The sequence below is a fragment of the Anser anser genome (assembly GCF_964211835.1).
Source record: "Anser anser genome assembly, chromosome: W".
In the NCBI taxonomy this organism is placed as follows: Eukaryota; Metazoa; Chordata; class Aves; order Anseriformes; family Anatidae; genus Anser; species Anser anser.
The window spans coordinates 5,823,362-5,895,450 of NC_139731.1; positions in this window are offsets into that span (position 1 = coordinate 5,823,362).

Genomic DNA, 72,089 nt, shown 5'->3' on the forward strand with positions numbered 1-72,089 from the left:
GCACTCTTCTCATCCTAAATCCAAAACACAGCACCATACCAGACACTGTGAAGAAAATTAACTCTATCCCATCTGAAACTAGGAAAATATCTGGTTCTGTCAAAAATAATTTTACACTAATATGGTTGACTCTTACCGTAATACTGTTGATATGGCATATAGCAAACATAGTAATGAAGACATACAGTATTATATAGCAATTAACATCATACAATTCAAATCATGGGCTATTCTCACCCAACATCAAATCCCCGTGAGGTACACATTGGACTTACCCATCCTTACACATTACCCACCAACTACACCCAGGTCCTTGAACAAAAGCAATCCCACAGATGGGGTTCCCTTTTTTGGTGGTTTTACCTTGCTGAGCATCTAAACTCCACCACAACATCTCTCTCACTCCGCTCCTCGGAAGAAGAGGGGGAGAAGGAAGTATGCTGGAAGGAAAAAAAGGCTCAAAGGTTGAGATAAAAATAATTTAATTACAGGTAAAAGGAAGAGGGAAAAAAAAAATAAAGGCTGCCCAGAAGCAGAGAGGGAAAAACAAATTATTATGGCAATATCTAATGCCATCTGGATAGCCTTCACTTCTGCTAATTGGCTCGATTCACCTTCTCCTTCAGCAGTTTCTGCAACTTGTTGTCTAGGACTCCATACAGCAGCTTTCCACCTCCGATGCTTTCCCACAATATGACAGGACCCATCAGTGAACAGGGCGTATTGCTTCTCATTTTCTGGTAGTTTATATTCTGGTATCCTCTTCCACATTTGTCACCTCCTCCTCCTCCAGTGATATTCCAAAATCTCTGCCTTCTGACAGAGAGTCTGTGATCACTTCGTGAGTCAGGGTTCCAGGAGGAGCTGTGCTTCAGTACCAACCACTTCTGAAGCAACTTGAACCACTTAATACTCTGCCAATATCTCTTTTTCAGTTGAAGTATAGCGAGCCTTGGATCCTCTGCATCCCCAGCTCCAAAACCCTAGGGCTGACCTTGAGTCTCCCCTGGAACTTTCTGCCAGAGGCTCCAGGTGGGGCCATTCTCCCCAGCTGTGTTGTAGAGCACATTCTTTACATCTTGTCCTGCTCAGACTGGCCCAAGGGCTACTGAATGAACTATCTCCCATTTAATTTGTTCAAAGGCTTGTCGTTGCTTGGAGCCCCATTTGAAATTGTTCTTCTTCTAGGTCACTTGATAAAGCAGGCTTACAATCAGTCTGTAATTTGAAAAGTGCATTCTCCAAAAACTCACAACACCTAAGGAAGGTTGGATAATTAAATTAAAGGGAAAAGGAAGAGGGAAAAACAAAACAAAACAAAACCACAAGCAAAGGCTGCGCGGAAGCATAGAGGGAAGAAAAAAATTATTCTCTGCTTTCCATCAGTGAGCTATGTTTGACCACATCCTGGGAAACAGAGCCTAAATATGCATAGTGGTTGTTCAGGAGGACAGACTTGTTCATAACAAGAGCCCCACCTTCTCTTTCCCCTTTCCCACCTTTTATTGCTGAGTGTGACACCATATGGTATGGAATATGCCTTTGGCTGCCCTGGTGATATCCCCTCCTCACTTCTGGCTTGGGGGCAGGGGGGTTGGAGAGAGTCTCGATGCTGTACCAGCACTGCTCAGCAATATACAAAACATTGGTGAGATATCAGTGCTGTTCCTAGCTATAGGTGCAGAGCACAACACTATATGAGCCACTGCAGGGGAAGTTAACTCTGTCCCAGCCAGACCCAGTACAACCTCCACCCCTTCTTCCATAATGTTTGTGTCACGCTCAGGTTCCACGTACTTGAGTATATTGGTATTCTCATCACCACTGTTCCCTGTCCTTTAACAGATATATAGGTACTTCTTTCCATTCTATGAGACTCTCGCAAAATGTCCATAAGAACTGTCTATGATTTAGGCTTGATCTGACAAAATGGTCACTTAAGACAGGAGGAACAGGATTTCTGGATGCCAGCACCATCTTAGCTCGAGTTGTTGCTGTGCTCGCCTGGTTCCTTGCAAAGTTGACCTGTCATTGGTTCTGCAGTGTCTTTTTGCAACACATAGCTTAGATTACAGATTAGTTTTCTCCCAAGGTTAAATATCCTTGAGGCACACACCTGATATCCCCATCCCTTTGCATCAACCACCAGGTAGTATCCCAGTCCTTGGGCAAAGACAATCCCACAAGCGGGTTTGCCTTTTCCCAAGGGAGTAGCAACCCACACTGCCTTCCCCAGCCACATCCCTACATGCATTATGGGGACTTTAGCTCCTCCCACAGTGTGTAGGGGTTTTGTTTCAGCAGGACCAGGATGGATGTCAGATCCTCTGGTGTTAACTCGCCAAGTGGCTTCTGGCAAATTCCTGTCCCAGTGTTTCCATGTCCCAGCACGCAATGCTCGTAACATGGTCTTTAACAGTCAATTGTATCTCTCAAACTTTCAAGACGATTGTGGGTGATAAGGGATGTGATATACCCACTCAATACCATGCCTCTTGGCCCAGGAGATGACAAGATTGGTTGAGATGTGACTCCTGCTGTTGGACACAATTCTTTCTGGTGTACCATAATGCCACAGCACTTGCCTTTCCAGGCCCAAAATGGTATTTCAGACCATGGCATGGTTTATGGGGTATGTTTCCAGCCACCCAGTAGTTGCTTCTACCATGGTGAGTATGTACCATTTACCTTGGCGGGTTTGTGGGAGCGGTCCGATATAGTCAATTTGCCAGGACTGACCATTTTGAAATACAAGCCACCGCCCCCTGTTCCAAGGACACTTCACTGTCATGGCTCCTTTGACTGCAGCACAGGTTTCACACTCATGGGTGACCTGTGTGATGGCCTCAGTGGTCAGGTCCACCCCTCGATCACGAGCACATCTGTATGTGGAATTTCTTCCCAGATGTCCTGAAGTTTCATGAGCTACAAGCAGCTCACCCTTACGTCCCAGTCCAGGTCCACCTGAGCCACTTCAATTTTCGAAGCTTGGTCCACCTCTTTGTTATTCTGATATTCTTTGGTGGCCTGACTCTTGGGCATGTGAACATCTACATGACGTACTTTTACAGACAGGTTCTCTACCCAGGCAGCAATATCTTGCTACAGTGTAGCAGCCCAGATAGGTTTACCTGTGCGCTGCCAGTTGCTCTGTTTCCATTGCTGCAGCCACCCCCACAGAGTGTTTGCCACCATCCATGAATCAGTGTAGAGATACAGTACTGGCCACTTTTCTATTTCATATTTTTTAAGGCCAGTTGGATGGCTTTCACCTGCAAATTGACTTCCCTTTCATGACTTCTACAACTCGTCGTGTGGGACTGCACACAGCAGCTTTCCATTTCCAATGGCTCCCTACCACACAACAGGATCCATCAGTGAACAAAATGTAATACTTTCTGACATAGGATAATAGAATCATAGAATCATTAATGTTGGAAAAGACCTCCGAGATCATCTGGTCCAACCATCACCCTACCACCAATATTACCCACTAAACCATGTCCCTAAGTACCACATCCAATGTTTCCTTAAACATCCTCACTAACGGTGATGCAACCATGTCCTTGGACAATCCCTTTCCAATGCTTAACCCCTCTTTTCGAGAAGAAATTGCTACTAACTTCCAACCTGAAACTCCCCTGACGCAAATTGAGGCCATTCCCTCTAGTCCTGTCACTAGTTATCTGGGAGAAGAGGCCGACCCCCAGCTCCCCACAACTTCCTTTCAGGTAATTGTAGAGAGCAATAAGGTCTCCCCTGATCCTCCTCTTCTCCAGACTAAAAAACCCCAGTTCCTTCAGCTACTCCTCATAAGACTTGTGTTCCAGGCCCTTCACCAGCTTTGTAGCCCTTTTCTGGACATGATCAATGTATTTCTTATAGTGAGGGGCCCAAAAGCGAACACAGTACTCGAGGTGTGGCCTCACCAGAGCAGAATATAAGGTGATGTTCACCTCCCTGGTCCTGCTGGCTAAGCTATTTCTGATACAAGCCAGGATGCCGTTGGCCTTCTTGGGCACCTGGGCATACTGCTGTCTCACTTACAGGCAATCGTCAACCAACACCCCCAGATCCTTCTCCTCTGCACAGCTTTCCAACCACTCTGCCCCAAGCCTGTAGCGCTGCATGGGGTTGTCGTGGCCAAAGTGCAGGACCCAGCACTTGGCCATGTTGAACCTCATCCCATTGGACTCAGCCCATCATTCCAGCCTGTCCAGGTTCCTCTGCAGGGCCTTCCTACCCTCTGGTAGATCGACATTTCCCCCCAGCTTGATGTCATATGCAAACTTGCTGAGGGTGCACTCAATTTCCTAATCCAAATCATCAATAAAGATATTAAAGCGGATGGGCCCCAACACCGACCCCTGAGGAATACTACTTGTGACTGGTCGCCAGCTGGATTTCACTCTATTCACCACTACTCTCTGGGCTCAGCCGTCCAGCCAGTTTTTAACCTAACAAAGAGTGTACCTGTCCAAGCTATGGGCCTCCAGCTTCTCCAGGAGAATACTGTGGGAGAATGTGTCAAAGGCTTTGCTGAAGTCTAGATAGACTATGTCAACAGGCTTTCCCTCATCCACCAGGTGGGTCACCCGGTCATAAAAGGAGATGAGATTGGTCAGGCAGGACCTACCTTTCATGAACCCATGCTGACTGGGCCTGATCCCCTGGTTGTCTTCCACATTCTGTGTGCTTGCACTCAAGATGACCTGTTCCATCACCTTTCCTGGCACTTAGGTCAAGCTGACAGGCCTATAGTTCCCTGGGTCCTCCTTACGACCCTTCTTATAGATGGGCAGCACATTAGCAAGTCTCCAGTCATCTGAGACCTCTCCGGATGGCCATGACCACTGATAGATGATGGAAAGCGGCTCAGCAATCACATCTTCCAGCTCCCTCATCACCTGTGGGTGGATCCCATCTTGCCCCATGGACTTGTGACAGTCTAGGTGGAATAGCAGGTTTCTAACTGTGTCCTGGTGCTGGCTAGGATAGAGATAATTTTCCTCCTAGTAGCTGGTATGGTGCTTTGTTTGGGATTTAGGATGAGAATAATGTTGATGAGAAAATAGTCCAAATCCTTCTGAAGGCTGGTTTTGCCATAAAACAAAATAAAGTCAAAGGACCTGCACAAGAGATCCAGTTTTTGGGAATAAAATGGCAAGATGGACGTCATCAAATCCCAATGGATGTGATCAACAAAATAACAGCTATGTCTCCACAAACTAGGTCTCCACTTTCTGGATTGGCCAGAAGGCAAATACTTTGGGATATCATCATCAGAGGAGGTGGCCCATGCTGAAGAAGCCCCACTGTATAACAAGCTACCAGAAAATGAGAAGAAATATGCCCTCTTCACTGATGGGTCCTGTCGTATCGTGGGAAAGCATCAGAGGTGGAAGGCTGCTGTATGGAGTCCTACACGACGAGTTGCAGAAGCTGCTGAGGGAGAAGGTGAATCGAGTCAGTTTGCAGAAGTGAAAGCCATTCAGCTGGCTTTAGACATTGCTGAACGAGAAAAGTGGCCAGTTCTCTATCTCTATACTGATTCATGGATGGTAGCAAATGCCCTGTGGGGGTGGTTACAGCAATGGAAGCAGAACAACTGGCAGCGCAGGAGCAAACCCATCTGGGCTGCGGCATTGTGGCAAGATATTGCTGCCCGGGTAGAGAACCTGGTTGTAAAAGTATGCCATGTAGATGCTCAGGTGCCCAAGAATTGGGCCTCTGAAGAACAGTGAAACAACCAGCAGGTGGATCAGGCTGCTAAGATTGAAATGGCTCAGGTGGACCTGGACTGGCAACATAAAGGTGAATTATTTATAGCCCGATGGGCCCATGACACCTCAGGCCATCAAGGTAGAGATGCAACATACAGATGGGCTCGTGATCGAGGGGTGGACCTGACCATGGACACTATAGCACAGGTTATTCATGACTGTGAAACATGTGCTGCAATCAAGCAAGCCAAACGGTCAAAACCTCTTTGGTATGGAGGACGATGGCTGAAATATAAATACGGAGAGGCCTGGCAGATTGATTACATCACACTCCCTCAAACCCGCAACGGCAAGCGCCACGTACTTACAATGGTGGAAGCAACCACCGGATGGCTGGAAACATATCCTGTGCCCCATGCCACCGCCCGGAACACTATCCTGGGCCTTGAAAAGCAAGTCCTATGGCGACATGGCACCCCAGAAAGAATTGAGTCAGACAATGGGACTCATTTCCGAAACAACCTTATAGACACTTGGGCTAAAGAACATGGTATTGAGTGGGTATATCATATCCCCTGTCATGCACCAGTCTCCGGGAAAGTTGAACGATACAGTGGATTGTTAAATACTACACTGAAGGCAACGGGTGCTGGGACATTCAAACATTGGGATACACATTTGGTAAAGGTTACCTGGTTAGACAATACTAGGGGATCTGCCAGCTGAGCCAGACCTACCCAATCAAACTTGTTACGTACTGTAGAAGGGGAGAAAGTCCCTTTAGTGTATGTAAAAAACATGCTGGGTAAAACAGTCTGGGCTACTCCTGCCTCAGGCAAAGGCAAATCCTGCTGGATTTTTTCGCCCAGGGACTTGGGTGCACTTGGTGGGTAATGACAAAAGAATGGGGAGGTCCGGTGTGTACCTCAAGGGGACTGAGAATCTGGGTGAGAATTTGTTTCTCACTTCTCTAGCCTGTTAGTAATAGACAATAAATTTGATTATCTAAGGAAATACTTATATCCTCCTTTAGTTCATGGAAACTTATCTGTATAATCCATTTGAAGTATTTGCTAGGATCCAATGCTTTTCTGATGCAATAGAGGTGGCACCTTAGTTTTACTAGTTTACTTTTGTATCATTGCATATCTCATACAATTTTTAATTATGTGCTCAATTTCTTGCTTCATTTGTGGCCAAGTATAAATTCCTTGAACTCTTTTTAGAGTGCCTTGTACTCCTTCATGTAACTTATTATGACAATCTAAGATGATTTGTTTTCTTTAAGAAACACTGCTATCCATTTCCTCTTATCATTACCTGTTTCCTGGTTTAAACTGTGGCAATTGTTGACTGATCTATTTGATCATTAAACAGTTTCTCAGTATTGTTTTCAGTCTTCTCATGTGCTTTAACATGCTTATATATTTTTCCCACTGTCTCTCTGAGCTTGTAAAACGAACCTCTGCTTTTCTTCCATTCTGGTCTTCCATTCTCTGCTTTCCATCCCCCTTTCACCTAGTCATTAGTCTACTATTTTACTCTATTAACATAATCAGTGTACATAAAGAGATTTAATGGGTTCTGTTTAGAGGGTTTGCCTTTTAATAACTTCTATGGTAGCCTATACTTCTGCTGTTTGGGATAATCCTTTGTTGTGGGTTGACCCCGACCAGCAACTAAACACCCGCACAGTCACTCACTTATTCCCCATCAAAGGGACAGGGAAGAGAATAAGAAGAGTAAAAGCAAGAAAACTCAGGAATCCAGATAAAGACAGATTAATAAGTTAAGGGAGGGGGGTATACTGTATTGGTTTGACATGGAACTTTTTTTTTTTGGAGGGGGGGGGGGCGCTGCAGGGGTGGCCTCTGTGAAAAGAGGCCAGAAGCTGGCCCCGTGTCAGACTGAGCCAGTTCCAGCTGACTCCAAAAGGGACCCACCGCTGGCCAAAGCTGAGCCAATGAGTGATGCTGGATGTACCTCTGTGAGAGCATATTTAAGAAAGGATAAAAAAACACTGCACAGCAGCACCTTGGTGAGATGGGTGAGGAAAATGTGAGAGGAACAACACTGCAGACACCAAGGTCAGTGAAGAAGGAGGGGGAGGAGGTGCTCCAGGCACTAGAGCAAAGATTCCCCACAAGCCCTAGGAGAAGACGATGAACCTGAAGCAGGTTGTCCCCATGCAGCCCATGGAGGGCCACGTTGTTGTCTGATAAGAAGTTCAGATTTGTTACCTGGTGTGCAATGAGACAATCCACACACTAGGTCAAGATACTGTTTATTTCAGAATTGTGCAAGTCTGGATACCAGGTGGATTACCACTAAGCTGGCACACCTAAGGATTTTCCGTGCCACTCTTTATACAATCACTTATCAATACATTTACATGTTTTTACAATCCTCTAGCCTCTGATTGGTTACATAATTAGCATACTGCTGACATGACATAATCATTCTGTGCATCCTCAGAGAGGAAGGGTCCCTTGTTGGGCCAGGGTCTTCCACCCTAGGGGCATGATTTTTACTATTATAATGAGGATAGTTCACAGATAGATTATATTAGAATACTCCTGATCTTTGTTTTTCAGGGAACTATTCACATTACATTGATTGGCGACCTATTTCCCTCAAGAATGGCAACATAATGGTCTTCCTGATTAGCAGTTCTTCAGTTCATCATCCTTTAGACATCTCCAAGGCCTGCGTCATCTTGCCCTTTCCTCAAAGTACATATTTTATCTCTTTCACACAAAACAGAGTTAACTGGATCCTAGGACAGTCTGCAGGGGACCAACAGCCCACAGCCAAACAGCCCCAAACTCCCTCACTGACACTCACGGGGGGGCGGCCTTCCCCCAAAGCCTGAGGTACCCTTACAGAACTGCTTCACCCCTCTCTGCAGACTGAAAAGGAAAGACCCATTGCAGGGAGGGTGGAGCTGAGAAAGACAGCCCGATCTGCCCCCCGTGTAACAAGTAGTCCAACTAAGAAAAGGTAATGGGTGATAGTAGTGTTTGTTGCATAGTGTTAGTTCTTTAAGCAGTCTGGAACACTTAATAGCTGAGTTTGCACTTCCCTTATGACTCTGCCTGGTTAGCAGTTTGCCTCTGAAGATTCTAACAACGCATGACAAGCGAAAAATGAATTATCGCTAAAAATCTCTAAATCATCTACGATTGATCTTTGTGTACCTCAGTATAGTCGCACAGAAATTTTCCAAGAATAGTATGTTTGGATTGAAAACTAACTGTTCAGTATATGCAAATGCTTTTCATGTGCTTCTGCCCAGAGTAGTCTCATCTAGAAAATATTTTGCTTAATTTATTACGTTGTTCTGTACCATTGCAGTGAACCAAACTTCCTGCACTTAATTTTTAAATTATTACAGTTGCAATGGCAACTGACAGAAACAATTTCCTTTTTTTGCTCTTTGCAAGCAATCTGCTTCTCCCAGACATCTACAAAAACGTATAGGTTTGCATAACGAGGTTTGAGTAGTTGTCTGACTTCCTCCTTATCTGATAGCTAACTAATTATGTAACCTTCCCACTTGGTCAAACTTGGCTGAATAATATAGTAAGCTGAAAAGTTTAAGATAAACAGTTGTTAGTGTACTCTAGCATTTCATAGTTTTGACTTTTGGTAATAGTGCAGTTTTGAGTTAAGAACCTGATTCTTGGTGCACCAGGAACACCTGCCCCTTTTGCAGAAGGATGTTTTGATGTACCTGTGGTGTTAGAAGGACACTTATCAAAATATTTCACACAATTACAAAACTGTTGAGGTTAGATGAAAACTCTGGAAATCAGCTAGTTGTGTGAATGTCCATCTCCTCCTCCCCCTTGCCCTGCACTGCTCAGAGTAGGCTCAACTACAGCAGGTTCTCCAGGGCCACATCTAGTTGGATTTTGAATATCTCCAAGGATAGAGACTCCACAACACTTCTGGGTAAGCTGTTTCGTTATTTGACCATTCTCATAGCAAAGAAGTTTACTCTGATGTTTAAATGGAATATGCTGTATCTCAACTTCTGTATGCTGCTGTTTGTCATGTCACTAGATACCTCTGAGAGTCTAGCTCCATCTTCTTTACTCCCTGCTTACCCCATTCATTCCTAATCAGGAGTATATATACATTGATGAGATCCCATACAGCTTTTTCCTCCAGCCTCAGTGATCCCAACATTCAGTCTCTCATATCTGGTGCTTCAACAAGCCCTTAGTGGGCCTTGTTGCGGCCCACCCTCTTTAATATCTTTATTGATTTGGATGAGGGAATAGAGTGCACCCTCAGTAAGTTTGCAGACGACACCAAGCTGGGGGGAAGAGTTGATCTGCTGGAGGGTTGGAAGGGCCCTGCAAAGGGACCTGGACACGTTGGATAAATGGGCAGAGGTTAAAAATGGGATGAGGTTCAACATGGCCAAGTGCCAGGTCCTGCACTTCGGCCACAACAACCCCATGCAGCGCTACAGGCTTGGGGCAGAGTGGCTGGAAAGCTGTGCAGAGGAAAGGGATCTGGGGGTGTTGGTCACCTGAACATGAGCTGGCAGTATGCCCAGGTGCCCAAGAAGGCCACCGGCATCCTGGCTTGTATCAGGAATAGTGTAGCCAGCAGGACCAGGGAGGTCTGATACAAACTGATCCTGCGTGGGCTTCACACAGGCAGCAGCTCTTCAAGAACTGCTCCAGATATGGGTCCGTACCATGGGGTCCATCCCTCAAGAGCACACTGCTCCATCCTGGGTCCCCCATGGGCAGCAGCTCCTGCCAGGTCACCTGCTCTTGTGTGGGCTCCTCTCCACGGGCTACAGGTTTGGCCCGGAATCTGCTCCGGCGGGGGTCCTACACAGGCCGCAGCCTCCATCAGTGCAGGTCCACCTGATCCACTGTGGTCTCCTCCACAGGCTGCAGCGTGGAACCCTGCTCCACCGTGGCACACCATGGGCTGCAGGGGGACAACCTGCTTCACCATGGTCCTCACCACAGGCCACAGGGGACTTCTGCTCCAGCACCTGGAGCGCCTCTCCCCCCTCTCCCCTTCCTTCACTGACCTTGGTGCCTGCAAAGCTGTTTCTCATTCCTTTCTCTGCTGCTGTTCCCCAGCAGCTGTTTGTTTGTTGCTTTTTTTTCCCCTGTCTTAAATATGCTCTCATAGAGGCGCAAAACAACATCACTTATTGGCTCAGCTCTGGTCAGCAGTGGGGCCCTTACCAAACATGGGGCAGCTTCTAGATTCTTCTCACAGAAGCCACCCCTATGGCCCCCTGCTACCAAAACCTTGCCTCGTAAACCCACTACATCGTCCCTTGGGGTGTTTAAGGAAAGGTTGGATGTGGTGCTTAAGGACATGGTTTAGTGGGTGATACTGGTGGTAGGGGTTGGACCAGATGATCTTGGAGGTCTTTTCCAACCTTAATGATTCTATGATTCTAGTAGGAGATTCTCTTCTGAGAGGTACAGAGGCACCCATCTGTTGACCCAATCTGCTCTTGAAGTAAGGCTGCTGCTTACCAGGGGCTCGTATCCGGGATGTTACCAAGAGACTGCCAAGCCTTGTACAGCCTAAGGACAATTATCCGCTGCTGCTTTTTCACATGGGCACCAGTGATGCAGCCAGGAGCGGTCTGAGGAGTGTCAAGAGGGATTACAGAGCCCTGGGAGCAGTAGTAAAGGACTCAGGAGTGCAGGTAGTTTTATCATCAGTCCTGCTGGTCAAAGGGGAGAAGATTGAAAGAGCCAGTCAAAGCTGGCAAATTAACAGATGGTTGCAGGACTGGTGTGACAACCAAGGGTTTAGCTACTTAGACCATGGGACTTGCTTTGAGAAACCTGGTCTACTTGGGGCTGATGGCATCCATCTGTCAGAGAAGGGGAAGAGCATCTTCGGTCATAGGCTTGCCAAGCTAGTGAAGAGGGCTTTAAACTAAAGTTGCTGGTGTAGGGGAACCTCAATCCATCCAGCTCCTACCAGTTTGATGCCAGTGCCAGTAATAGATGCCCAAAGCCTGGAAAAGTATCACATATATCCGGTATAGAATACGGAATAGATAACATAACCCCTATCTTTAAAAAGGTAAAAAAGGAACACCCAGGGAACTAAAAGCCTCACCTCTGATAGATGATGGAAAGTGACCCAGCAATCACATCCGCCAGTTCCCTCAGCACCCTCGGGTGGATCCCATCTTGCCCCATGGACTTGTGACAACCCAGGTGGAGCAGAAGATCTCTAATTGTTTCCACCTGAACTGTGGGGTGTTTTTTCTGCTCCCCGTCCCAGACTTCCAGGTTGGGAGGCTGAGTACCCCGAGGATAAGTGGTCTGACTAGTAAAGACAGATGTAAAGAAGGCATTGAGAACCTCAGCCTTTTCCCTATCCTCAGTAGTCATGTTCCCCCCTGCATCCAGTAAAGGATGGAGATTCTCCTTGGTCCTCCTCTTGCTGTTAATATACTTATAAAAATATTTTTTTCTTATCCTTAACCATAGTGGCCAGGTTAAGCTCGTACTGGGCTTTGGCCTTCCTGATTTTCTCTCGGCCTATGCTGACAACTTCCGTGTGCTCTCCTCGAGTTCCCTGTCCCTTCTTCCACTGGACATAAACTCCCTTTTTCTTCCAGACACTCAGCAAAAGTTCCCTGTTCAGCCACACCAGTCTTCTTCCCTGCCGGCTCATCTAACGGCTCATCATCTGCTCCTGCACCTTTACGACTGTTGTGGTTTAACCCGGCTGGCAGCTAAACACCACACAGCCGTTCGCTCACCCTCCCCCCTCCCTCTCTGGGATGGGGGAGAGAAACGGGAAAGTGAAGCCGGTGAGTTGAGATAAAGACAGTTTATTAAGACAGGAATATAATAATAACAATAATAATAATAATAGTGATAATGATAATAGTATTAATAATAATAATGTGTAAGAAAACAAGTGATGCACAATGCAATTGCTCACCACCCGCTGACCGATGCCCAGCCTATCCCCGAGCAGCCGGCCCCCCACCCCGGCCAGCCACCCCTATATATTGTTTAGCATGACGTCAGATGGTATGGAATACCCCTTTGGCCAGTTTGGGTCAGCTGTCCTGGGTCTGTCCCCTCCCAGCTCCTGCTGCACCCCTAGCCTGCTCGCTGGCAGGACAGAGCGAGAAGCCGAAAAGTCCTTGGCCTGGTGTAAACACTGCTCTGCAACAATTAAAACATCAGCATGTTATCAGCGCTCTTCTCATCCTAATCCAAAACATAGCACCCTACCAGCTACTTGGAGGAAAAATTAACTCTGTCCTAACTGGAACCAGGACAGATATCCACCCCTTATTCCATACCATTTATGTCATGCTCAGGTTACACTCTTTCCAATACCTTGTAATTAATCACCATTTTCATCTATGATATATAGCAATCATGGTAGTGATGACATACAGTATTATATAATAATTAATATTCTACAATTCAACTCATGGGCTATTCTCACCCAGTATCAAATCCCCTTGAGGTACACACCGGACCTCCCCATTCTTTTGCATTACCCACCAAGTGCATCCAGGTCCCTGAGCAAAAGCAATTCCACGAATGGGTTTGCCTCTTCCTGAGGCAGGAGTAGCCCAGACTGTTTTACCCAGCATGTTTCTTACGTGCACTACAGGAACTTTATCCCCTTCTACAGTGCGTAACAGGTTTGATTGGGCAGGTCCAGCTCGGTTGGCAGATCCCCTGGTATTGACTAACCAGGTGGCCTTTGCCAAATGTGTATCCCAGTTTTTGAATGTCCCAGCACCCATTGCTTTCAGTGTAGTCTTCAACAGTCCATTGTATCGTTCAACTTTTCCAGAGGCTGGTGCATGATAGGGGATGTGATACACCCACTCAATACCATGTTCTTTGGCCCAAGTGTCTATAAGGTTGTTTCGGAAATGAGTCCCGTTGTCTGACTCAATTCTCTCTGGGGTGCCATGTCGCCATAGGACTTGCTTTTCAAGGCCCAGGATAGTGTTCCGGGCGGTGGCATGGGGCACAGGATATGTTTCCAGCCATCCGGTGGTTGCTTCCACCATTTTAAGTACGTGGCGCTTGCCGTTGCGGGTTTGAGGGAGTGTGATGTAATCAATTTGCCAGGCCTCTCCGTATTTATATTTCAGCCATCGTCCTCCATACCAAAGAGGTTTTGACCGTTTGGCTTGCTTGATTGCAGCACATGTTTCACAATCATGAATAACCTGTGCTATAGTGTCCATGGTCAGGTCCACCCCTCGATCACGAGCCCATCTGTATGTTGCATCTCTACCTTGATGGCCTGAGGTGTCATGGGCCCATCGGGCTATAAATATTTCACCCTTATGTTGCCAGTCCAGCTCCACCTGGGCCATTTCAATCTTAGCAGCCTGATCCACCTGCTGGTTGTTTTGTTGTTCTTCAGTAGCCCGATTCTTGGGCACATGAGCATGTACATGGCGTACCTTTACAACCAGGTTCTCTACCCGGGCAGCAATATCTTGCCACAATGCCGCAGCCCAGATGGGCTTGCCCCTGCGCTGCCAGTTGTTCTGCTTCCATTGCTGTAACCACCCCCACAGGGCATTTGCTACCATCCATGAATCAGTATAGAGACAGAGAACTGGCCACTTTTCTCGTTCAGCAATATCTAAAGCCAGCTGAATGGCTTTCACTTCTGCAAACTGACTCGATTCACCTTCTCCCTCAGCAGCTTCTGCAACTCGTCGTGTAGGACTCCATACAGCAGCTTTCCATCTCCGATGCTTTCCCACAATACGACAGGACCCATCAGTGAACAAGGCATATTTCTTCTATATTGCTTCTTGTACAGTGAGGCTTCTTCAGCACGGACCACCTCCTCCTCTGATGATATCCCAAAGTATTTGCCTTCTGGCCAGTCCATAATCACCTCCAAGATTCCTGGGTGACTGGGGTTTCCTATTCGAGCCCGCTGAGTAATCAGTGCAACCCACTTGCTCCATGTAGCATCAGTTGCATGATGTGTAGAGGGGACCCTTCCTTTGAACATCCAGCCTAGTACCGGCAGTCGGGGTGCCAGGAAGAGCTGCGCTTCAGTACCGACCACTTCCGAAGCAGATCGAACTCCTTCATATGCTGCCAATATCTCCTTTTCCGTTGGAGTATAGCGGGCCTCAGATCCTCTGTATCCCCGACTCCAAAACCCCAGGGGTCGACCTCGAGTTTCCCCAGGTTCTTTCTGCCAGAGGCTCCAGGTGGGACCATTCTCCCCGGCTGTGGTGTAGAGCACATTCTTTACATCTGGTCCTGTTCGGACTGGCCAGAGGGCTACTGCATGAACTATTTCCTGCTTAATTTGTTCAAAGGCTTGTCGTTGCTCAGGGCCCCATTCAAAAGCATTCTTCTTACGGGTTACTTGGTAGAGCGGGTTTACAATCAGACTGTAATTTGGAATATGCATTCTCCAAAACCCCACGACACCTAGGAAAGTTTGTGTTTCTTTTTTGCTAATTGGTGGAGACATAGCTGTTATTTTGTTGATCACATCCATTGGGATTTGACGACGTCCATCTTGCCATTTTATTCCTAAAAACTGGATCTCTCGTGCAGGTCCTTTAACTTTATTCTGTTTTATGGCAAAACCGGCCTTCAGAAGGATTTGGACTATTTTCTTCCCTTTCTCGAAAACTTCCTGTGCTGTGTCACTCCACACAATGATGTCATCGATGTACTGCAGGTGTTCAGGAGCTTCCCCCTGCTCCAGCGCAGACTGGATCAGTCCATGGCAAATGGTAGGGCTATGTTTCCACCCCTGGGGCAGCCGATTCCAAGTATATTGGACTCCCCTCCAAGTGAAAGCAAACTGTGGACTGCACTCTTCTGCTAGAGGGATGGAGAAAAATGCATTAGCGATATCAATTGTGGCATACCACTTGGCTGCCTTTGATTCCAGTTCATACTGGAGTTCTAGCATGTCCGGCACTGCAGCACTCAGTGGTGGCGTGACTTCGTTCAGGCCACGATAGTCCACTGTTAGCCTCCACTCACCATTAGACTTTCGCACTGGCCATATGGGACTATTAAAGGGTGAATGAGTCTTGCTGATCACTCCTTGGTTCTCCAGTTGTCGAATTAGCTTATGGATGGGAATCAGGGAGTCTCGCTTAGCGCGATATTGCCACTGGTGTGCCGTTGTGGTAGCAATTGGCATCTGCTTTTCTTCGACCCACAGCAACCCCCCAACAGAAGAGTCCTCCGAGAGACTGGACAATGTAGACAGCTGTCTGATGTCCTATGTCTCTAAGGTCCTTGAAATATCCTCTCCTGAGATATCATCTGTGTCTACTAAAGCCTGTGTCTACTAAAGTATAAAATTCTGTGGGTCTGATGTGCCAGGCCATTGAATCCACACAGTCCAATAAACCCCATTGTCCCTTTCCTTGTCCCTGGCTGGAGGCAGAGCCCCTCTAATCCTGGTTATAATATTCATTACTGTGTCTGGGGGACTGCCTGCTGGAAATTGGAGCAGCAAGTTTCTCAGAGAATCCCCCTTTTTCCGATTGTTTTTTCTTGCAGCTCACGTACCCGTGCCTCTAGGGTCGAGATAGATTTTCCATCCCATTTTCTCATGTCCTTTCCATGGTCACGTAGGTAAAACCACAGGGTGGCATGGGGTGTGTACCCACTATATCTTCTTCCTTGCACGGAAGGACACTTACTCCTGATAGCTGAGACACTGGTTCGTAAAGGTGGTGAGGAAGATAAACTCTCTTTAAGTTGGTGGACCTCTTCAGAAAGTTTTTCCACAGCTGAGACCCAGGCCTGTAGGGAAGAGGAGAGACTTTCATCATACTGCTGGAGTTGTTCAGTGAATTCATTCACTGTGGGTTCCTCATGGTCTTTCCAGGTCATTACTGCCAATGAGCTGGCATATGATGATGGTGCACTCCATACAAACTTCCGCCACATGGATCATGTACACTTGACTTAATCCGGATCTTTGAATAGCTGTTTGTTGTCTAGGTCCATATAAATCACCTCCAGCATGGCTAATTCCCTCAGGTACTTGATTCCCCTCTCCATAGTGGTCTACTTGCCTGGTTGACATACAAGATCTTCCTTGAAGGGATACCTTTCGTTCTCTGGTGACAGGAGATGCCTCCAGAGGGAGAAGATTTGTGCTCCTTTTCCAGTTGTTTTCTCAATGCCTGAGTCCCTAGCATGGGATCCCAGCTGCCTGGCTTCCCTGCCCTCTAATTCCAGACTATTGGCTCTGCTGTCCCAGCACTGGAGCAGCCAGGTGACAAGGTGCTCACCTGGACAATGACTGAAATCTCTTAGCTCACATCTCTCGCACATCTCTTAGCTCACGCTGGATTAGGTTTCGGGTAGTTATTGATGTTCTTATGATAGCTTCCTCTTCTTCTTCCTGTTCCTCTGATGGCCCAGCCTCATCTTCTCCATACCTGGTCTGAGTAGGAGTTTCTCTGCATTCTAAACGATCAGACTCTCTAAACCATTTTTTCATCTTGGTTACAGGTGCAACTGACACTGGTACAGTTTGTTTCCCTGGCTCAGTGTTGGGGCCGGTCCTAGGGCTTGGAGGGGCCACTGGGCCTGTCTCAGGAGTTGAAGTGGACACAGGGCTTATCACAGGGCTTGGAGTGGCTGCAGGGTCTGTCACTGGGCTTATATTGGTATACTGGTAAGCATAGGCCAAGACTCAGCACATTGCAGTGATTTGTGTCTCTTTGGAATTGCCAAGGTGGAGACACAACCTTTTCAAGCATTCTACCAGTTTTTAGGGTTTTGCACTTGTTCAAGGGTCAATTTCCAAAGCACTGGAGGTGCCCACTGCTCTAGATGCCTGCCCATATCCTCCCACATTCCCTGCCACTCATAGCTATCCTGCCTCAGGACAGATCTCTGGATGGCATTCCTAAGTAGTTGTTTAACCTTAAACAAAATCTGAAGCACATTCAGGAGACATAATAAAAAGAACATGCTGTTCTCAATATCCCAAGGATATTCAAAGTTTTGGAAACCTATCGTTACTTGCCTGGAGGATAAGAGGGTGGTTGAAGGAGAAAGGGAGAAAGAACAAGTGGGAAAAAACATCTCCCCTGTCTCCTCCATAGACTGGCTCCCTGAAGAAAAGGGTGAAAGATGTAATTATTAATAGTTTCTGAGGTACAGTTTCCGAAGTATGGAGTTGACGGCAATGCTGAGTACAAACACCAGATTAGTCTCATGACCAGTAATTTTATCATATCATAAGCCAGTGTTACACAGTACAGCAATATAATAACTCCATACCAACCCCCAGAAGTGATAAGTAGAATGACAGGGAACACATACAGTAAGTAATGTGCTTACTATATATACTAATATATAACTGTAGTGGATTTGCGTGGCAAGGTTTTGGTAGCAGGGGGCCATAGGGGTGGCTTCTGTGAGAAGGATCTAGAAGCTGCCCCATGTTTGGTAAGGGCCCTATTGCTGACCAGAGCTGAGCCAATAAGTGATGTTGTTTGTGCCTTTGTGAGAGCATATTTAAGACAGGGGAAAAAAACGCTGCACCACACACAGCAGCTGGGAGAGTGAGAGGACTGAGGAACAGCCTTGCAGGCGCCAAGGTCAGTGAAGAGGGAGGGGGAGAGGTGCTCTAGGCACCAGAGCAGAAGTCCCCTGCGGCCTGTGGTGAGGACCATGGTGAAGCAGGATGTCCCCCTGCAGCCCATGGAGTACCACGGTGCAGCAGGGTTCCACGCTGCAGCCCGTGGAGGAGGCCACGGTGGAGCAGGTGGACCTGCACTGATGGAGGCTGCGGCCTGTAGAGGACCCCTGCCGGAGCAGATTCCTGTAGCCCGTGGAGAGGAGACCACACAGGAGCAGGTGACCTGGCAGGAGCTGCTGCCCATGGGGGACCCAGGATGGAGCAGTGTGCTCTTGAGGGATGGACCCCATGGTACGGACCCATATCTGGAGCAGTTCTTGAAGAGCTGCTGCCTGTGTGAAGCCCACGCCGGATCAGTTCACCAAGGACTGCATCCCGTGGGAGGGACCCCACAGCGCAGGGGGCGAGAGTGACCGAGAAGGAGCAGCGGCAAAGAGGCGCTATAGACTGACCATAACCCCCATTCCCCTGTTCCCCCTTGCTGCTCAGGGGGAGGAGATGGAAGAGGGTGGATGGGGGGGAATACGCTTTTGGTTCCTTTCCTTTGTTTCTCACTTCTCTAGCTTGTTAGTAATAGGTAATAAATCTTACTATCTCCCTATGCTGAGTCTGTTTTGCCTGTCACAATAATTACTGCGTGATCTCCCTGTCTTTATCTCAACCCTTGAGCCCTTTTCATCATATTTTCTCCCCATTCCTCTTTGAGGAGGGGGAGTGAGAGAGAGGTTGTGGTGGAGCTCGGTCACCCACCCAAGTAAAACCACCACAGTAACTCAGTTCCGTATATAACTAACTCAGTTCCAGTATATAACTAACTAATATATAACTCAGTTCCAAAAACAAGCACAGCAGACTTGAGATCACAAAAATCGGCATTGTGGTTAGGAACTATTCAACTGATTTAATGCTGATAAGAATTTTGTTTTCACACCCTCTGATCAGATCTGTCATTATCTCAACCCTTTGGGCCGCACGTTGGGTGCCAAAAGGACTGTTGTGGTTTAACCCGGCATCATATAGAATCATATTCTATGATTCTATGATTCTATGACTTTGCTCCCCCAGCCTCCATCTATGGGTTCAAGGAAACAAAAGACTTGGCGTTGTGGTTTAACCTGGCCGGCAGCTGAGCACCACACAACCATTTGCTCACCCTCCCACCTCCCTCTCTGGGATGGGGGAGAGAATCAGAAAAATGAAGCCTCTGGGTTGAGATAAAGGCAGTTTATTAGGACAGAAAAGAAAGGAAAATAATAATAATAATAATAATAATAATAATGATAATAATAATAATGATAATAGTACTGCTAATAATAATGTGTACGAAACAAGTGATGCACAATGCAATTGCTCACCACCCGCTGACCGATGCCCAGCCTATCCCCGAGCAGCCGGTCCCCCCATCCTGGCCAGCCCCCCCATATTAATTGTTCAGCATGACGTCAGATGGTATGGAATACCCCTTTGGCCATTTCGGGTCAGCTGTCCTGGGTCTGTCCCCTCCCAGCTCCTGCTGCACCTCCAGTCTGCCCGCTGGCAGGACAGAGCGAGAAGCTGGAAAGCCCTTGGCTTAGTGTAAGCACTGTTCTTCAACAATTAAAACATCAGTGTGTTTTATCACTGATGGAGGAAAATTAATTCTATCCTACTATGCTACTGCTTTATGGAAGCAGACAAAATCAAACACAACTTTCCAGTTTGATTTGAGCTAAGATAGGATATAACAACAAACACAGAATAATGATTGGGTTACGCAAAACAAGTAAACAAACAAACAAAACTCTTTCTCTACAGTCAAGTGCTCACAAAGCATTTTGTAAAATGCTGTTTAAAGATGGGAAATTCAATTCAGGATTGCTCTTGAGCAAGAAGCAATTTTTACAAAACACCACTCATATGATAACTTTAAGGAATAATCTCCCAGAGCCAATGTAAGGTTACATTTAGTAATACATCTTGTAATTCTGTTGTTTCAGGTTGGATATCAGGAAAATGCTTTTCGCCGAGAGGTTGGTCACGTGCTGGAACAGGCTCCCCAGGGAAGCGGTCACGACACTGAGCCTGCCGGAGTTGAAGAAACGTTTGGACAGTGCTCTCAGACACATGGTCTGATTTTTTTTTTTCTTTGATGGTCCTTTGGGGATCCAGGAGTTGGACTCGATGATCCTTGTGGGTCCCTTCCAACTCGGATATTCTATGATTCTATGATTTAGTTGAAATGAAAACATAGGTTGCATTTTCAAATAAGCGTTTATGATGTGATTTTGAAGAAGATATAGTCTTCAATGGCCACAAGAAATGGGGGGACTGTGAGGACAGGGTTAACCACTCTGCCCTGCTCTGCGTTAACTACTCTGCAAGGAACAAGTTAACTCTTCTGCCTAGAAGTTAGGAACTAATTGCTTTGTCTCTGCCCAGAGCTGCAAACACTGGCCTGAGCACTTTCACAGGATGTACTAGGAGCAACAATTAGGTGACGAAATACCAAAAGTTTTGTTCTGAGATAACTTCAACTCCAGAGAAGAGCAAGGTCTCAGGGAGACATAAACAGAGGACTGGAGCCTAAGGCCTGCACCTGTCCTGTGCTCAAAGCTCCGCATTGCAGGGAAATGAGGGAAGATGATTGGTGGAGTCAGGACTGGTGTAATAATATGATTGGATATGTTTGCATAGCATTTTGTTGGAAATTGCATATAAGCTGCTGCAAATTTTAATTGCAGGGGTGTGGGGTGGGGGCTGCTCTCTCCCCCTCATTTCCCTAATGGCGGAGGGGTCTAATGATCATGACTAAACTTTAGTAAAAACTTTGTAAATCTACCCTTGGGTCTTGTTTCCTCCTCAGTCTCAGAATGTCCCAAATCACTTTTGTGACACTGTCCTGCTGAGAAGGGGGAGTGAGAAAGTGACTGTGTGGTACTTAGCTGCCTAGCAGCCTACCAGTGTTAAACCTCAACAGTCACTTTTGGTGCCCAATGTGGTGACTTGCGGAAAACAGACTCCACAATCTGTAAGGCTGTAAAGTAGGTATGTTTATTCAGCACTGGGCAGCACAGGGGGTAGTCCCACCGCAATCGTGCGCACCCACCACAGTAGTTCTTCTAGTATTTATACAGAAGGGGTTACACAGGTAAGGGATCGCCTATACATACTCATAACCTCTCCCCGAAAGTGTTGTCTTTATTACAGTGAGTTCCAGGAAATCATTTCCATTGTCTCAGTCCTGTCCTGATTAGTTTACAGTACCTATAGAAATCCCTTTAGCATCCATTTCTTACTTCAGTGGAACCATATATATCTAAATAAAGATAAAATTTATATAAATGTATAAAAATATACTAAAAATCCTAGATACAGCCTTTATCTATATATCTAAAAATAGATAAAACCTTTCAAAATGCTGTCTGTATTATCTGTAAAAAAAAAAAAAAAGAAACATGGCAGGGTGGTGGTTAGCATGGACACCTATTCAGGACTGCTGTTTGCCTATCCCACTATGTATGCTGGCTGACTCAACAAATTGCTCAATATGGGGAGGCGAAACAAATGCAAAGTGACCAAGGCACCCACCTTACTGGTACCACTGTGCAAGACCAGGCAAGAGATTTAGGAACTGAGTGTCTGATATTGGACCTGATGATGTACAAGTACAGAAATCGACTAAACCTGCCTTTTTATGGCTGGCACCTTCGCATTTAAAACCCACATTGATGGCAGTCGCTACGGCTGGGTATGGTTTAGGGGGGGAATTAGTGAATACCCTTCATGGAGCTAGAGAAAGTGATAGAGGTCACCCAGGGAGCTCATCCAGTGGAGGGACAGGGTTGAAAGCCCATAAAAAAAGTCCTACTTGTGCCAAATGGGTTAACTGGCATACTATGTGGGTAGATCTATTGTGAGCGGGAGCATTACAGGATGAAATTAATGGCCTTCCCACTACAGAACTGTTCAAACGCTGGTAGCAGCTGCCATCAGAAAGACTGAAACTGCTGACTGCACCCCCCCTCCCCCCAAATCAATGAGCAGCCAAGGGAAAAATATGGAGCCTACCACTCCCCCCAACAGTTGATGTGTTGGGAATTCCCCTCCCCTCAGGACTGATGGTGAGGTGGGTCCCCTGTCCCCAAGCCAATTGCCATCTGAGCATACCACATGGGGGACCAATGAGGGAGCGGAAGTCACTGTTTTGCTTAGTTCTCATGTATCCTTCCACATCAGTATCCCAATTAATGGGCTTGGTGGGGTGGAGGTCCAAGCACACCCAATCCATCTTAAATTGGCTATTGGTAAATCTGCACAGTTTCCTGCCATGGAGCTAATAGCCGCTATATACGAATACATTCATGGTGATGATATATAAATGGGGAAAGTGTTGCAAACTGATTTAGGACCTTTTATTTTTGGTCAATCCACTTAAATTCGAGCTGTTGGAAACTGCACAGCTGAAATTTTGTGGGGGTGCCCAAAATGGGATCCGGTTGCATTGCTGACCCCTTCTCAGATCGTGAATTTAAAGCAATATTGATTGCCCAGCAGGGAGCAAGAGATTACTAACACTGTTGCCTCTCTCCTAGCAGCTGAGATACTGAGGCCAGCCATGAGCCCTTTTAATGATCTCATTTGGCTTGTACGTAAAAAGGATAGAACCTGGTAGATTATTGGCTGCTAAATAAGCATAGGTTCCTGCTAGCCACGAGAGCTCCTGACATGGTATCAATTAGAGGACATCACAGCACAAGTGAAAGCCTGACATGCCATTGTTGATCTCCCTAATGCATTCTTCATTGCCATAGACTCCAAAAGTCAAGATCAATTTGCTTTCATTTGGCAAGGCAAACAATATACATTTCAAGTTTTGCCCCAGTGGTACAAGCATAGCCCTACCATATGTCATCACATGGAACAGGTTGACCTAGCTAGGCTCCCAGTTCCTTTGAGGATGGCACGATTCCACTGTATAGATGATATTCTAATTTCAGAGCCTACTCAAAGTGAGGTGGATAGCTGCTTGACAATATTGTTACAACACCTCCAGTCGAGAGGGTGGGTTGTTAACCCTAAAAAGGTACAAGGATCAACTGAAGACATAATCTTCCTGGGGATTTTATGGAGTGGAAGCACATCGTGCGTACCACTGAAAGTTTAAGATACCATACAACAGTATCCCATCCCAAATAATGTGAAAGAATTGCAAGCATTTAGGGGGCCTTCTGGATTGCTGGCATGCATTTATACCACACATTGCTATGTTAATGAGCAGTGCTTGCTCTAGCAGTAGAATTAGTGATAAGTGATTATTTATAAATAAAGTGACCTTCCTGAGACAGATCTCTCATGTCAGTATTCAAATGAACTAATCAGTGGCAATCTGCGGCATCTCCTTGGGATGATTATCCCAAGTTTGTGATCTCGAGGAATATGGGCCTAGCAAAGAGCAAAGAGCAAAGTCAGGAACTGAACTTCTGAAGAACTAACTTCAAGCTAATTAAAGACCTAGTGGATGAGATCCCCTGGAACACTGTCCTTAGGGACAAAGGAGTTGAGCAGAGCTGGCAACTCTTTAAGGATGTTTTCCTTGGAGTGCAAGAACTCTCCATACCCCTGCGAAAAAAAGTGGGCAGGGAGGGCAGACAACTGGAATGGCTGAGAAAGGACCTGCTGGAAAAACTGAGGTGCAAGAAGGAAATGCACAGGCAGTGGAAGCATGGGACACGTGGCCTGGGAAGAGTACAAGGATGCTATCCAGATGTGCAGGGATGGGATCAGGAAAGCACAGATGGAACTGAGCTTGGCAAGGGATGCAAAGAATAACGGGAAGGGATTCTATAGGTACATTGCTCAGAAAAAAAGGCCAAGGAGAGTGTTCCCCCTCTGGTGAATGAGAAGGGTGAACTCGTAACGACAGACATGGAGAAGGCTAAGGTACTGAACAACTTTGCCTCAGTATTCACTGAGAAACAGGATCCTCAAGTATCCTGGTTTCAGCTAGGATAGAGTTAATTTTCCTCCTAGTAGCTGGTCTGGTGCTGTGTTTTGAACTTAGGATGAGAATAATGTTGATAACACACTGATGTTTTAATTGCTGCAGAGCAGTGCTTACACTAAGCCAAGGGCTTTCCAGCTTCTTGCTCTATCCTGCCAGCGGGCAGGATGGGGGTGCAGCAGGAGCTGGGAGGGGACAGACCCAGGACAGCTGACCCGAAATGGCCAAAGGGGTATTCCATACCATCTGACGTCATGCTGAACAATTAATATGGGGGGGCTGGCCGGGGTGGGGAGACCAGCTGCTCGAGGATAGGCTGGGCATCGGTCAGCGGGTGGGGAGCAATTGCATTGTGCATCACTTGTTTTGTACACGCTATTATTAGTAATACTATTATCATTATTATTATTTTCCTTTCTTTTCTGTCCTAATAAACTGTCTTTATCTCAACCCACAAGCTTTCATGTTTTTTTTTTTATTTTATTCTCTCCCCCATCCCAGAGAGGGAGGGGGGGAGGGTGAGCGAACGCCTGTGTGGTGCTTAGCTGATGGACAGGTTAAACCACAGTGCCAAATCTTTTGTTTCCTTGAACCCGTAGATGGAGGCTGGGGGAGCAAAGTCATAGAATCATAGAATCATAGAATATCCCGAGTTGGAAGGGACCCACAAGGATCATTGAGTCCAACACCTGACTCCACACAGGTCTACCCAAAAATTCAGACCATATGACTAAGAGCACAGTCCAAACGCTTCTTAAACTCCGACAGACTTGGTGTTGTGACTACTTCCCTGGGGAGCCTGTTCCAGTGAGTGACCACCCTCTCCGTGAAGAACCTCTTCCTGATGTCCAGCCTGAACATCCCCTGTCACAGCTTGACATCATTCCCTAGGGTCCTATCACTGGTCACTAAAGAGAATAGATTGGCGCCTGCCCCTCCACTCCCCCTTGTGAGGAAGCTGTAGATCGCGATGAGGTCTCCCCTCAGCCTCCTCTTTTCCAGGCTGAACAGACCAAGTGACTTCAGTTGCTCCTCGTATGTCTTCCCCCCTTGGCCCTTCACCATCTTTGTAGCCCTTCTCTCTCCCACTGTAAGTGAAGAGCAGGTTTGAGACCACCTGATGAAACTAAACAAGTACAAGTCTGGGGCTTGATGATATGCATCCCAGCATCCTGAAGGAATTGGCTAATGTAGTTGCCAAGCCTCTCTCCATCATATTTGAAAAGTCCTGGCAGTCAGGCGAAGTCCCTGGTGACTGGAAAAGGGAAACATCACTCCCATTTTTAGAAAGGGTAGAAAGGAGGACCCGGGGAACTACAGACCCGTGAGCCTCACCTCTGTGCCTGGAAAAGATCATGGAACAGATCCTCCTGGAAGCAATGTCAAGGCACATGCAAGACAAGGTTGCACCCAGAGAGTGGTGGTCAATGGCTCTATGTCCAGGAGGAGACCAGTGACAAGTGGTGTCCCTTAGGGGACTGTCCTGGTGCCAGTACTGTTTAATATCTTTATCAATGACATAGACAGTGGGATCGAGCGTACCCTCAGCAAGTTTGCAAAGGGCGTCAAGCTGAGTGGTGCAGTTGATACAACAGAAGGAAGGGATGCCATCCAAAGGGACCTGGAGAAGCTTGAGAATTGGGCCCACGTCAACCTAATGAGGTTCAACAAGTCCAAGTGCAAGGTGCTGCACCTAGGTTGGGGCAATCCTGGACGTGAGTACAGACATGGAGAAGAACTCATTGAGAGCAGACCAGCATGAAAAGGACTTGGGGGGGTCTGGTGGGTGAAAAGCTCGATGTGAGCCAGCAGTGCATGCTTGCAGCCCAGAAGGCGAACTGCATCCTGGGCTGCATCAAAAGATGAGTGGCCAGCAGATTGAGGGAGGGGATTGTGCCCCTCTACTCTGCCCTTGTGAGGCCCCATTTGGAGTACTGCGTCCAGGTTTGGAGCCCCCAGCACAAGAAGGATGTTGATCTGAGTGGGTCCAGAGGAGGACCACAAAGATCATTAAGGGGCTGGATTACCTCTTCTGCAAAGAAAGGCTGAGAGAGCTGGTGCTCTTCAGCCTGGACAAAAGAAGGCTCTGGGGCGACCTTATTGCAACCTTTAAGTACTTAAAGGGGCCATAAAAAAGTTGGAGAGTGACTCTTTGCTCAAATAGATAATGTCAGGAGAAGGGGGAATGGTTTAAGTTAAAAGAGGTGAGATTTAGATTAGAGGTTAGGAGGAAATTCTTCACTCAGAGGGTGGTGAGGCACTGGAACAGGTTTCCCAGAGTGGCTGTGGATGCTCCATTCCTGGAGGTATTCAAGACCAGGTTAGATGAGGCCCTGGGCAACCTGATCTAGTGGGTGGCATCCCTGCCTATGGCAGGGGGGTTGGAACTAGATGACCTTTGAGGTCCCTTTCAATCAGAGCTATTCTATGGTTGAATGACTCTATGATTCATTCTATGATTCTATGATTATATATGGCTACCATTGCTGTGAGAATTGAGTGTAAGAACAAACCTCTGACTTGGAACCTGTCAAAAACTCTTGACAGTTCCTAAGTTGATAGCAGGAAAAGAACCCTTTTGCATTCCTCAATACAAAGGACAATAGAATAGTCTGTAAATTCGCAGTACTGTAGGAAGATGCTGTAAGAAAATCCCCCCCCCCCCCCAAGCCCATCAGGGACAGGTATGCCCCCTTCCCCCCCTATTTGAGAACAAACAGAATTTGGGTTGGTATGCATTTCAATTTTACTTGTGTCACAGTCCAGTCTACCCCTCTACATCAGCATCATCAGTTGCAAGCAAAACTTAAAGTAACATGTACATGTAGGGTAAGTATATTTAGATACACAAATACATATAGATGGCAAAATACCTACACCCCCCCCCAATAGAAGATATTAACTGACATTAATAGTTAATTTCAGCATGATAAGTAGTAAAGTATGGGGATAAATATTGATTATGGAGCCATGTATGTCATTCGTGTTCCAATCGTGTGTTTAAGAACATAAAGGACTAGCTCACATAATATAGCACTGGGGGCTGGGGCAGGGGTGGCGGGGGATGGAACAACTACCACCAGCCTTGCAGGATTTCAATTAGCTTTTTTACTTTTATTAACAAGCATATAATATCATTTGGCAAAACACTGAATACAAGCATCACTATCATAAAATCAAAACATTAAGCAATAATCCCAAAAGACTTCTACAAGAAGGGCCAGAGGGTAGACCTGGGGAACTATAGCCCTGTTAGTTTGACCTCAGTGCCAGGGAAGCTCATGGAGCAGATTATCTTGAGTGTCATCACGCGGCACTTGCAGGGCAACCAGGCGATCAGGCCCAGTCAGCATGGGTTTATGAAAGGCAGGTCCTGCTTGACGAACCTGATCTCCTTTTATGACAAATTGACACGCTTAGTGGATGAGGGAAAGGCTGTGGATGTGGTCCACCTTGAGTTCAGTAAGGCTTTTGACACCGTTTCCCACAACATTCTCCTGAAGAAACTGGCTGCTCATGGCTTGGACTGGTGTACGCTTTGTTGGGTTAAAAACTGGCTGGATGGCCAGGCCCAGAGAGTTGTGGTGAATGGAGCCAAATCCAGTTGGAGGTCGGTTACTAGTGGAGTCCCCCAGGGCTCAGTACTAGGGCCAGTTCTCTTCAATATCTTTATCGATGATCTGGATGAGGGGATCGAGTGCACCCTCAGTAAGTTTGCAGATGACACCAAGTTAGGTGCATGTGTCGATCTGCTCAAGGGCAGGAAGGCTCTGCAGGAGGATCTGGATAGGCTGGACCGATGGGCTGAGGCCAACTGTATGAAGTTCAACAAGGCCAAGTGCCGGGTCCTGCATCTGGGGCGTAACAACCCCAAGCAGCGCTACAGGCTGGGAGATGAGTGGTTGGAAAGCTGCCTGGCAGAGAAGGACCTGGGAGTACTGGTTGATAGTCGGCTGAATATGAGCCAGCAGTGTGCTCACGTGGCCAAGAAGGCCAACAGCATCCTGGCTTGTATCAGAAGCAGTGTGGCCAGCAGGTCTAGGGAAGTGATTGTGCCCCTGTACTCGGCTCTGGTGAGGCCGCACCTCGAGTATTGTGTTCATTTTTGGGCCCCTCGCTACAGGAAGGACATGGAGGTGCTTGAGAGAGTCCAGAGAAGGGCGACGAAGCTGGTGAGGGGTCTGGAGAACAAGTCTTACGAGGAGCGGCTGAGGGAGCTGGGGTTGTTTAGCCTGGAGAAGAGGAGGCTCAGGGGAGACCTCATCGCTCTCTATAGGTACCTTAAAGGAGGCTGTAGCGAGGTGGGGGTTGGTCTATTCTCCCACGTGCCTGGTGACAGGACGAGGGGGAATGGGCTAAAGTTGTGCCAGGGGAGGTTTAGGTTGGATGTTAGGAAGAACTTCTTTACTGAAAGGGTTGTTAGGCATTGGAATGGACTGCCCAGGGAGGTGGTTGAGTCGCCATCCCTGGAGGTCTTTAAGAGACGTTTAGATGTAGCCCTTAGTGATATGGTTTAGTGGAGGACTTGTTAGTGTTAGGTCAGAGGTTGGACTAGATGATCTTGGAGGTCTCTTCCAACCTAGACGATTCTGTGATTCTGTGATTCTGTGACTTCTTCAGACCCAAACTATACACCAACAGTACAAAAATGACAGAGGAAACAGTATAAAAAGTAAACTCTCAAGTGAAACCAAGTAAAAAATATGGTCTTACGCTGTGATAGTTTTAGTATTTCTATTATGCCTCATATTGAGGATAAAGATTTAGTGATTGCACTAGCTTATTGTACTTTAACCTTAATTTAATACTTTTGCAGAAAGAACAAACTCTTTTTGTCCAATTAAATTACTTAGATAAAAACTCTATTAAACCAATGCTTTAAGTTAAATGTTACAGAAACATCAATCCATCCTTCAAAAATTAGGACTCCATCTTGCATACACACATTTAAGCAATTCCACTGCCTTCAGTGGAATCATCCAGGTTAGTAATAAAGTTACCCGTGTAAGAATTTGCAGAATTGGATTTTTAACCTCTGTCCTGTAATCTGACCTCAGCAGATCATGGCAGCTTCAAAAGGTTTCCAAGAAGCCTTGAGGATCCGCTCAAGTGGCTGAATGAGCAGAAGTGGAGTTTTAGATTTGTATATAGGCATGTCAAACTCTGTTGTAGAAATATAACTGTTGGCTTTCCACAAAAGGCGGGTACCTAGAGTGTCTGTACCTGATTACAGATTTTGAGGAAAGCAGACATTAAATTATTTTTCTATGCTAATGTTATGCACCGTAATGCTCTCTCTGCACCTTTAAAAGAGACAGAAGTCAATACCTCTCAGTTGTAGCTAAGTGAATCTTATGCAATGATTCCAGTGTGTATGACATTTTTTCTTGTTATTAACTATTAACTTCTGGCAGAAGAACTAAAGCATACATTGTATTAATATCTCTGGGTGAAATGTCCAAACTGAATCAATTACCATAGGAAATACGTAAACTAGATTTCTCTATACAATTCAGCCTTATGTACTAAATACATTTAAGTACTGCTGAGAAAACACATTTATTAAGTTTAATGTGTTGATGTACAGACTAGTTGGCTCTTTCCTATTATACTTAACTACGATTCATATAATTGGAAAATAGGCTAGCTGTATAGTCACTTCTACCATCCAGTAGGAACAACAACAACAAAAAAGTGAATCTCTTAAGACTAATTATACTGTTATAACAATAGAGCCAGAAAAGCTTTCAAAGGTTCATAGCCTATTGAAAAAAAATAGTACCATCGTAGCTGTAGTATTATTTTGGCAGTTGCATGTTATCAGAGGTTACAAGTGCTGTGTACATTATTGCGCAACCAGTAAAAATAAATATTCCCATTTTAGATGATACACAAAGATACCAAACATAACAATGGCAAAATACAGTTTTAGATAGGCTGCATCTTTTGCAGATTACTTCCACAATTCTTGCTAGATAATTCATTTTAAAATATTGCTGATGGGTAGTTCTTGCACTTACACATTTTACAACCAAAATTCCAAACTTTGTTCTTAAACACAAAATGACAAAAGCCACAAATGAAAATCCAAAGCAAAAACCGACTGAATATATATATGAAAATTACCTCCTACATTCCTTTTCAGTTTAGGAGTAGATGCTAAATTTACAATTTAAACACATGCCTTATAAATGCATGTTTCTGACCCACTAGACAAAAGAATAATCAATGCTCTTTAGCCATACATCGCAAAGACATACAAATAAAAGGCATTCAAACTTCATATAAAAAGAATCTGTAAAACCTTTTTTGTTCTTATATGCAAATAAAGCGGGACCTTTGAAACCAAAAATACTCAGATGACAAAATAAAACAGAATGCTTAATATAATAAATAATTTTTATAAAGTTAACTTTTTCAAGTTCACAAATCTTATTTAAATACAATATTATATATATTTCTGTGAATTACTTATTTTTAATGAAAACTATATCTACAGAAGCTCTGAACCTGGGATAATTCAGTGTCATTGCTGCTGAGGATAATGATATAAGATACCTTTTATCTCAATTATTTACCAGCATAAATGGATGTAAAAATTACTTCACAGTAATGCTATCTTCATTAAGATCAAAATAAATTAATCATGACCTCAGCGAGTTTCAAGAAATATCTATACTGAACCCAACTTTAAGATTTTAAAGTTTAAAAAGTCAGTATTGTTTTACCCAATATAATTTTGACATTAAACCAACTGTTTCTTAAGCTTCAAAGAAATAAAACTGAATTTTGACCCCAAGGCTTGCCTCTGACTTTAATTGACAGTTGTAGTGTAGTCTTTCTATAAAGCTAGAAAGCAAACAAATTGTGTAGACACCATCCCATCCCTCCCCATGGGAAATAAGTTTTTGGAATGAATATATTGTGACATGATGAGAAAAAATAGGGCTGTGAGGTGTGGGTTGTTTGTTTGTTTTATTTTGTGTGTTGTTTTTTTTTTTAACATTGCTGAGGTTTTATCAGATTAAACACAGATAGAATTACGAGTAATCACCAGATATAAGTGTTAATACTGGCTACAGATGCATACCTATATAAACAGATTTAAATATATTGATATAGCACCATAACAAATTCAAGTGATTCCAAATGTAGTTACATATTCTGTACTATAGACTGTTAGAGCAAGAGTTAGAACTGAATGGCTGAGTGCTTTCTGAAATTACATTTGTAACTGCTAACCTCTTTCAGTTGTAGAACTAACACTAAAATCTCAATAAACTTCAACAACACTGCATCAACATCTGATCTTGCAATAAGTTTCCATGGTGTACATATACTGAGGTAGACCAATCACAAATGTATTTATTAAACCCTTAGATTGCACCTGAAGAATTAGGCATTTACGTGGTCTATGGGTTTGAGCTCCATCAGGTACATTTAGGGTACATGGAGGATGGGTATTTAGAACCATATTTGCACTCTCTGGGGGCTTCAACAACTGGAACCAGACCCTGATTTACACTGGGAAGTATACAATGATAGTGACATGAACAGCTCCAGAAAGGCCTATTATGTCAACTTGCATGCACATCCATGTCACCTGCATCCACTGTTCTGTGGAAAAACTACCAAAAATATAGATTAATTAGATCTCACTTGTCCTCTTCTGCCACTTCTATTAATGCTAAAATGAGCTAAAAGCTAAGTAAGCAAGTACAGAAATAATACAGCAAAACTGGACCAAACTTCTAATTCCATCACGCACATTCTCTAAACTTTGACGTAAAGAAGTCCTGTCTAACCCAGGTGTTCAAAATTAGTGGTCTCACATCATCGTTTGCAGAGATGGCAGTGTTCCACTGGCCTTACTGTGTCTTTCTTGACCACCCCCATAGTTCAGTAGACTTTTTTTTCTTCTTTGCATTTCTTTCAACTTCCTTACCATTCACATATGGGTACTGAAATGAAAACAAGGGCCCCATTCCCAAAGAAAAACAAGCAAACTTAACACTTCACTCTAGCAACAGCAAAACAAGGAAAGAACTGAAAAGCCCAATTAAGAAAAGCGTGGAAGATGCACAGAACAACATGATGTTTGAAAAATTCAGGAAGAGACAATAGGATTTAGAATACTTGAATAAGCCTCTTGTGGGATCAACCTCCCATTATCAAGTAACATTAAGCAATGCTTTCTTGCAAAGTAGGGGAACACATCTGGAAGAAACAGGACAGTGCTAACTGGCATACTGATTTTCTGAGTCATTGACATTTTATGAAAGAATAAAGTGTTTGATATAACTGCCATTTTCAGCTGACAGGAAAACTCATCCAAGAGTTAAAAATTATTGGCAGCCACCAGCTGCCAATAATACTACTTATCTTCTTTTCAGTGACTTAAGACCCCATGTCAAACACACACACCCATGCTATATATAATGCTATGCAGCATAAAGCTTGCAGAAATCACTTTCAACTACTACCACAATTTTATGAAGCTGACTATTTTAAAAAGCCTTTCAAGCAGTGTAATCAATACTCTGCTAAGTACTACTGAAGGTGGATTCTCTAAGGTGCATGCACATCTGTACATAGACACACATACACATATTGTATCTCTCAGGGATTGACACAATCAAAATTATCAAATAAGGTCAGAAGGTACCCCTGTAATCTAATCTGACCTCAAAGATAACTATCAGTTGCGCTTAAAATAGTTATGGTTTCATATAGAAAACAAGGAAAGAAACACAGAACTGGTTTGCAGTTAACTGAAGAATTTTTATCTAGTGAATTGGAAGCTTCTGCAGCGTCAATAAAAGGTGCCTAACAACCATAGTTTTTACAGCTATGAAAAAGCAAATACTCCCTAAAGTACAATTTGATTTTTGCAATCTCTGATTACATGACATATTTGTTTTAAAACAATTTCACAAGTTCAGTACTTCTGAGTATTTTTTACAATCAGACCTAATGTATTCCATGGCAAAAATATTAAGGCTTATTAAAAAAAAAAAGATTAAAAAAAAAGTCAAGTGAACTCATTTCTATTAAACCCAAATCAACACAAATGTGGGGATATTAAAACATTACTGAAATACAAAATAAAGATCAAACATTGCATAAAACTAATGAACTAATTGGATCTCCAGGCTTTTTGGAAGTTTATAATGCAGCATAATAAATATTACCAGTCACTGTATCATTAATTCAATGATACACTATGATTCACTACATTCAATGTTCTATAGAATGGCTTGATTAAAGGTGACAAAACTGGACATATTATATAAAACAAGAACAACTCAGAAAGACATACTGAAATAAGTTGTAAAGTTTCAAGAAAAAAAAAAACAAGCAAATGTAGTAATTTGGTGTTAAAAGCAACATTTTAAATCATTCCCACAACATTCTAACTTATTTTTGTATGGCTACAAATAGATGAATCAGGCTGAGCTCCATGGAACTGTGAAGTGTTTTCACTACCTGTAAACTCAGAGCTGGTAGAGTACTGTTGAGTTGTGATTTATTTCATTTTGTACAAAAATATATATATAATTGTCCAAAAATCCATGCAGCAAATCACTAGAAATATTCAGAAGGACAGTCTGCTATAAAAGCACTACAGACTTCCAAAATGATTCTGTTGGTTCACAACACATAAGAGTTAAATGCTGCACTAAGGTGTCAGATGATAGTCTCTGCAAAAAAAAAACTGTCCAGAAGGACAATAAAGATCTCTTACAGCAATTCCATTTTGGGTCTGTAATGTAGCAGTAGAGGTGCTTTCTGCAAGACAGAATCATCAGACAGGTTAAGGGGTAAAATGAAAATGAATTAATCTGCTTTGTAAATAAAACATCTATTTCATAAATTAAAGCTTAGAGGGACTATCAGAGCAGCTATATTCCAAAATGCAACCAAAATATCCCACCTATTGAGCCTCCCCCAAAGAATCCTTCTATTTTTGTTTGCAATCTGTTCCCAGCAGGGGCCAACTGCAGATCCTTGGGGAAAGGCATAAGGATGGCAAATAAATAACAATAGCCTCCAGAATGCTCCCCAATTACAAACAATTCAGGACTTTCCTAAACCAGATGTGGGGCCTTGTATTAATAATCCTCAGCCAATAATTCTTCTGAGAATTTACCAATTGCTTTTTAAAAGCTATGTAAACGTCTAACACCCACATCATCCTGCAGTACAGAGTTCTATAGTGTAAGTATACACAACATAAAGAACTGTCATAAAAGCCTCTTCTGTACAAATTTCTGTGAATTGGCTCTATAGGTACATATGTGTGTGGATGGAGCAATAGTTACCAGAAAAGAGCAGGCCAAAGAAGAAAAACCCATGCTGAGAAGATAATATGTGAAAGTCTCCCAAGGACTGATAAGCTCCTAAAACTAGCAATCCTGTTGAATCCACAAGAACTGATAAACTCAGAACACCAAAGGTCTGCTGAATGTCATGGCCATGAGCACACACTGGCATCAATAATAGGTTGCATACTTGGACGACATTCCAGACAGTGGTGGCTACTATAAGCAGATGAAAACTAAGAGGATTATATACCATAGAATAATAGAATGGTTTGGGTTGGAAAGGACCTTAAAGACCATCTATTTTCAACCCCCCCCTGCCATGGGCAGGGACAACTACCACTAGATCAGGTTGCTCAAAGTCCCATACAACCTGACCTTGAACACCTCCAAGGATGGGGCCACAACTTCTCTGGGCAACCTGTTCCAGTGCCTCGCCACCCTCATAGTAAAGAATTTCTTCATTATATGTAATCTAAATCTACCATTTTTTAGTTTAAAACTTTTACCCCTTCTCCTATCACTACATAACCTGGTAAAAATTCCCTCATCTTTTCTGTAGGCCTTCTTTAAGTGCTGAAAGGCTGCTATAAGGTCTCTCCAGAGCCTTCTCTTCTCTAGGCTATAAGCCCAACTCTCTCAACCTACTTTCTGAGGGCGCACTCAATCCCACTGTCCATTTCACCAACAAAAATGCTACATAACACCAGTCCTAAAAAAGACCACTGAGGGACAACACTAGTCACTGGTCTCTACCTGGACAATGAGCTGCTGACTGCAACTCTCTGAGTGTGACCATACAGCCTACTCACTGGCGAGGCAGAATGAGAAGCAGTATGTAAGCACTGCTCAGCAAAAACTAAAACATCAGTGTGTTATCAGCACTACTGTCATTACAAATCCATAACATAGCACCATACCAGCCACTATGAAGAAAATTAACTCTATCCCTGTGGGAGTATTGCCATGGGGGTCGACAAGCTCCATGGCTGGTGATAACATCGGACTCCTGATGATGAAGCCATGAGGAATGTAAACAAGTTAGAAGGAACAAAGAAGGGTGATTCAGGAGACACCTTGCTGTCTCAAACTGCTTATTCTCAAATGTTAAGACATGGAAGTTGCTAAATATTTGCTGTTGTCGGGCAAATATTTAACCAATGAATAGTTAGTGGAAAATTACTGCTGGTAGAGCTAATGGTATAAGAAGGGAGCCTGTCCTCAATAAAGTAGTTGAAGTTATCGATCCTAAAAGAAACCCTGGTGTCTGTGTGGTCATTACGCCACATGTCCCAACCAAAGACCAGATCAATATCTATTCCTTATTCTATACCATTTACATCATGATCACGTCTCACACTTTCCTATATATCTTCATTAATCACCACCACCCTTCCTGTTCTTTGATATATACACACAGATATCATTCTCTTAGGCTATGGACCATCCCTCTAAAGTGTCTGTTGAGTTCATTTAGTCCACGACTTTGGGCCCCATCTGTCATAATGCTCCATCAGGGCAGGAGGGATGGTGTACGGTGTTCAATTGCTGCAAGTTGAAGGCAGCTTAATTTGCATCACCACAGCCAATTCCTTATCCACCAAGTGGTCCATCCATCAAATCCATGTCTCTCCAATTTTAAGACAAGGATATAGTGCAGGACACTGTCAAATCCTTTGCACAAGTCCAGGTAGATGATGTCAGTTGCTCTTCCCCTATCCACCAATGCTATAACCCTGTTGTAGAAGGCCACCAAATTTGTCAGGCATGATTTGCCCTTAGCGAAGCCATGCTGGCTGCCACCAATCACGCCCTTATTTTCCATGTGCCTTAGCATAGTTTGCAGGAAGATCTGCTCCGTGATCTTGCTGGGCACAGAGGTGAGACTGACCAACCTGTAGTTCCCTGGGTGTTTCTTTTTTCCCTTTTTAAAAATAGGGGTTATGTTTCCCCTTTTCCAGTTACTGGGAACTTCACCGGACTTCCATGACTTCTCAAATATGATGGATAATGGCTGGTCTGGAGTTTATTGGACTGTGTGGATTCGACGGCCTGGCATATCAGACGCACAGAAGTATAAGGATTTAGGAGACACCTGTGCCCAGTGTAGTGTAGTGCCATGTCCTGGTTTCAGCTAGGATAGAGTTAATTTTCTTCCTAGTAGCTAGTAGGGTGCTGTGTTTTGGATTTAGGATGAGAAGAATGTTGATAACATGCTGATGCTTTAATTGTTGCAGAGCAGTGCTTACACTAAGTCAAGGACTTTTCAGCTTCTCACTCTGTCCTGCCAGCGGGCAAGATGGGGGTGCAGCAGGAGTTGGGAGGGGACAGAACCAGGACAGCTGACCCAAACTGGCCAAAGGGGTATTCCATACCATCTGACGTCATGCTGAACAATTAATATGGGGGGGCTGGCCAGGGTGGGGGGGCCGGCTGCTCGGGGATAGGCTGGGCATCGGTCAGCGGGTGGTGAGCAATTGCATTGTGCATCACTTGTTTCGTACACATTAGTGGTAGTAGTACTATTATCATTATTATTATTATTTTCCTTTCTTTTCTGTCCCATTAAACTGTCTTTATCTCAACCCACAAGCTTTCATGTTTGGTTTTGATTCTCTCCCCCATCCCAGAAAGGGAGGTGGGAGGGTGAGCGAACGGCTGTGTGGTGCTTAGCTGCCGGCCGGGTTAAACCACAACAGTCCTTTTGGCGCCCAACGTGGGGCACGAAGAGTTGAGATAACGACAGATGTGACCAGAGTGTGTTAAACCAAAATTGGTATAAGTATTAGACCTGCTTAATCATTGTGAGTCACAATATTGATTGCTTTGATCTAAGGTCTGCTGTGCATGTTTTCCAAATTGACTTATATAGCATATTACTTACTGTATGCGTTCCCTGTCGTGCTGCTTATCCTTTCCAGGGGCTGGTTTAAGATTATTATTTTACTGTATGGTGTAACACTGGCTTATGATATGATAAAATTGCTGGTCATGAGACTAATCTGGTATTTGTACTCAGCACTGTCATCGACTCTGTGCTTTGGAAACCATATCTCGGAAACTATTAACAATTACACCTATTACCTTTTTTCTTCAGGGAGCCAATCTGTGGAGGGGACAGGGGGAGATATTTTTTCCTACTTGTTCACTCTCCCTTTCTCCTTCACCACCCTCTTATCCTCTGGGCTAGTTATGATAGTTCTTCAAGATGTTGAATATCCTTGGGATGTTCAGGCCAGCATGTTCTTATTGTTATGTCTCCTGAATGCGCTTCAGAGTTTAAGGTTAAACAAGTACTTAGGAAGGCCATCCAAAGATCTGTCCTGAGGCAGGATAGCTGTGAGTGGCAGGGAGTGTGGGAGGATATGGGCAGGCATCTAGAGCAGTGGGCACCTCCAGTGTCTTGGAAATTCACCCCTGAACAACTGCAAAATCCTAAAAAACTGGTAGAATGCTTGAAAAAGGGGCGTCATCACTCTGGCAATTCCAGAGACACAAATCACTGCAATGTGCTGGGGTCTGGCCTACACCTATCGAGCTGCAATCGATGCTACTATAACCCTAGCGACAGACCCTGCGGCCACTCCAAGTCCTGTGACAGGCCCAACGGCCACTCCAACCCCTGCAGCCACTCCAAGCCCTATAACAGGCCCAGCGGCCACTCCAAGCCCAGCAGCCACTACAACCCCTGTGATGGGCCCAGCAGTTGTTCCAAACCCTGTTACGGGCCCAGCGGCCACTCCAACCCCTGTGACGGGCCCTGCGGCTGTTCCAACCCCTGTGACTGGCCCTGTGGCTGGGTCAATTAAACAGACGGTAGCAGTGCAAGTTGCCCCTGTAACCAAGATGAAACAATGGATGAGAAAGTCAGGTCGTTTAGAATGTGGAGGAACTCCTACTCAGACTGGAGAGGAAGAAGACAATGAGATAGGCCACTTTGCAGAGGCTGGGCGATCACATTGTGAGAAACTAAGTTGTGTTTTTGCAGTAGAGAACTAATTTTCTGTATTCAAAAGTAGCTGTGTAGTCATAACAAGGAGAAATGCTAAGTAGATAAGTGGACAGTAGAAGGCCTCACTGTTCCTAAATAAGGTAGAAGCTTGAGAAAAACAGGATGAGCAGTGTGAGAACAGTAAAACAAAGGTCACAAGTTCTTCCAGAATATGTGGATGATCTTTTATTTTCAGGACAGGAGAAAACAGTTGTGAAGGAAGCCACTAACAAGCTATTCAACTTTCTGGGAAAGCAGGGCTTGAAAGTATTGGAAAATAAATTGCAATATGTAGAAAGAGAAATCAAGTATTTAGGGCATCTAGTGTCTGAGGGAGAACAAAGGATAAATTCAGAGGGGATTCAGGGAATTGTTGAGCTACCCTTACCCAAAACTAATAAGAACTAAAAAGTTTTAATAGAAAGAGGTTTTTAAGGAATTAGGAGTCACAAAGTGCAAAGGAAAATAGATACTCCCTGAGGGGAGAGAAATGCTGAATAAAGTGCTAATGAGGCAAATATTAACCGTTTTGCATCAAGAGGGTCATTGGGGAATTCAAGCAAGGTGTGATGCTGTCCTATGGAAATATGTATGCGTAGGAATATATATATATATATATATATATATATATACTCTGCCTGAACAAGTATGCAGGAGTTGTGTAGTATGTCAAAAGGTAAACAGGAAAACTATCTGCAGTCAGACCAAAGAGGGGCGAGAACCAGGAATTCAAAGCTTCCAAAATGTACAGGTAGATTTTAGAGAACTCCTTAGAGTAGGTAGATTTAAGTACTTATTAGTCTTGGTCGATCATTTGTCAGGGTGGGTGGAAGCTTTCCCTTCAGTATCTGCTACTGTGAACACAGTAACTAAAGTAATTGTAGAACAAATAACTCCCGAGTATGGAATTGTTGAAAATATTGACTCTGATCAAGGAAATCACTTCATGTCAGAAATATTGCAAGGGCTAATGTGGACTCTAGGAATCAAGTGGAAATTTCACACTCCTTGGCATCCTTCCTCTTCTGGAAGGGTGGAGCGGATCAGACAGTAAAGAAGCAATTGACTAAGTTCTGGAAACTTTGCTTCCCCAAAGTGCTTACCTTTGGCACTTCTGTGAATTCAAACTGCACCAAGAAAAGATGTGGGAGTTTCACCATATGAAATATTATTTGGATTGCTGTACATGGACAAAGGGAATGAATTACCTCAGTTTGAGACAAAAGATGCTTTTCTTAAGAACTATATACTCGGGCTGTCGTCCTCTTTGTCATCTCCCAGGATCTGTGGACAGTTAGCTCAAACCCCACCCTTGGAAGCCCTGATCCATCCATTCCGAGAAGGAGATTGGGATCTGATGCGAACATGGAGAGAACTGAAACTGCAACCTGAGAGGGACGGACTGTTCCAAGTGCTCCTGACTACTGAGACGACAGGAAGAACGGCTGAGAAAGGGTGGACTCATACCTGGATAAAAGCATCAGTTAATCCTGATACCTGAGAGACTGCATTAACAAAGACTTTTAAGGTTAAAACTGTTAAAACTATCTATTGTAAACCTTTAACTTCTCCTTAGAAGAATTCTTAATGAATTAATGAGTAAAAGGTATTGGATTACACAGAATTGGAGTGTTTCCAGGGAACACTCCCTGGAAGTGGGAGAAGGGGGGGTATTTAATCCCCACCAGAAGAACCCTTATTAGTTTGTGATTTTTATTTTTTTTTCTTTATTATTATTTTTAATTATTATAGGGGTGTATATATATATATATAAATGATGTATTTTAAGTTTATCTTAGTAATTCCTTTTCTCAATGGATTAGTGATAGGATGGAGGGAAAAATCAGCATTTCCAATTAATCCAGAACATCTCTCGAGTTCTGTCTCGAAATAATTGTTGGATTTGCACCCAGATGCCTAGAAAGACTGAAAAGGCCTTGTCCTTGATCGCTATTTCCAGCAGCAACTGTGTCTGGATTCTCTAGATTTCTAAAAATGACAGATCATACTGAGTCCCGGGAAGGAATAGATTTTGAAGTTGAGCTCCCTATACGTAATCCTGGCTACAATATACTGTGTTATCAAAGGTGCCTTTTAAACAACATTGATAGAAACTCAGGGGGCAATAGTACTGACCCGGGGTGTGGAAATATCCATGAAGTAGGGAATAATCCATACTGTACCGAATATGGTAGCCACGGGAATGCTAGTGTACATTATGCACACCATATACAACATGAGAATCCTGTAACCGGATGGCCTGTCCCAAATGGCAAGGGGTGGTACTGGCTATGTGGCCAGGAAGGTGTTGCCCCTAGGATGGAAGGGAGCTTGCACCCTGGGGGGAATAATTCCAAATGTAACTATTACTGAAGACCCACAAAGCCAAAGCCCCCTTGAGACCACACGCAGAATTAAGCAGACTCCAGATAATCCTCTAGTAAAATTCTCTAGCATTTCACAGTTTTGCAAGGCGGTTTTTACTTTCGTTAGGGGTGAGTGAAAAAGCTATTGTAAATATCTCAGCTATAATTGAAGAACTAGAAAATAACACTCTGGATGCAAGAAAAAAGGAGATAAGTTTGCAAAAATAGTACTCCTGAATCGAATGGTATTAGACTTATTAATAACCTCACAAGGAGGAGCGTGCACTGTAATTAATGCTAGTTGCTGTATATATGTAGATCAAATGGCACAAATTTGACTGATCTCAAAAATATTTGGGAAAAAAAAAACCACAAACAAACAAGATCCTAAATAGAGTAGCTCAAGATGACACTTCCTGGGGATTTAGAAACGTTTGGGAGAAACTAACTTCCTGGTTACCTGAATAGAATTGGCTCAAACAACTATTTGCTGGCATTGTAATAATAATGGCATTGTATATCTGTCATCCCCCGTGACGTCCGAAGAAGAATATTGTGCCTTAATTTTGGAAAAACTCAAGAGTGCAGTACGTGAAGAGGTGCAAAAACAACAATAGGAGTAAGAAAAGAAGAGGAGGGAGTTGTGAGAAACTAAGTTGTGTTTTTGCAGTAGAGAACTAATTTTCTGTGTTCAAAGGTAGCTGTGTAGTCATAACAAGGAGAAATGCTAAGTAGATAAGTGGACAGTAGAAGGCCTCACTGTTCCAAAATAAGGTAGAAGACTGAGAAAAACAATGTGAGAACAGTAAAAGAAAGGTCACAAGTTCTCAGAACATAAGAAAGGAGAAAAAAAAAGGGAAAAAGGAGAAATTAAAGGCGTGAAGAAAAAAATATGTTCATATATGGTATAGAGGAGCGTTGAGTAGCTTGTGAACCTGTAGTACTCAGACAATGAGGAAACGGGAGGAGATCAGGTGTCGGGTAATAGGGAATAAAAGGTTATGATATGTTTACTAAAATGCACTCCTAATTGGCAGGACGCCCGCCATTGCAATCACGAATAAAATAGCTTCACAGAAGATCCTGTCTGAAGAAAATGGAGATTTTTCTCACAGCATGAACGGGAAGATGAAGAGGAAGATACCATAAAAGCATCAAAAACTACCCAAGGCCTATCCCAGTGTGAGCTACAAGATATGCGAAAAGATTTTGGTCGTCATCCAGGTGAGCACCTTGTCACCTGGCTGCTCTGGTGCTGTGACAGCAGAGCCAAAGTCTGGAATTTGAGGACAGGGAAGCCAGGCAGCTGGGACCCGTTGCTAGGGATGCAGGCATTGACAAAGCAATTGGAGATGGAGCACAAATCTGCACCCTCTGGAGGCATCTCCTGTCAGCTGTGGAGGAAAGGTATCCCTTCAAGGAAGATCTTGTATGTCAACCAGGCAAATGGACCACCATGGAGAAGGGAATCCAGTACCTGAGGGAATTAGCCGTACGGGAGGTGAATTATGATGACCTAGGCAATGAACAGCTATTCAAAGATCCGGATGAAGTCAAGTGTACATGATCCATGTGGCAGAAGTTTGTATGGAGTGCACCATCATCATATGCCAGCTCATTGGCACTAATGACATGGAAAGACTATGAGGAACCCACAGTGGATGAATTCACTAAACAACTCCGGCAGTACAAAGAAAGTCTCTCCTATTCACAACGGGCATGCATCTCAGCTGTGGAAAAACTTTCTCTAGAGGTCGACCAATTCAAAGAGAATACTTTGGAGAAACTTTCTGAAGTTTCCAACCAGCATAGAGAGAGAATTCATCTTCCTCCCCACCTGTACAAACCAGTGTCTCAGCTATTAGGGGTAAACGTTCATCTATGCAAGGAAGACAATATGGTGGGCACACACACCGCGCCACCCTGTGGTTTTACCTACGTGACCATGGAGAGGACATGAGAAAATGGGATGGAAAATCTACTGCGACCCTAGAGGCACGGGTACGTGAGTTGCAGAAGAAAACAATTAGGAAAAAGGGGATTCTCTGAGAAACTTGCTGCTCCAATTTCCAGGGGGCGGTCCTTTAAACACAGAAATGAAGATTCTGACCAGGACTAGAGGGGCCTTACCTCCAGCCAGGGGGAGGAAAGGGACAATCGAGTTTATTGGACTGTGTGGATTCCATGGCCTGGCACGTCAGACGCACAGAAGTATAAGGCTTTAGTAGACACCGGTGCACAATGTACTTTAATGCCATCAAGCTATAAAGGGCCAGAACCCATCTGTATTTCTGGAGTGACAGGGGGATCCCAGCAGTTAACTGTATTGGAGGCTGAAGTGAGTCTAACCGGTAATGAGTGGCAAAAGCACCGTATTGTGACTGGCCCGGATGCTCCGTGCATCCTTGGCATAGACTTAGATCTTAGAAGAGGATATTTCAAGGACCCAGAAGTGTTCCGGTGGGATTTTGGCATATAGCTGCCTTAGAGACAGAGGACATTAAACAGTTGTCTACCTTGCCCGGTCTCTCAGAGGACCCTTCTGTTGTGGGGTTGCTGAGGGTTGAAGAACAGCAAGTGCCAATCGCTACCACAACCTTGCACCAGCAGCAATATCGCACAAACCGAGACTCCCTGATTCCCATCCATAAGCTAATTCGTCAACTGGAGAGCCAAGGAGTGATCAGCAAGACTCATTCACCTTTTAATAGTCCCATATGTCCAGTGCGAAAATCTAATGGCAAGTGGAGACTAACAGTGGACTATCGTGGCCTGAATGAAGTCACGCCACTGCTGAGCGCTGCAGTGCAGGACATGCTATAATTCCAATATGAACTGGAATCAAAGACAGACAAGTGGTATGCTACAACTGATATTGCTAATGCATTTTTCTCCATCCCTCTAGCAGCAGAGTGCAGGCCACAGTTTGCTTTTACTTGGAGGGGTGTCCAATACACCTGGAATCGGCTGCCCCAGGGGTGGGAACACAGCCCTACCATTTGTCATGGACTGATCCAGTCTGCGCTGGAGCAGGGGGAAGCTCCTGAACACCTGCAGTATATCGAAGACATCATTGTGTGGAGTGACACTGCAGAAGAAGTTTTCGAGAAAGGGAAGAAAATAGTCCAAATCCTTCTCAAGGCTGGTTTTGCCATAAAACAAAATGAAGTCAAAGGACCTGCACGAGAGATCCAGTTTTTAGGAACAAAATGGCAAGATGGGCATCGTCAAATCCCAATGGATGCGATCAACAAAATAACAGCTATGACTCTACCAACTAACAAAAAAGAAACACGAGCTTTCCTAGGTGTTGTGGGGTTTTGGAGAATGCACATCCCAAATTACAGTCTGATTGTACACCTGCTCTACCAAGTAACCCCTAAGAAGAAAGATTTCAAATGGGGCCCTGAGCAACGACAATCCTTTGAACAAATTAAACGGGGGATAGTTCATGCAGTAGCCTTTGGGCTATATACCATAACATAAATGGTATTGAATAAGGGGTGGATATTGTCCTGGTTTCAGCTAGGACAAAGTTAATTTTCCCTCATAGTAGCTGGTATGGTGCTGTGTTTTAGACTTAGGATGAGGATAATGTTGATAACACACTGATGTTTTAATTGCTGCAGAGCAGTGCTTACACCAAGCCAAGGACTTTTCAGCTTCTCGCTCTGTCCTGCCAGCGGGCAGGATGGGGGTGCAGCAAGAGCTGGGAGGGGACAGACCCAGGACAGCTGACCCAAACTGGCCAAAGGGGTATTCCATACCATCTGACGTCATGCTGAACAATTAATATGGGGGGGCTGGCCGGGGTGGGGAGACCAGCTGCTCGAGGATAGGCTGGGCATCGGTCAGCGGGTGGTGAGCAATTGCATTGTGCATCACTTGTTTTGTACACGCTATTATTAGCAATACTATTATCATTATTATTATTTTCCTTTTTTTTTTCTGTCCTAATAAACTGTCTTTATCTCAACCCACAGGCTTCATTTTTCTGATACTATCCCCCATCCCAAAGAGGGAGGGGGGGAGGGTGAGTGAATGGCTGTGTGGTGCTTAGCTGTCAACTGGTTTAAACCACAACAGCTGGGAACTTCACCAGACTGCCATGACTTCTCAAATATGATCGATAGTAGCTTACCAACTTCATCCACCAGTTACTTCAGGACCCTTGGATTCATCTCATCAGGTCACCCCTCCCCTGTCCTTCCTTTTTTCCACATTTTATTGCTGAGTGTGACATCATATGGTATGGAATATCCCTTTGGATGGTTTAGGTCAGCTGCCCTGCTGATGCCCCCTCCCCACCTCTTGCCCACCCCCAGCCTGCTGGCTCTTGGGGTTGTTAGGGGGAGTCCTGATGCTTTGCCACTATTGCTCAGATGTAGACAGAACACTGGTGTGATACCAGTGCTGTTCTAGCTACAAGTGCGGAGCACAGCATTGTATGGGCTGCTGCAGGGAAAGTTAACTCTATCCCAGCCAGACCCAGTATAGCGGTATAGTTTCTCCTCAAGGGGAGTAGGAGGTCTCTGAATCTGATGACCAAATAACACACGCTGTGGCTAAACCAGAGGGCCAACCACTGATGGTACCAGTCGCCCCCACAGTCAAGACAAAGCAATGAAAGTGGAAGTCAGCTTGTTTAGTAAGAGAAGAAGCTCCTAGGAAGTTTGAGGAGGGAGAAGTGGAAGAAGGAGGCAGCTCTAAAGCAGAGCCATCACAAAGACAGCAGGAAGAAGAGACAGAAATCATAAATGAGTCAGAAACCACACGATCCCTATCCCTGAGTGAGTTGGGAGATATACGAAGGGATTTCAGCTGTCATCCAGGTGAGCACATTCTCACCTGGCTGCTTCGATGCTGGGACACTGGGGCCGGTGGCCAGGAACTAGAAGGCAAGGAATCCAAGTAGCTGGGATCCCTCTCTAGAGAAAGGGTCGCTGACGGAGAAATTGGGAGAGAGGCACAGGTTCTCTGCCTCTGGAGGCGACTCCTGTCAGGCATGAAAGAAAGGTATCCCTACAAGGAAGATATTGTATATCAACTAGGCAAGCAGACCACCATGGAGAAAGGTCTCCAGCAACTGAGGGAATTAGCTGTGCTGAAGATGGTTTATAGTGATTTGGACAATGACCAGACACCCAAAGATACCAATGAAGTCCAGCGCACATCATCCATGTGGCTGAAGTTTGTACGGAGTGTATTATCATCACACACCAGCATTCTGGCAGAGATGAATTGGAGAGATGGGCTGGGACCAACAGTGGATGTTGGATCCAGCCAGCTTCAGCAATATGAAGAAAATATCTCTGCCCCACTACAGGTCTGTATCTCGGCTATGGAGAAATTGTCCCAACAGGTCCACCACCTTGAAGAACATATATCTTCCTCCTTACCCAGATGGAGCAGTATCTGAGCCATTAAGAGTCAGCATTTTCCTGCTCGAGAGAGAGTACCTGGGATGCACAGCACATGGCACCCTGTGGTTTTATCTGTGTGACCACAGGGAACACATGGGGAAGCGAGATGGTGAACCAACCTCAACCCTAGCAGCTCGGGTACATGAACTGCAAGGAACTGCAGTCACTTGATGAGGTGATTGGCTCCGGGGGCAGACGTATTCTGCAGTGGAGCGGGGGATTGCAGTGTGCAGGGGGTTTTCTGCTTCGAGGCCACTCGAGGCAGCCGAGGGAGCCACCAGGACACAGCAGCCCTCACGAGGGCGGCTGATGAGGCTTGGGTGGAGCCAGGAGCGCCCATCCTCTGTTGTACAAAGGCAGCCCCTGGGGAGAGTGAGTGACCAGAGCAAGCAAACAGGGCGTGGCATGTCAGTAAGGACATGGCACGAGCGCCCATCCTCTGTTGTACAAAGGCAGCCCCTGGGGAGAGTGAGTGACCAGAGCAAGCAAACAGGGCGTGGCATGTCAGTAAGGACATGGCACGGCAGTGCACACAAACAGTGCGAGCAGGGAGGGTGGAGGATCCCTCCCCACTCAGGAGAGCAGCTCACCTATCGACTGCCTCCCTGACGGCATACCTAGCCATGGTCTCCACCAGGCACAAAGCACTCACCAAAAAGGCTGTGGCAACCCAGACCGACTGCTTGCCCCAAAATGTGGCTGTTCATGTACCCAGATACAGGGAATGCCTGAGCCTGTTGCTACCAATGGAGTGTGGCAGAGATACTGCCTGTGTGAGGTGAAAGCAGGTGGAGGATCTGATAAGCTTGTTGGCAGAGCTCAAGGAGGAGGTGGAGGGATTAAGGACTATCAGGGAGTGTGAGCAGGAGATAGACTAGTGGAACAAATCCCTGCCATGCCTGAGAGAAAGGCACTTGGGCGATACACCCCAAATAGTGGTGGACCCCCTTCCCCGTCACTGTCATGCAGAGGGAGGGGACCTAAGAGATGGGGAGGAATGGAAATAGGTCCCTGCTTGGTGTCACAGACAAGCCCCTTCCCTACCTGCCTCGCCTTCCCAGGTACCCTTACACAATAGGTTTAAGGCTCTGGAGCCTGAGGGACAGGTTGGTGAGGATGTGGGGGTGTTAGTGTTGGGGAGAATCGAATGGATGTTTTATTAATGTCTCTTAGGTGATGGGTCATACAGTATAATTAAGCATTGCCAAATGTACTTACATTATCAATTAATTTATGTATACTGGGAAGTTTAGGGAGTATATTATCAAATAATCTATGTATACTGGGAAACTTAGGGAGTATACTGAACAGTCAAATGAATCTTTGAAGGGGAACCCTGGGAGGGAACAGGTACAACCTGACCTTGGATAAGGGCCTGGAAGTGCTGAAATGAGTTGAAGCAGAACCAAGGAGCGGAGGGAGCATGCGTCGAGTGAGAAAGGTGAAAAGTTTAGCAGAGAGGAAGACTCCTTACTTCATCTGGACGACCACCTGGACGACCACCAGAGAGCACCACGCATGTGCAAATGGGAGGAGAGCTAATTAGAATGGAATGCGAGGCTGATGTTGCAACCTGTAATGAATATGTATGCCTTACGTAATGTTGAATGTATAAATAATGGCTGGGAAGTAACGGGACTTGAAGCCAGATTTGGGCACCTGCCCCGGCTTCCAGCGCTGAATAAAGCACCATCATATAATCACTTGGTGGTTATGTGGTTGCTACGCTAACATTTTGGCGACCCAGATGGGATGGCGTGGGCACTGCTGAGGCGGATCGTGTCTCGGTTTCGCTCCAGCCGGCACCGAGGGATTCTCGGGGAGCAGTCGACCGCGACCGACCTCCGCTGCTCACGACGTACCACTGGAGCGGTAAGCAAAGGTGCTTTCAACTTTGGGTATTCGGTACCGATTTGGTTGGGAAAGCCTGCCGGTCAGACGCGGCGAAAGCCACGCTCGGTTGGGCAGGGAGCTCCCGGGGTAAGCCTAGGCGCCGTCCGTTAGACAGAGCGAAAGCTCTGCAGGTTCGGCATTGGTGGTTTGGTATTGGTAATTGTATTGGTTTGTGCTGAAGGGTCAGCACCTGGTATTATTGGTATGTGGTAAGCACGCTGCTGCTCCGGCAGCTTCTGGGAGAGCGTGCTGCTGCTCCGGCAGCTTTTGGGTTTGTATCATAAGCTCAAAATGAAAAAGATTAAAGGAATTCTGGGAAAAGATGTACCTATCCCGCGAACATCCCCACTGGGGTGTTTGCTAGCACATTGGAAAGAGGGAGGTTTTGGTCAAGAAATGCGGAAAGGAAAGCTGATTGATTATTGTAATATTTGGTGGCCACAGTATAAACTAGAGGACCAAGAAACTTGGCCTGAGAATGGAACATTGCAATATAATACAATTTTACAATTAATGCTATTTTGCAAGCGGGAAGGAAAATATGATGAACTGCCATATGTGGAATTATTCTTTTATTTGCGCCGAAAGCCTGAATGGCAGCATGCTTGTGGAATAATGGTGCTTGAAGTTTCAACTGAGGAACGTTGTTGTGCATGTACTAAGGAGGGACGCTGTATACAGCATCAGGCAATAGAGAATAATAAGTATTATGGGAAATGAATAATGGAAATATTGATTTGGAAGTTGCGCCGTCGGCTCCGCCGGAAGAGCCAGGACAGGGAGGGAAAAGGGAGAATGAAGATAGCAGTAGTGATGGAGAATCCCTGACTTTAGTCTCCCCTGTGTCACATAGGACTCGGCAACAGCGAAGGGCAGGAGAAACTATAAATGAACAGAGAGGGAAAATAATCGCTCCCCTCAGGCAAGGAGTGGGGACAGAAGGACCGGTATATGTTAAGGTGCCTTTTTCAGCTGGGGACTTAATGATATGGAAACAAGCAGCCGGCACCTACAGGGAAAACCCAGATAAAGTAGCCAGGGTAATGAAAATGATAATTAAAACCCAAAATCCCGATTGGGATGATCTCCAGGTGATCCTGGATACTTTGATGGACTCGACAGAAAAAGACATGGTATTGCGGGCAGCCAGAGAGAGAGCCCGAGAAGATATACGAAATGGATTAGTGCTTGGAAATCTAGATCAAAACTTCCCCACTGAGGATCCCCAATGGGATTATAACACAGGGGATGGAATAAGGAGGCTGAAGAGATATCAAGATTGGGTACAAGTCGGGGTACAGAATGCCATGCCCCGGACCATAAATTGGTCAAAATTGTATAATGTCAGGCAAGAAAAAGCGGAATCACCTTCCGCCTTTTTAGAGAGATTGAAAGAAACTGCTAAGAAATATACAGATTTAGACGTAGAGACTGAGCAAGCTAAAGCTCAATTGGCACTCATTTTCCTGGGACAAGCCCAAGAGGATATTAGGAAGAAATTGCAAAAGTTGGAAGGTGCAGATTTGAGAAATTTGGATAGGCTGTTGGAAATAGCCTGGAAAGTGTATAATAACAGAGAAAAGGAAACGACAAAAAGGCAACAACAGAACTTATTAGCAGTAATTCAAGGGAGAGAACATGCAGGATTAAGGGGCAGGGGAAGAGGAAATATTAATGGTCGAGGTAGAGGAACAGGGAGAGGCTACCCGAGCTCAGGGGGAAACCGGCTGGGTCTTAACCAATGTGCCCATTGTAAGGGGGAGGGTCATTGGAAAAACGAGTGCCCTCTCCGTGGACAGCTGATCGTTGGTGGGGGAAATTCGTTCCGAAACCAAGAAGCAGCCAAGGCGATGGTTCTGGGGGAATATAGTAGCTGACTAGGAGATCCGGTAGCAGAAACTAAAGAGCCCTTAGTAAAAATTCAAACAGGAAATAAGGAAGTAAAATTTTTAATTGATACAGGGGCCACATATTCAGTACTCAATAGATTAAGTGGTAAGATAGGGGAAAGGAAAACTACTATTGTAGGTGCCACCGGGAAGGAGGAAATACGGCCGTTCTTACAACCCCTTGATTTATGGTTTGGAGGTAAAGAAATTACGCATGAATTTTTATATGTACCAGAATGCCCTATTCCTCTTTTGGGGCGGGATTTGTTAACTAAATTAAACGCTACCATAATGTTTGAAGATGGAGAATTGATTATGAGAATCCCGGAATCAAAAGTGGGACAAATATTAATGATTAAAGAGAAGGCTGTTCCTCATATACCATAAGAGGTAGAAAATGCAGTAATGCCTACGATTTGGGAAATGGACGTGCCCGGAAAATCAAAAGTAGCCCAGCCAGTAAAAATTGAACTTAAGGAAGGGGCCCGACCGGTACGGATTAAACAGTACCCATTGAAGCTAGAAGCTAGGCTAGGAATAGTAAAGATTATAGATAAATTTCTTAGCTACCACATTCTGGAGGAATGCAAATCCGAATATAATACCCCAGTTTTCCCAGTAAAGAAACCTAATGGGGAATACAGGCTAGTGCAGGACCTTAGGGCAATAAACGAAATAACAAAAGATATTCACCCAGTGGTGGCTAATCCTTATACATTGTTAACATCTGTAAAAGAGAAATATAAGTGGTTTACGGTAATTGATTTAAAAGATGCCTTCTTCTGCATACCCATTGACAAGGATAGTAGAAAACTCTTTGCTTTTGAATGGGAAAATCCACGGAACGGACGAAAGATGCAACTGACCTGGACAAGATTGCCTCAAGGATTCAAGAATAGCCCGACCCTCTTCGGCGGTCAACTAGCTAAAGAAATAGAAGATTGGATTAACCAAGGACAGATTCAGGTACCAAAGGATCGATACCTGCTGTTACAATATGCGGACGATATATTAATAGCTACCGAAGGAGAGTCAGAATGTATTCAGGTAACTATTGATATTTTGAATCAATTGGGACTAAATGGGTACAAGGTTTCTAAACAAAAGGCACAAATCGCGTGCACAACAGTAATTTATTTGGGATGTGAAATTTCTCAAGGACAAAGAAAATTGGGAGTTAACCGAATACAAGCTATTTGTGAAATCCCCGAGCCGCGAAATTTGCATGAACTACGGGCTTTCCTAGGTATGTCCGGGTGGTGCAGACTGTGGGTAATGGACTATGGACTCATAGCAAAGCCCCTCTATGAAACCCAAAAGGCCTGTACATTTACCTGGGGAAAGCCACAACAAGAGGCCTTTAAGAAATTAAAGGAAGCCCTGATAAAGGCGCCTGCCTTGGGCTTGCCGGACTTATCAAAGGACTTCCAGCTGTTTGTGCATGAGAGACAACGATTGGCATTAGGAGTACTGACCCAGCGACTTGGGAGCTGGAAAAGACCTGTGGGGTATTTTTCTAAACAACTGGATGCGGTAAGCGCTGGATGGCCCTCGTGTTTAAGGGCCGTGGCAGCCACAGTCCTTTTAATACAGGAAGCCAGGAAGCTCACATTAGGGAAACGAATTGAGGTGTTCGTGCCACATATGGTGACTACGGTATTGGAGCAAAAGGGGGGCCATTGGCTATCGCCCAGCCGAATGATGAAATATCAAGCTATACTAACTGAGCAAGATGATGTAATCTTAAGAACTACTAACTTATTGAACCCAGCAGTGTTTCTAGGAACAACTACGGAGGAAGGAGACCTCAGTCATGATTGCGTGGAGATCATCGAACATACCTATGCCAGCAGAACAGACTTAAAGGATCAGCCTCTGGGGAGACCGGATTGGGAACTTTTCACGGATGGAAGCAGCTTTGTGGAAAATGGGACTCGTTACGCAGGATACGCGGTAACTACATCAAAGGTAGTGATTGAGGCAAATTCCCTACCTCCGGGAACTTCAGCCCAACGAGCAGAAATAGTTGCCCTGACACGAGCCCTGGAACTAAGCGAGGGTAAGAACGTGAATATTTGGACAGATTCAAAATATGCATTCGGGGTAGTTCATGTACATGGGGCATTATGGAAAGAAAGGGGAATGCTATCCTCACAAGGGACTAATATAAAATACCAGGAAGAAATATTGAAATTAATAACAGCTGTACAGAAACCCCAACAGGTGGCCATAATGCATTGTAAAGCCCATCAAGGAGGGGTGTCAGAGATTGCAGAAGGTAACAGACTGGCAGATTTGACGGCCCGGAAGGTTGCGCGTGAAGTATGGAAAGTAATGGCTCTAATTCCATCAAAGGTAGGCCTCTCTTGTTTTAAATTACCTAAAGACCCAAAGTATTCAGCAGAAGACGAGAGACTTGCAAATTTGATGAAGGCCCAGAAGAATCCTGACGGATGGTATGTGACTACGACAGGACAACTCATAGTGCCTCCTATAGTAATGCGAGAAAACTTACAAATAAAACATAATGAATGTCACTGGGGTGCAGGAGCAATGGTGACCTATTTGAAACAAGGTGTCATCTCGGTACACATGTTAACAATGGCAAAGTCAGTAACGTCAAAGTGCGAGCTTTGTTTAAAGAATAATCCGGTAGCAAGGAAACATGCTGAGATGGGAAGAACTAGGGCTGGGATAGAGCCTGGAGATTACTGGCAAATAGACTTTGTGGAACTGCCTAAAGCAAGAGGTTATAAATACCTATTGGTAGGGGTTGATACTTTTTCAGGATGGCCGGAGGCCCTTCCCTGTCGCACCAACCAAGCAAAGGAAACGGTAAAATGGTTACTACAGGAAATAATCCCTAGATTTGGTGTACCATTGGGTATTTCTTCAGACAGGGGACCACATTTCATTGCCAATGTGGTTAAGGAGGTTAGTAGGTTACTGGGAGTTCCCTGGAACTTGCATACCCCATGGAGGCCTCAATCTAGTGGTCAGGTAGAGAGGATGAACCAAACTTTAAAAGGACGATTAAGCAAAATTTGTCAGGAAGCTAAGATACAGTGGCCACAGGCCTTACCAATAGCTTTGCTAAGAATTAGAATAAAGCCAGGAAGTGGGATGTCAGTAAGTCACTATGAAATCATGTATGGAAAACCTTATGAGTCTCCTGAACTGAACCTGAATATACATGTTACTGGTAAACAGGTTGGCAAAGGTAACCAAGAAGGGGTTCAAAGATTTAAACTTACAATTACAGGCTACAACCAAAAAGACCCTGCAAAACAGAATGGCTTTGGACATGCTTGTGTTAAAAGAGCATGGGGTGTGTGGATATTTGAAAGTCAGAATTGATCGTTGCTGTGTACATATTCCAAACGTAACTGCAGATGTAGAAAATGACATATCCCAACTAGTTCGTGTGGAACATAAGCTAGAGGAAGAAAAGCAAGAAGCTGAGCAAAATTGGTTGGGAGCAACTTTTGAGGGACTAGGCCTTCATCTGGAAGGATGGCTCAAGTCACTCCTACAAAGCATTGTGCTGCTGCTAATTGTATTCGCTGCAATGGGAGTAATGTTCTCGTGTGTGAAAGGAGAAATAGTTAGGAGTAGTGCATGGAATCGCCGAATAATGAGAGTCCTTACTGGGAATCACCCAGAACACCCTATCCCACTTACTCCACCCCCATCCTATAGTACTAGCGTTAACAAGCAGGCATAGAGGAATCAATAAGATAGTAGACTAACGAAGATGCGTTAAGATTATACTTACTAATCTGTCCTGGTTCCAGTTAGGACAGAGTTAATTTTCCCTCATAGTAGCTGGTAGGGTGCTATGTTTTGGATTAGGATGAGAAGAGCGCTGATAACATGCTGATGTTTTAATTGTTGCAGAGCAGTGTTTACACCAGGCCAAGGACTTTTCGGCTTCTCGCTCTGTCCCGCCAGCGAGCAGGCTGGGGGTGCAGCAGGAGCTGGGAGGGGACAGACCCAGGACAGCTGACCCAAACTGGCCAAAGGGGTATTCCATACCATCTGACGTCATGCTAAACAATATATAGGGGTGGCTGGCCGGGGTGGGGGGCCGGCTGCTCGGGGATAGGCTGGGCATCGGTCAGCAGGTGGTGAGCAATTGCATTGTGCATCACTTGTTTTCTTACACATTATTATTATTAATACTATTATCATTATCACTATTATTATTATTATTGTTATTATTATATTCCTGTCTTAATAAACTGTCTTTATCTCAACTCACCGGCTTCACTTTCCCGTTTCTCTCCCCCATCCCAGAGAGGGAGGGGGGAGGGTGAGCGAACGGCTGTGTGGTGTTTAGCTGCCAGCCGGGTTAAACCACAACATAATCTCTATATCAAGTTATACTTACTAACCTCTACTAACCTGATTCAACCTAACAGTAATGAAAATACTTGCTCTTGGTATGAGTGAAGTATTTTCAAAGGGGGGGAAATGTTAGTGTTGGGGAGAATCGAATGGATGTTTTATTAATGTCTCTTAGGTGATGGGTCATACAGTATAATTAAGCATTGCCAAATGTACTTACATTATCAATTAATTTATGTATACTGGGAAGTTTAGGGAGTATATTATCACATAATCTATGTATACTGGGAAACTTAGGGAGTATACTGAACAGTCAAATGAATCTTTGAAGGGGAACCCTGGGAGGGAACAGGTACAACCTGACCTTGGATAAGGGCCTGGAAGTGCTGAAATGAGTTGAAGCAGAACCAAGGAGCGGAGGGAGCATGCGTCGAGTGAGAAAGGTGAAAAGTTTAGCAGAGAGGAAGACTCCTTACTTCATCTGGACGACCACCTGGACGACCACCAGAGAGCACCACGCATGTGCAAATGGGAGGAGAGCTAATTAGAATGGAATGCGAGGCTGATGTTGCAACCTGTAATGAATATGTATGCCTTACGTAATGTTGAATGTATAAATAATGGCTGGGAAGTAACGGGACTTGAAGCCAGATTTGGGCACCTGCCCCGGCTTCCAGCGCTGAATAAAGCACCTTCATATAATCACTTGGTGGTTATGTGGTTGCTACGCTAACAGGGGAAGGTCCACCCAGGAGGTTGTCTAGGGCAAGGAAGGTCGCTCCACACCTCAAGACTACCTCCACTAAGAAGGAAAGAAGGGTAATTGTCATAGGCGACTCCCTTCTGAGGGGAACAGAGAGCCCAATATGTAAGGACCCTACACATAGGGAAATCTGCTGCCTACCTCGGGCCTGGGTCAGGGACATCACCAGGAAACTTCCTGGCCTGGTTCACCCCTCCAGTTATTATCCCTTAGTGATAATTCAGGCCGGCAGTGAAAAAATCACTGAGAGAAGCCTGAGGGCTATCAAAAGGGACTTCAGGGGATTGGGGTGGTTAGCAGATGCAGTAGGAGTACAGTTGGTGTTTTCCTCTATCCCTTCAGTGGCAGGGAAGGATACTGACAGGACCCAGAAAGCCCAGCTGATAAATACATAGCTGAGAGGCTGGTGCCATTGCAGGATTTATTTATATATATATTTTTTGATTATGGGGAGGATTACTAGGCACCTGGGACTGATGACTGCTGATGGGTCCCACCTGTCTCAAAGGGGGAAAGGGATTCTAGCCCAGGAGCTGGCAGGGCTCATTGAGAGGGTTTTAACTAATTATGAAGGAGGATGGGGATGAAATGAGGCTTGTTAGAGATGAGCCTGGGAGTGCAATACTAGGGTTGGGGGTGAGGGCAATGGCGCAACTGAAGTACATCTACACCAATGCATGCAGCATGGGCAACAAACAGGAGGAGGTGGAAGCCACTATGGGGCAGGCAAACTATGACCTAGTTGCCATCACTGAAATGTGATGGGACCACTCCCACGACTGGAATGCTGCAATGGATGGCTATAAGCTCTTCAGAAGCGATAGGCAACAAAGGAGGGGCAGTGGCGTGGCTGTCTATATTAAAGAGTGTTTTCATGTTGTTGAGCTCAGGGTTGGGACTGATAAGGTTGAGTCCCTGTGGATGAGGATCAGGGGGATGGCCAACAAGGCACACATCCTGGTGGGGGTCTGTTATAAACCGCTAACCCAGGATGAAGAGACAGATAAGGCTTTCTACAAGCACTTGGCAGAAGTCACACAATTGCCAGTACTTGCTCTCATGGGGGACTTGAACTTCCTGGACATATGTGGGAAATACAAAACATCCCCGAGGAAGCATTCTAGGAGGTTACTGGAGTGTGTGGAAGATAGCTCCCTGACTCAGCTGTTTCTTGCATCTAGCAGGGGGGATGCCCCACTAGACCTACTGTTCATGAACAGAGAAGGACTGGTGGGAGCTGTGGTGGTCAGGAGCTGTCTTGGGCAGAGTGACCACGAAATGGTAGAGTTATCTCTTCTTGGTGAACTCAGGAGGGGGGTCAGTAAAACTGCTACCTTGGACTTCCAGAGGGCAGACTTTGAATTGTTCAGAACACTGGTAGGGAGGGTCCCTTGGGAGTCAGTCCTGAAGGGCAGAGGGGTCCCAGAAGGCTGGATGCTCCTCAGGAAGGAAGTCGTAAAGGTGCAGGAGCAGATGATGAGCCGTTAGATGAGCCGGCAGGGAAGAAGACTGGTGTGGCTGAACAGGGAACTTTTGCTGAGTGTCTGGAAGAAAAAGGGAGTTTATGTCCAGTGGAAGAAGGGACAGGGAACTCGAGGAGAGCACACGGAAGTTGTCAGCATAGGCCGAGAGAAAATCAGGAAGGCCAAAGCCCAGTACGAGCTTAACCTGGCCACTATGGTTAAGGATAAGAAAAAAATATTTTTATAAGTATATTAACAGCAAGAGGAGGACCAAGGAGAATCTCCATCCTTTACTGGATGCAGGGGGGAACATGACTACTGAGGATAGGGAAAAGGCTGAGGTTCTCAATGCCTTCTTTACATCTGTCTTTACTAGTCAGACCACTTATCCTCGGGGTACTCAGCCTCCCAACCTGGAAGTCTGGGACGGGGAGCAGAAAAAACACCCCACAGTTCAGGTGGAAACAATTAGAGATCTTCTGCTCCACCTGGGTTGTCACAAGTCCATGGGGCAAGATGGGATCCACCCGAGGGTGCTGAGGGAACTGGCGGATGTGATTGCTGGGTCACTTTCCATCATCTATCAGAGGTGAGGCTTTTAGTTCCCTGGGTGTTCCTTTTTTACCTTTTTAAAGATAGGGGTTATGTTATCTATTCCGTATTCTATACCGGATATATGTGATACTTTTCCAGGCTTTGGGCATCTATTACTGGCACTGGCATCAAACTGGTAGGAGCTGGATGGATTGAGGTTCCCCTACACCAGCAACTTTAGTTTAAAGCCCTCTTCACTAGCTTGGCAAGCCTATGACCGAAGATGCTCTTCCCCTTCTCTGACAGATGGATGCCATCAGCCCCAAGTAGACCAGGTTTCTCAAAGCAAGTCCCATGGTCTAAGTAGCTAAACCCTTGGTTGTCACACCAGTCCTGCAACCATCTGTTAATTTGCCAGCTTTGACTGGCTCTTTCAATCTTCTCCCCTTTGACCAGCAGGACTGATGATAAAACTACCTGCACTCCTGAGTCCTTTACTACTGCTCCCAGGGCTCTGTAATCCCTCTTGACACTCCTCAGACCGCTCCTGGCTGCATCACTGGTGCCCATGTGAAAAAGCAGCAGCGGATAATTGTCCTTAGGCTGTACAAGGCTTGGCAGTCTCTTGGTAACATCCCGGATACGAGCCCCTGGTAAGCAGCAGCCTTACTTCAAGAGCAGATTGGGTCAACAGATGGGTGCCTCTGTACCTCTCAGAAGAGAATCTCCTACTAGAATCATAGAATCATTAAGGTTGGAAAAGACCTCCAAGATCATCTGGTCCAACCCCTACCACCAGTATCACCCACTAAACCATGTCCTTAAGCACCACATCCAACCTTTCCTTAAACACCCCAAGGGACGATGTAGTGGGTTTACGAGGCAAGGTTTTGGTAGCAGGGGGCCATAGGGGTGGCTTCTGTGAGAAGAATCTAGAAGCTGCCCCATGTTTGGTAAGGGCCCCACTGCTGACCAGAGCTGAGCCAATAAGTGATGTTGTTTTGCGCCTCTATGAGAGCATATTTAAGACAGGGGAAAAAAAAGCAACAAACAAACAGCTGCTGGGGAACAGCAGCAGAGAAAGGAATGAGAAACAGCTTTGCAGGCACCAAGGTCAGTGAAGGAAGGGGAGAGGGGGGAGAGGCGCTCCAGGTGCTGGAGCAGAAGTCCCCTGTGGCCTGTGGTGAGGACCATGGTGAAGCAGGTTGTCCCCCTGCAGCCCATGGTGTGCCACGGTGGAGCAGGGTTCCACGCTGCAGCCTGTGGAGGAGACCACAGTGGATCAGGTGGACCTGCACTGATGGAGGCTGCGGCCTGTGTAGGACCCCCGCCGGAGCAGATTCCGGGCCAAACCTGTAGCCCGTGGAGAGGAGCCCACACAAGAGCAGGTGACCTGGCAGGAGCTGCTGCCCATGGGGGACCCAGGATGGAGCAGTGTGCTCTTGAGGGATGGACCCCATGGTACGGACCCATATCTGGAGCAGTTCTTGAAGAGCTGCTGCCTGTGTGAAGCCCACGCAGGATCAGTTTGTATCAGACCTCCCTGGTCCTGCTGGCTACACTATTCCTGATACAAGCCAGGATGCCGGTGGCCTTCTTGGGCACCTGGGCATACTGCCAGCTCATGTTCAGGTGACCAACACCCCCAGATCCCTTTCCTCTGCACAGCTTTCCAGCCACTCTGCCCCAAGCCTGTAGCGCTGCATGGGGTTGTTGTGGCCGAAGTGCAGGACCTGGCACTTGGCCATGTTGAACCTCATCCCATTTTTAACCTCTGCCCATTTATCCAACGTGTCCAGGTCCCTTTGCAGGGCCCTTCCAACCCTCCAGCAGATCAACTCTTCCCCCCAGCTTGGTGTCGTCTGCAAACTTACTGAGGGTGCACTCTATTCCCTCATCCAAATCAATAAAGATATTAAAGAGGGTGGGCCGCAACAAGGCCCACTAAGGGCTTGTTGAAGCACCAGATATGAGAGACTGAATGTTGGGATCACTGAGGCTGGAGGAAAAAGCTGTATGGGATCTCATCAATGTATATATACTCCTGATTAGGAATGAATGGGGTAAGCAGGGAGTAAAGAAGATGGAGCTAGACTCTCAGAGGTATCTAGTGACATGACAAACAGCAGCATACAGAAGTTGAGATACAGCATATTCCATTTAAACATCAGAGTAAACTTCTTTGCTATGAGAATGGTCAAATAACGAAACAGCTTACCCAGAAGTGTTGTGGAGTCTCTATCCTTGGAGATATTCAAAATCCAACTAGATGTGGCCCTGGAGAACCTGCTGTAGTTGAGCCTACTCTGAGCAGTGCAGGGCAAGGGGGAGGAGGAGATGGACATTCACACAACTAGCTGATTTCCAGAGTTTTCATCTAACCTCAACAGTTTTGTAATTGTGTGAAATATTTTGATAAGTGTCCTTCTAACACCACAGGTACATCAAAACATCCTTCTGCAAAAGGGGCAGGTGTTCCTGGTGCACCAAGAATCAGGTTCTTAACTCAAAACTGCACTATTACCAAAAGTCAAAACTATGAAATGCTAGAGTACACTAACAACTGTTTATCTTAAACTTTTCAGCTTACTATATTATTCAGCCAAGTTTGACCAAGTGGGAAGGTTACATAATTAGTTAGCTATCAGATAAGGAGGAAGTCAGACAACTACTCAAACCTCGTTATGCAAACCTATACGTTTTTGTAGATGTCTGGGAGAAGCAGATTGCTTGCAAAGAGCAAAAAAAGGAAATTGTTTCTGTCAGTTGCCATTGCAACTGTAATAATTTAAAAATTAAGTGCAGGAAGTTTGGTTCACTGCAATGGTACAGAACAACGTAATAAATTAAGCAAAATATTTTCTAGATGAGACTACTCTGGGCAGAAGCACATGAAAAGCATTTGCATATACTGAACAGTTAGTTTTCAATCCAAACATACTATTCTTGGAAAATTTCTGTGCGACTATACTGAGGTACACAAAGATCAATCGTAGATGATTTAGAGATTTTTAGCGATAATTCATTTTTCGCTTGTCATGCGTTGTTAGAATCTTCAGAGGCAAACTGCTAACCAGGCAGAGTCATAAGGGAAGTGCAAACTCAGCTATTAAGTGTTCCAGACTGCTTAAAGAACTAACACTATGCAACAAACACTACTATCACCCATTACCTTTTCTTAGTTGGACTACTTGTTACACGGGGGGCAGATCGGGCTGTCTTTCTCAGCTCCACCCTCCCTGCAATGGGTCTTTCCTTTTCAGTCTGCAGAGAGGGGTGAAGCAGTTCTGTAAGGGTACCTCAGGCTTTGGGGGAAGGCCGCCCCCCCGTGAGTGTCAGTGAGGGAGTTTGGGGCTGTTTGGCTGTGGGCTGTTGGTCCCCTGCAGACTGTCCTAGGATCCAGTTAACTCTGTTTTGTGTGAAAGAGATAAAATATGTACTTTGAGGAAAGGGCAAGATGACGCAGGCCTTGGAGATGTCTAAAGGATGATGAACTGAAGAACTGCTAATCAGGAAGACCATTATGTTGCCATTCTTGAGGGAAATAGGTCGCCAATCAATGTAATGTGAATAGTTCCCTGAAAAACAAAGATCAGGAGTATTCTAATATAATCTATCTGTGAACTATCCTCATTATAATAGTAAAAATCATGCCCCTAGGGTGGAAGACCCTGGCCCAACAAGGGACCCTTCCTCTCTGAGGATGCACAGAATGATTATGTCATGTCAGCAGTATGCTAATTATGTAACCAATCAGAGGCTAGAGGATTGTAAAAACATGTAAATGTATTGATAAGTGATTGTATAAAGAGTGGCACGGAAAATCCTTAGGTGTGCCAGCTTAGTGGTAATCCACCTGGTATCCAGACTTGCACAATTCTGAAATAAACAGTATCTTGACCTAGTGTGTGGATTGTCTCATTGCACACCAGGTAACAAATCTGAACTTCTTATCAGACAACAACGTGGCCCTCCATGGGCTGCATGGGGACAACCTGCTTCAGGTTCATCGTCTTCTCCTAGGGCTTGTGGGGAATCTTTGCTCTAGTGCCTGGAGCACCTCCTCCCCCTCCTTCTTCACTGACCTTGGTGTCTGCAGTGTTGTTCCTCTCACATTTTCCTCACCCATCTCACCAAGGTGCTGCTGTGCAGTGTTTTTTTATCCTTTCTTAAATATGCTCTCACAGAGGTACATCCAGCATCACTCATTGGCTCAGCTTTGGCCAGCGGTGGGTCCCTTTTGGAGTCAGCTGGAACTGGCTCAGTCTGACACGGGGCCAGCTTCTGGCCTCTTTTCACAGAGGCCACCCCTGCAGCGCCCCCCCCCCCCCAAAAAAAAAAAGTTCCATGTCAAACCAATACAGTATACCCCCCTCCCTTAACTTATTAATCTGTCTTTATCTGGATTCCTGAGTTTTCTTGCTTTTACTCTTCTTATTCTCTTCCCTGTCCCTTTGATGGGGAATAAGTGAGTGACTGTGCGGGTGTTTAGTTGCTGGTCGGGGTCAACCCACAACAAAGGATTATCCCAAACAGCAGAAGTATAGGCTACCATAGAAGTTATTAAAAGGCAAACCCTCTAAACAGAACCCATTAAATCTCTTTATGTACACTGATTATGTTAATAGAGTAAAATAGTAGACTAATGACTAGGTGAAAGGGGGATGGAAAGCAGAGAATGGAAGACCAGAATGGAAGAAAAGCAGAGGTTCGTTTTACAAGCTCAGAGAGACAGTGGGAAAAATATATAAGCATGTTAAAGCACATGAGAAGACTGAAAACAATACTGAGAAACTGTTTAATGATCAAATAGATCAGTCAACAATTGCCACAGTTTAAACCAGGAAACAGGTAATGATAAGAGGAAATGGATAGCAGTGTTTCTTAAAGAAAACAAATCATCTTAGATTGTCATAATAAGTTACATGAAGGAGTACAAGGCACTCTAAAAAGAGTTCAAGGAATTTATACTTGGCCACAAATGAAGCAAGAAATTGAGCACATAATTAAAAATTGTATGAGATATGCAATGATACAAAAGTAAACTAGTAAAACTAAGGTGCCACCTCTATTGCATCAGAAAAGCATTGGATCCTAGCAAATACTTCAAATGGATTATACAGATAAGTTTCCATGAACTAAAGGAGGATATAAGTATTTCCTTGTCATCATAGATATATTATCAGGATGGGTTGAAGTTTTTTCCACTAAAAGGAACACAGCCACTGTAACTGTAAAAAATCTGTTTAAGGAAATTATGTGTAGGTATGGAACACCAGCAGACAGAGGATCAGAAAACAAAAGGACTTTTGTAAATGAAAGAACTCAAGCCTGAATGAGTGACCGGGGGATTAAACAAAGACTGCATATATCCTACCACCCACAATCATCCAGAATGGTAGAAAGAATGAATCAGACTATAAAAAAATAGTCTAACGAAAATTGTAGGACAATATCCAAAACAACGGGCTGGAAAAATACCCTTTATATTAGCAGCTTTAAGGAATGGTGACAGATTAAGTAGTGGTTTAAAACTGTACCATATAACATTTGCACAGCCCATACCTTGGTGACCCCTAGGGCTCCTGAAAAGAGATCAATGGGAAAAAGTGAAAACATTACAACAGGATGAAGAAGAAATCAAGTCTCACTTGGAAGTAATACAAGAAAAATATGGAAAATGAGAAAGGAAGAATTGAATTCATGTATATCCTATAGAAAAGGGGACCAAGTGATGTATTTGAAACTGGATAAAAAGGAACATGCTTTAGAGCTGAAATAGAAGGGGTCCAATTATATAATAGATAGGATGAGTCCTGTAACATATCAAATAGATGAAGGCAATGGCAAATATGTCAGGACTCTCAGGGCACTAATAGGCCTTAATGGACCTGAACAACATCACCTGGGGGCCTCCCCTCATCTGTCCATCTCAGACTTGAGCCTTCACTTCTTGTCTGAGCTGTGTTGTGGGAGTATTGATCTCCACAGCTGTTGCTGATCACATGCCCTCATAGATCCTGACCTGTGGCCTAACTTTCTGGCTTGATCTTGGAACTGACCTGTTTTGGACGTTACTTATATCTAATAATCAGAACTTAACCACTAAACCTAGCATTTCTGTAAGAGCAAAAGAAGAAAGAGAATGGTAGAAGTCTATACATGAATGTAATGAATGTGAACAGCTCTGTGTAATTCCCCCTTGCTATTTCTCCTTCTCCCCCCCAACTGTTTAGTCGCCTTTGTCCCAAGGATCCAAAGCCCAGCTCTGATACTACACAGCTGCCTAGCCTGGGGACACATTTCTGAGAAAATCACTAAGTTATGAGAGAGACTGCAAGAAGATAAGAAGGGCAAAATTAGAGCAAGGCTAGCTGAGAACTTTGGATCAGATCAAGCCACTAATATCAACAGTGAAAGCTAGATGAAACTGGTTTGATCATTACAATCATGTTCACTTTTTCAGTAGTGACCAGGAATATCACTATTTGTGTACCAGGGCTACATTATGTGACAATTATATTAGGATACCTAACAAGATATTGTAAAATGTGCATGTATAATAGAATTGGGAAAGATCTACTGTAAATGTAATCTTACTCATGATAAAAGAGAACATATTGGCTAACTAAACAATTATATGAGGAATGAGAAACATTTCAACATTACCAATATGTTATGGGGAGATATCGGGGAAAACAGTTTAAGGGATAAGGCTAAAGGAAATATTTGTATATCTCTTAAGACCCCCCCATTGTATGATTAATCACATTTGAATGTAGTTTTATTAATTGTGATAGTCATAAAATACTATAGAATCAAAATGTTTATGCTTATAATTATTATACAGTTAATGAAACATTCTGTGATTATGTAAACTATGAATGAAAATTGACAATACTGTTTAACTTAGGTATGAACGTGGAGAGTTGTGTCATAAAGGACTGTTTGAACACCTACTTAGAAGCCACTGGCATGTCAGTATGACCCTCTGCTTCTGAATACACAGCTGGAGTTGGTCTCCCTGCTGGTTTTCCAACTGGGTAACTACGAACGTGTGAGGGAATAAATGAGTTATCTGCTATTAATAATAGTTTGATTCTATTAATAACAGCTTTATAAATTCTGTTATTAATGAATATTGGTTGTGATCTTTGTTTCCCCCGACTCAATCCCCCATCAGGGTAAATAGAATTTACAACAAAATTGCTTCTCTTTGTTCATTCTAAACTTCATACCTACTAGTTTCACTTGCCACCCTTCATCTCTTTCACAGAATAAGACAGTTTATAGTTGTTCCTTTTTCCATGCCACTCACGACTGTACATAATACAGGTAAATAGTGGATTTATACAGAGGCACAGCAGTGCTCTTGTTTAACTCTCTATTCTTTTTCTAATAATTTCTAACATTTCTTCTGTGTTTTTCTTGGACCATTACTGAGCCAATATCTTTGTCTAACCCCAAAGCCTGATTACTGTTTGATGTCAGTCAATTCAGAGCCCACCATTTTTATGTATAAAGTTCAGATACATGTTTTGCCCAGCATGCATCTCTATATTTACCCTTACTGAACTTCAGGAGCCATTTTATCACCTGGTCATCCAGTACTATAAAGGTCTCCTGCAACCTTTCATCACTAACATTTATCTTTACTGTCTTGAATAACTTTATTGGTGCCAGTGTCACCTCACTATTTCACCTCTTTTCCAGGTCATTCACGAATATGTCATAACTGACCTAAGTCTCATATCCTCTATTTCCTAATCTGAAATCAATTATTTCCTCATACATGGATAAAAATTGCCTACCTATTCTCAGTCATCCCTTCTATTTATGCATCCAAAAATATTAGGAAGCTTGTGTTGCATATTCATTATGAACACTAACCCCTCTTCAAAGTTCAAACTCATGAGGTATGAACCTCAAGAAGTTCAACTAGGCCAAGTACAAGGTCCTGCACCTGTGTTGGGGCAATCCCAAGCATAAATACAGGATGGGCAGAGAATGGACTGAGAGCAGCCATGAGGAGAAGTACCAGGGGGTGTTGGTTGATGAGAAGCTCAACGTGAGCCAGCACATTGCTAACCATATTCTGGGCTGCATCAAAAATAGTGTGGACAGCAGGTTGAGGGAGGTTATTCTCCCCCTCTACTCTGATCTTGTGAGACCCCACCCAGAGTACTGCATTCAGCTCTGGAGCCCCCAACATAAGAAGGACATGGGCCTGTTGGAGCATGTCCAGAGGAGGGCCATGAGGATGCTCAGAGGGCTGGAACACCTCTCCTACAAAGACAGGCTGAGAGATTTGGGGTTCTTCAGCCTAGAGAAGAGAAGGCTCCAGGGAGACCTCATAGAAGCCTTCCAGTACCTAAAGGGGACCTACAAGAAAGCTGGGGAGGGACTCTTTATCAGGGAGTGTAGTGATAGGACAAGGGGGAATGACTTTAAACTACAAGAGGGTAGATTTAGATTAGATATTAGGATGAAAGTCTTTACTCTGAGGGAGGTGAGGCACTGGAACAGGTTGCCCACAGAAGCTGCAGATTCCCCATTCCTGGAAGTGGTTGGATGGGGCTTTGAGCAACCTTGTCTAGTAGGTGTCCCTGCCCATGGCAGGGGGGTTAGAACTAGATGATTTTTAAGGTCCCTTCCAACCCAAACTATTCTATGAACCTATTATTCTATATAGGTTCTCTCCCAAACCACACACACTTCTGGGTGTGACTTGTAGCCTAGATATTCAACCTGACATTTCATGATACTTAAACCCATTTTATTTGTGTGGGTATAAATCACATGAATGCACAGTATGAATCCTCATGAATATGTATGTATGAATATGAATGCACAGTATGAATCCAGTATAAATCCCTCAGTATGAATGCCCCATCATTGCTATTCAGTTCTGTTTCATTGTGCAGGGTTTTGGTTTTATTTTGTTTAAAGATACTAACATCGGTAACGCAGAGACCCACCCAACTGCCTTCCCCAGCCTACTAAATGTTGATACAAGTCTCCTGAACTTAAAGCGGGGAGTAAATTTAATTCATCCTCATCCTTTAATGAGTATATTCAGCCTCTCTGTACCAAACTACAGAGTACAAATATACTAAATATTTGTCTCTTCTGCACTGTAACCAGTTTCACAACCTACACAAATATTAGTTGTATATGATTTACGTGGCTGAGAAAAATGCCCTTCTCAATGGCTTCAGCCTCCTTTACCTTATAATTTTTTAATTACTATCAACTTGGCATCTGCCATTAACTTCCCCTTTTCCTTAGTGGCATATTTTAAAATTTTCCTCCTTTTTCTCTTTCAAACCAAGAAAAATACCTACTTTTAAAGGTAGTTTATTAGACATTTTTAAAAATATGTTTTAACCATTTTGAGATTATTGCAATATAGACCTGTGTGATATGTTTTATTAACTTTGTTCTTTAGTCAGCTAACAATTTATATGGAACATGAAAATTTTGCTGAAAAGCAGTTGTGTCATACCTTAAACCGCCATCTAGTAACAACTACAAACTTGAGTGTGTGGTCCTTGCCAAGAATCTCTTCATTGCATAATATATCCAGCTGACAAAAAAAGAAGAAATAATTAATTCACTGATACACAGAACATGGCCTTGAAACAATACACTTCATACAAGGCCCAATAAAAAGATCAAAGAAACAGAACTCAATTCTCATGTAAAGACAGCTTTGTCCTTTGACATGCTATGAAAACTGCTTACACAGTGCCCAGGAAGTGACTTTCTACTTTGAAGATATATTTTTAAAAAGGCTATTCCCCCTTACACATCAGTGGGGTTTTTGTTTGTTTGTTTTACGGAGACTTTATAGTTGTTTTTACTTTTCTATGTCAGCTTTGAAAGATCTTGATATTGGAAACAGCGAGGGTATGGATACATGAGCAAATGTGAGATCATGTGACCAGCCATCAGCTGAATTTCAATAGATGATCATGCACATGATCTTATCTTACTTGAACTGCAAGGTGACATACTGAAAGGGTAAGTCACCATGAAAGTGACATATGCTAATGGCACTTTACCACAACCTGAGAAAGCTAAGAATGTGCATGCAGTCCATTAACATGGCTTAGCTGACAGACTCAAATCAGGATTTGTCTATAGCATTCAACCAAGTGTCCACATACTTATAGCTTTCCTCCTCAAAACATATTTTTCACTGGACATACCAATACACTGTTTCCACAAAAATGCTGTGTGCCCTTTAAGGGGGAAAGACTCCTGAAACTCAAATACATGAGCATTCTTGCATTTCAATAAGAGCCAGGTAGGTTGTAAAAATAGAGATTGCTGCAGTGGAATAGTAAGCTTAAACACAAAAGCAATGGTGTAATTGGTAAGAAAGCAATCCAGGTTTCTGAAAAGTACTGGAGGCTAACACAGATGCTAGATGGGCCAACCAGGGGTGACATGCAGCTGGATCTACTACTCACCAAAAAGGAAGAACTTTCTGGGGACATGATAATCAATGGCAGTCTTGGCTGTAGCAACTATGAAATAGTGAAATTCAAGATTCTGAAGGGAGTGAGGAAATCAAGTAGCAGAGTGTAGATCCCAGGCTTCAGGAGAGCAGATTTTTGCTTTTCAGGGAGCTGGTGGGTGGGATCCCATGGGAGACAGCTCTGAAGTGCAAAGAAGCTCAAGAGAAGACAGGTCTTTAAAGACAACCTCCTCCAACCACAAGAAATGTTCATCCCAATACTCAGCAAAATGAGTAGATGTGTCAGGAGATCAGTTTGACTCAACAGGAAGCTCATGACTGAACTCCAATGCAAAAAGAACATATACAGGAGGTGGAAATGAGAACAGGCTACATAGGAGGAATATAGAAACATTGCCTGGATATACAGAGATGGTTTGGGGAAAGCTCATCTGGAATTGAAACTGGCAAGGGACATTAAACGCAACAAGAACTTCTACTGCTATGCTACCAATAAAAGAATAAACAAGGAAAAAGTGGGCCCATTGCTGCATGGGCTAGACAATTTAGTGACAGTGTACTCAGTTCCTTCTTTGCCTTGGTTTTCACCAACAAGGTCTCCCATGTCTTTGTGCCTAGAGACAGGTTTCAAGGAGGAGAGGAACTACCAGTAGTAGAGGAGGACTGAGCCAGGGATCTGTTGAGAAATCTCAACCCACAGTAGTCCAGATGGGATGCATCCAAGGGTTCCGCAAGAGTTGGCTGATGTAATTGCAAGGCCACACTATCATCACTGAAAGGTCATGGAGATCAGGGAAGGTATCCAATGACTTGAGAAATGTTGCACCCATCTTTAAAAATGGCATTAAGGACTAGGGAACTAGAGACCAGTCAGCCTCACTTTGGTGATCTCTGAGAGAGTCATCTTGGAAGCCATTTCTGGGCACATAAAGGTGAAGGTGCTGGCTATTTCCAATCACCAAGGGAAAAATCATGCTTGACCAACCTGATTGTCTTCTTTAATGAAATAACTAGATCCATGGATCAGTAGAGAACGGTGGATGTTGTCCACCTTGATAGAAGCAAGGCTTTCAGCGCCATCTTGCACAGCATCCTTGGATCCAAATTGGGACATGATCTGGATGGGTGGACTTCCTGATAGGTGAAAAAATGGGTGGATTGTTGGGCTCAGAGGGCAGTGGTTAATGGGTTGTACTCTACACAGAGAACAGTGACATGCAGAGTATTGCAGGGGTCTATCCTGGGACCTGTCCTGTTGAATGTCTTTATCAGTGATCTGGAAGAGGAGACAGAATCCATCTCATCAAGCTTGTGGATGACACCATACTGGGGGAGAGCAGCTGACAACTGAGGAAGCTGCTGCCGTTCAGGGAGACCTAAACAGACTAGAGGGATGTGCTGACAAGAACCTCATGAAAATCAACAAGAACACTAGCAAAGTCATGAGATGGTACAAGCTGGGCAGCAGCTCTGCTGAAAATGACCTGGGGGTTCTGGCTGACAGCAAGCTGAACATGAGTCAGCAGTATGTTCTTGCAGTGATGAAGACTAACAGCATCCTGGGCTGTATCAACAGAAGCCGAGCCAGCAGATTGAGGGAGGTGATTATTCCCCTTTACTCAGCACTTATTAGACCACATATGGAATGTTGCATCCAGTTTTGGCCCCTCCAGTACAAGAAAAATGTTGATAAACTTTAGCAAGTTCAGCGGAGGGCCACCAAGATGGTCAGGGTGCTTGAACACAGGTCCTATGAGGAGAGGTTGAGGGAACTGGGCTTGTTTAGCTTGGAAAAGAGAAAGCTTAAAGGGAACCTAGTTACAGACTTCCAAAAGAGAAGCCTATAGAGAAGATAGAGCTAGGGTCTTTGCTGAGGTACATGGTGGGAGAATGAGAGACAATGGTCATCAATGGAAAAAAAAGTTCTGACTGGATATAAGAAAAAAAATCAATACGAGGATAATTAATCACCAGAACAAGTTGTCCAAAGAGGTCATGGCATCACCATCTTTAGAAGTTTTCAAGACTGAGAGATGGAAGTTTGAGAGCCAAACTGAATGGAAGGGACTATGACTAATACCAACAAAGGGAGGAACAGAGGCTGAGTTTTCACATGCCTGCCATTATGTGTTCTAGTTTTAGACCCTGAAATGGCAGAACTTGCAGAGGATAGAAATGCCTCTTTCTTCCCTTACCAAGATTTCTTTGAGGAACAGTCTGATTATGTACTTCCTGCAGGGAAAAGGTTGTCCTGGTTCCAGTTAGGACAGAGTTAATTTTCCCTCATAGTAGCTGGTAGGGTGCTATGTTTTGGATTAGGATGAGAAGAGCGCTGATAACATGCTGATGTTTTAATTGTTGCAGAGCAGTGTTTACACCAGGCCAAGGACTTTTCGGCTTCTCGCTCTGTCCCGCCAGCGAGCAGGCTGGGGGTGCAGCAGGAGCTGGGAGGGGACAGACCCAGGACAGCTGACCCAAACTGGCCAAAGGGGTATTCCATACCATCTGACGTCATGCTAAACAATATATAGGGGTGACTAGCCGGGGTGGGGGGGCTGGCTGCTCGGGGATAGGCTGGGCATCGGTCAGCAGGTGGTGAGCAATTGCATTGTGCATCACTTGTTCCGTATACATTATTAGTAGTAGTACTATTATAATTATAATTATTATTATTATTATTTTCCTGTCTTAATAAACTGTCTTTATCTCAACTCACAGGCTTCACTTTCCTGTTTCTCTCCCCCATCCCAGAGAGGGAGGGGGGAGGGTGAGCGAACGGCTGTGTGGTGCTTAGCTGCCAGCCAGGTTAAATCACAACAATTAACTCTATCCTAACTGAAACCAGGACAAGGTAAAATAGTTATCTACTGCCCTTCTGCTCAGAGTAGGCAACACTCAGAGCAGAAAAGCAGATGAAAGTATATATGCTGCTTTCCATTAAATCAGTCTTTCAGTAGTCCCCAAGTGTTATCATCTATTCTCTGCACTGAGTGAAAATTCTCAGGTGAAGCAGCGTTTCCCTTCATTTAAGGCCACCAAAGCATCTTGCAGAACACAGGTGGAAACACATAACCAAGCCATTTGGTACATTTTAAAACTGGTCATGGAACAACACATGGAGCTGCACTGCCAACTCTGTATAAAGCCAACAATCAGTAAGAGCTACATTTTCATTGTATTGGGGGAGAGGAATAAAAGGGAAGATGACCAGCATTCCTAAATTAAAGGGTGTGTGTGTGTGAAAAAAACTATTTCTCTGCATTAAGCTCATCAATTTAAATAGCCATTTTCTGTTCCTTTATATCAGGAAATACAGTATGCTTTTGTTTTTTGAAAATCTAATTAGAAAGAAATACACTGTTTTGAAAATAATCCATAAGATTTTCATTTACAAAATCATGTTTAAACATTAAAACATTAAAATAATTACCTCATTAAAAGAAGAAAGGTTAAGTTTTTTAGCAATGAACTTCTTTAGATGCAAGACTGTTGCTTGGGCTGAGCAGCGGATCCATTTTCGTTTCAATCCACGTAATTTGCTGCTATTGCATTCCAAGCAGATGCTCACCTTTGGGGAAAAGCAAACAGTCAGGGCTGGTTGACAGGATTTTCAGCAATCCCCATTAAGCATTGCACATCCAGCCTTCATGAGTCCAACAAAAAGGTGAAAATGTAGAATAACAGTATTGTTTAAACTGAAAAGCATGCAGTCTCACTAAAGAAAAGGTTGTCTAGTATTTTGTCAGCTTATTATTAAGCACCATTCAACTCAAAATCACAGAATCACAGAATAGCCGAGGTTGGAAGGGACCTCTGAAGATCATCTAGTCCAACTCCCCTGCCAAGCAGGATCATTTAGAGAATACTGCGCAGGATAGCATCAAGGTGGGTTTTGAATATTTCCAGAGAAGACGACTCCACAACCTCTCTGGGGAACCAGTTCCAGTTCTCTGTCACCCTCACAGTAAAGAAGTGCCTCCTCATATTCAGCCAGAACCTCCTGTGCTTCAGTTTGTGGCCATTGCCTCTCGTCCTCTCACTGGGCACAACTGAAAAGAGACCGGCTCCATCCTCTCGACACCCTCCCCTCAGCTATTTATACACGTTGATGAGGTCTCCCCTCAGTCTTCTCTTTTCAAGGCTAAACAGGTGCAGTTCTTTCAGCCTGTCCTCGTATGGCAGGTGCTCCAGTCCTCTAATCATCTTCGTAGCCCTCCCCTGGACTCACTCCAGTAGTTCCATATTCCTCTTGTACTGGGGAGCC